The 72,089-nt window shown below is 37.0% G+C and overlaps 3 protein-coding genes and 1 non-coding gene across 5 annotated transcripts; 3 read left to right on the plus strand and 1 right to left on the minus strand.

Moving 5' to 3' along the window:
• The first annotated feature begins 1,851 nt into the window (after positions 1-1,851).
• Positions 1,852-1,958, plus strand: LOC145096421 (small nucleolar RNA R71). Its single transcript, XR_013703829.1, has one exon. It is a non-coding gene; the product is annotated as a small nucleolar RNA R71 (small nucleolar RNA).
• Positions 1,959-11,689: 9,731 nt separating this feature from the next.
• LOC145092552 (serine/threonine-protein kinase PBL34-like) lies at positions 11,690-14,590 on the plus strand. The gene is made up of 6 exons (XM_079030497.1): positions 11,690-12,495; positions 12,590-12,924; positions 13,009-13,144; positions 13,402-13,538; positions 13,625-13,748; positions 13,856-14,590. Exons 1-6 carry the CDS (start codon positions 12,282-12,284, stop codon positions 14,368-14,370), a joined length of 1,461 nt encoding a protein of 486 aa, XP_078886623.1. The 5' UTR covers positions 11,690-12,281; the 3' UTR covers positions 14,371-14,590.
• Positions 14,591-22,427: 7,837 nt separating this feature from the next.
• Positions 22,428-24,804, minus strand: LOC145092554 (mitochondrial outer membrane protein porin of 36 kDa-like). The gene is made up of 6 exons (XM_079030498.1): positions 24,632-24,804; positions 24,298-24,365; positions 23,883-23,993; positions 23,706-23,792; positions 23,376-23,584; positions 22,428-22,921 (listed from the first exon to the last, which is right to left on the minus strand). Exons 1-6 carry the CDS (start codon positions 24,678-24,680, stop codon positions 22,615-22,617), a joined length of 831 nt encoding a protein of 276 aa, XP_078886624.1. The 5' UTR covers positions 24,681-24,804; the 3' UTR covers positions 22,428-22,614.
• A 21,781-nt stretch (positions 24,805-46,585) lies between these two features.
• On the plus strand, positions 46,586-49,696 carry LOC145092555 (B3 domain-containing protein REM10-like). 2 transcript variants are annotated; one of them, XM_079030500.1, is made up of 5 exons: positions 46,586-46,946; positions 47,021-47,257; positions 47,343-47,613; positions 47,691-47,800; positions 48,747-49,696. In XM_079030500.1, the coding sequence occupies exons 2-5, from the start codon at positions 47,174-47,176 to the stop codon at positions 49,485-49,487; spliced, it is 1,206 nt and encodes a 401-aa protein (XP_078886626.1). In that variant the 5' UTR covers positions 46,586-46,946; positions 47,021-47,173; the 3' UTR covers positions 49,488-49,696. The 2 variants fall into 2 exon arrangements, with proteins under 2 accessions (XP_078886626.1, XP_078886625.1); XM_079030499.1 differs by having other exon boundaries at positions 46,586-47,257.
• The last annotated feature ends 22,393 nt before the right edge of the window (positions 49,697-72,089 follow it).

The raw sequence follows: 72,089 nt of genomic DNA on the forward strand, positions 1-72,089 counted from the left end.
TGTTAACACTAGTTTGGATCATACAGGGAAGTCGAAGGTAGGAGTAGAGGAGGAAGAAGCAGAGAAGGTTCTAGGTGGTGGTGATCAAACCATGGTTTAGGTTTGATTAGTTAAAAAAGTAGTATTTTGGGTCTATAAAACAATAAATTTTTTTCTTTTTTGGTGGGGTTGATGGGAAACCCTTTTTATTTTATGCCATGGTTGTTTATATCTTCTTGCTTGGTTGATGTGGTTGTAGTAGTAGATCTTCTGATGATCCCTGAATGATTAGGATCCTAAATAGTTCAGGTTTTACAACAACTCTTGGGATCTTAATAATCTGAAATAGTCAGTCATTTGCTTAGGACTTTAAAACAGTAAGGATCGATAGAAAGATAAAACTTTAGTTATAACATAGAAAGATAGTTTTTAAGAAATAAGGATAGATAGAACCTGATGATCCTTAGTTTTAGTTTTGATCTTGGAGCTTGTAAAGAGAAGGAGCCCTCTCAAGATAATCCAACTTAGGAATTTGCTAGGGAAAATCCCTATTTAGCTTCTGCTGGAAAAATCCAACATTAGGAAATATAGGGGAAAATCCCAACTTAGAAAAGTAAATGGGGAGGATCCCAACTTAGAAAATAATTGGGGAAGATCCCAATTAGAAACTCATTTAAGAAGATCCCAACTAAAGAAATTCATCGGGAATATGTTAACTTAAGAAATTCACTGGGGAAGATCCCAACTTAAGAAATTCATTGTGGAAGATCCCAACTTTAGAAATTCATTGGGGAAGTTCCCAACGAAAGAAATTCGCAATGGAAGATCCCAACATAAGATAACATGTCAATGTTATAAACCGTAGATTATTCGTTAGGATCTTAGCATATGTTCAAAAATAAGAGGGTTGCAAGTCACTAAGCATGAAATGATCCCCTTACTCACATCCCATAGTAAGAGATCGTGTGTTCAAGCGAGGTGTAGAAATCTAAACTCGTGAGAAAGAGGTTACTAACTCTTTAAACCTTAGAAGGGATTACATACCCTTAGTCGGAGGAGAGATGAACATTCTCTATTCATAGAGGCTAGTATTTTGGTCGAAAATTAATCAAGCAATATTCAACCAATGTGTATAAGAGGTTGTGGTGTTTGAGGCAATACAAATTCCGAATTATAATCAAAGTGAGACAAGTGAATAACAAGGAACCCTTTGATCCTTTATAGGATCTCCGACATAAAACCTTGGTAGGTGATAATGATCACATGCCTTGTTGTTTTTATTGATTTCAATATGAGATTATAGAGATGATGAAGATGCTACTCCAGTACCTGTAATCAAAGTGACCAATCAATCAACTGCCTCTGAAGATTCAGAGGACGAAGAAGTTGAAAATATTGATACCGAAGAGGAACCAAGGATAGTAACTCAATCATCGGTTCAGGGGGGAACCATCATCGATACCGGGGGAACCGTCATCAGTTCAGGGGAACCTTCATATTCAGCTGCAGATTCAATCCCAATAGTCCAAGACTCATCTGCGGGATGCTCACAAATAAAGGGGGAACAATCCTTGTCAGATAGACCTGAAGACTGCTCTGAACTGATTTCCCCATCTTTGTTATTCTCTTATTCATGGTATCGAGCTTGGAAATAACTAAAACAAGGATATCTTGGCCTACATCTACACTTACCTTTCCTCTTGTGACATCCTCCCTTGGATTGTAGTATTCTCTTGAATGCTTGGTAAGTACTTCAATTAGGGCCTTGTTGGTAGCCGGATCCTTTTTTGTCATGGCCCTTGGGAATCAAGAAGTTGTTGTGTGCTCACATTTATTCCATCATAAAAAGTGGTGATTTCTTGTTGCACATTCAATTCATGTTGAGGAAAATTTCGGAACATTCCCTTGTAACGTTCCCATTCTTCTTATAATGAATCCCGATCATTTTATTGGAAATTTGCGATGTTCTTATTTAATTTAGATACCTTTGATGGTGGACTAAATTGTTGAATGAATTGCTTCTTCAAGTTCTTCCATGTCGTTATGGCTCCTGGTGGAAGTGACTTCAGCCAATCCTTTGTCGCATATTTTAGTGTGACTATAATCATTCTTAACATGAACGCTTCTTCGATAACATTAGGAAAATTAAAATAGTTGGCTATTTCCAACACCTCATCAATGTGTTTATATGCGTCCTCATGGTTCTTCCCGAAGAATGGTATATCCTTGAGTATGCAAGGATGTGTCCCTTAAGCTCAAAATTCAAGGCACCTGGAATTTCGGGTGGTACTAGACCCGACCTATTATCATCATGCATACGCCGATTGTATGCTTCCATTGTCATGGTCATTATGTCCCCCATTGTATTGTTGGGTTCGCTTTTCTCATCCTCGTCTAAGTCACTCTAGGTTTCTGGATCGTAACCTGTCCCTTTCTTGTCTAGAGTCTTTTCGAGCGTTGATACATTCTCGACTATGAAACTACTACTCGATTTGCCTTTATTTTTGTCCCTTTTCTTGTGGAATTCGGATTCATGATCGTCGAAGGGTGGCACAATTTTAAATAATGATCCCCTTGTCATGTACTATTGAAACAAAATAAAGAAAGACATGTAAAATGAATAAAAAAAGTATTAAACAAACATCTAAGACCTTGGTTTCGACGTTGTGGCAATATAATGGTCACACCGTGTAAACTGGAATTTCAAAAATTGAAAACTATTAGAAAAATAAGTTTTTGCGGATTCAACTTCACAAAAAGGATCGACTAACTAATAGCAATTAAAATTTAACTAAAATAATTGTTCCTTAACGACGACGCCAAAAACTTGATGTGTTTTATATATAATTACTTAAAAGCTTTAAATTTATATCCTAATTATTCAACTTAGCTAAAACACAATAGGCAGTGTAAATAGTTGCATAATAGTAAAGTAGAGTAAGTAAGATTAGAACATAGGGAACGAAATTCTAATCAAGAAAATAATGAGACTAATTAAACTAAAAGATACAAACTTTAAAAGGGGTTTTTATCTGATTTTGCAAGTTCAGAAAAACTTGATTTAATTAATCAACTAAAATTACTTCAAACTAAGCAGACAATTAAAAAACGAGATTTGATCAGGAATTAAAAGATATTTCCATTTAGCTTTGAAGCGCCCTTTCTCCTTTGGTTAATTTCAAACAATGGATTAATATATGTTGGATACCAAATTTAAATCCACTAATTATCATGATCAGACTAACTAGCATATATCGAGTCATGAAACTTAACCATAATGATCATGCAAATTAAGAACACTAAATTGATTTTTAAGATCCATTCGGGCTATACATGAACAAATCTAAGAATTATCTATCCATGATCAAGATTAGACAATCAAGCAATTATTATGATCAAATAATGCTCTATAACACAATTAAGCAACTAACTTTACCACTTACACTAGGGTATGATCAACCTCTAGCTCTAGCAATTTAATGATCATAAACAACTAGGTAAACAAGTTCATGCAATCAACGACCATATAACTTCACAAAACTTGAGGAAAAGTAATAAAGATAGAAACTTTTAACATGCTAAGATGATGATCTATCAAACACAAGCTAAATCCAACTTCATTAATCCATAAAAAGAAAAAATTAACACATAATATTAAGGTTCATCTATTCTAAACGAAAGTAAAGGGTTATTAGCCCATGATTACAGCGGAAAAACACTTAATCAAAGAGTAAGCTAGATTAGACAAGATAAAACTTATTCAAACCGGATGATTAGTTGTAAATCTTTACTCCAATCTCTCTAATACTCTCTCTCCAATCGGAATCTGGTCTCCAAGGGTTTCTTAAAGGGCTTTGATTGCTTTTTCTCAAGATCCCAGTAGCTCTATATGGATGCATGCCAAAAATATGACCTAAAAACTTATATTTATACTTTCCAAATTATCACTTCCATGTCGTGGCTAGATAGTTGCCATGCCATGGAATCCATTCAAAACGCGTATGTCACAAGTCATCATTAATTATGTCGAGAACCTTCTATAATTCAACGACGTGGACCGAGAACTTACCACACCATGGAATCTTCATTATACACACCTCTTTATTTTTTATCATGCTTAATCCTTCAAGTTTCCAGCTCCTTCCAGATTTGGTCCTTTTCTTTGATATTGTCCTACTTTGGCTACAAAAAAAAAATGTATGCTTATAAGTACCCAAAATCTTTATATTTAACCAAAATAAAGCTAAATTACATTGAACTGTGACAACCCGTAATTCTATCTTGTAAAATTCAAACTTAGTCAACGAAAGTCATACATATCAATCAAAGGTCAAACTTATTTCTTTTATTATCTTAATATAGTTAGGGTAATGAATTTACAGGTGTATAAACCTAGCATTATTAGGTGTTGTGTGTTTTGGAGGGAAAGCATTTAGGACCGAGGACCTTCGCTTGAGCCGTAAACTTTCGGACCACAAACGAGCCTTCACATCCGTAAATGTCCCTCGTTCTCGGCCGTGAACTCCTTCTGTAACGCCCGCAGATTCGGGCTAGTCAATTTAGAGACAATGAGCGTCAAAAATGACATTTTTGATATAATATTATTTATAAAAAATAATCTTGACCAGGTTATAGTATATGTTACAAGGGTTCCGTACATATAAAGAACGCTGAAATCTGAGTTATAACAAACAAGTTATGACCCGTCGAAGTTTTACGGCTAAGCCGGCACGACATCGGGAATCGTAAAAAGTGAATTTACGATAAAATAATTTTTAGCCTTAGCGATCTAAAGGAAAGTAGTAGTATATGCTAAACCAAGAGTGTGCATAAAAAGAACGTCCAAATCTGACTTCGTATGAAGAAATTATGATTTTTCTAAGATTTACCATAACAGTGCACAACCCGAAATTTGAATTTTAGATCGGTCGATTTTTAGCCAAAATAATTTAAACGAGAAATGAAGATATCTTTAATAGGATTTAAGCGATAAAAATACAGTAAAAAACGAAGCTCATATGCGAAAGATATGGACGAAGCTTAGTCCTTACTCTTCGAGTACGGCGAATTCGATACAATTTTGTAAATCTGAGATAAAGTGAGAATTAGCCGACAGGATCTAAATAAAAGTTGTAGTACTCGTAAATACCAATGCGTGGATGTAAATAACGTCGATAATAGAGCTCGTATGCGAAAGATGTGGACGAAACTTAGTCCTTGCTCTTCGAACGCGATAAATTCGATACAGTTTTGCAAATCGAAGATAGAATGAGAATTAGCTGATGAGGTGTAAATGAAAGTTGTAGTACTCGTAAATATCAACGCGTGGATATAAAGAACGTAGAAAACGGAGCTCGTACGCGGAAGATATGGACAAATCTTAGGGGCTACTCTACGATAAAATCCCTATAAATAAAGGATGAATCCTTCATAATTTCTTCACACCATAACCTTTCTTTCTCTCTCTAACTTCTCTCTAGCCCCCTTAAACCCCTCCCAAGTCTAGGGAACCTCCTTAGCACGAGAAGGAAGCCCCAGAGCGCCTGACGGCTCCAAGAAGAAAAGTTTTCGGCTCGGAAACGCTGCTCTAGCGAAGTCCGATTTTTAATAAAAAACCGTTGTAAGTGAGCTACGCCTACACTATTTCTAATATAGCTTTTATTTAAATATAGTAATGTTATTAGGACCTTATTATAATTATTTGGGCTATTATTATGAGTTATATAAGTGTCGTTATAATATCTTTTTAACCACTCGCGATACGGGGAATTTGGTTTAAAGGGTCGCATAGGGTTGTTGGATTTCAGAAGTGTTATATGCCAAAATGGTCCTGCCCTCCGGTGTTTTATGTCTGGCCCCTGTTTGTACATAGTGGGTGAAGAGTATTGTTTAACGCTTATATAACAGTAATAATAGCTAGACTATTTATTAGTCTCAATGAATAATAAACTAAACCTTAGCGATAATAATGTTAGGTTTCGTCGAAGGAAAATAGAATCGTTAAAAGCAAAGCGCTGCCTGAGTTTGGAATCATCACTTTAACAAGTGAGTGCATAGTTACTTTCATCTTAAACATAGATATGAAGTATTTTATATATATATATATATTACGTGTTGTGTGTATACTGTCTGAATACTTGATGTCTATGCTGGATGAAACGTTTTATACATGTTCTTAAATGATCTAAATTGTATATGTATTTTAAATCTACAAAATGTGTTGGGTAAAACATGGGTAGATTAGAGGTGAGATAAATGATGAGCGATGAAAGATGAGATAAATGATGAGCGATGAAAGATGATATGAATGATGAGCGATGATATATGAGTGATAAAATATGGTGCAAAGCGATGAACTAAGCGATGAGCCAAAACGATGAGCCAAAGCGATGAGCCAAAATGATGAGCCAAAACGATGAGCCAAACGATGACCCAAGCGATGGCCCCATCATTTAGCAGAGTATGGATGACAACCACAGACTATTCTAGACAGTCTAGTGGGACACTAGCAGGCTCACAACCTGTAGGTGTTGTGAACGATGTGTTCACCCGGTGTACTCTAAAAACCCATTAACAGGAATTGCGAGTAGACTCTCGAAAACGATATTGTCAATAAACGAGGTAAACCGTGGTGACTATGCAGACTTAGTGTCGATTCCTTAGGACACTCCTTAGGAATGAACGAATGAGGAATAGCTGAATCTTAGGGTAGATCATTAAGAGTAAAGAAGATAATGGGGATGGGTAATTTGGTTGATTGCTTGATGTTTAACATAATAATTATATTATTGTGGGTTGAAAACCCTATGTACTCACCAGGTTACCAACCTGACCCACTCAGTTTATTTATATCACATGTATTGATATGAAGTCACATTACACTGAAAGATTAAGGAGATATAAATCACTAGTGACAATGAATGTAATTTCTGTTTATGTTTATGTTACTGTATTGACGACGACATCCCAAATGTTTTAAAATGAATAAAAATATTTTTCTTTGGGAATGCTTTGATAACGTGTTTATCATGTTTTACTGGGAACAAATTCCACAACATTTTTATTAAAAGAGGTACTCTGATTTTTATAAAGCATAGACAAAATCGGTTTTTTTTGCCGTGAAAATGGGGATGTCACACCAAAATCATATTTGTGTATCTATTTATGTATAAGTATGCTTTAACGGACTTAGGACTATTGTTAAATACCGTAATTCATGTTCCTTGTTTAGTTGTGGGCTTAGGGTAGGATCACTAGTCCGACTGTTGGCTAAACCATAATTATACTTATTGAATACATACATGAATATTAAACCCCATTTTTAAGGAACATACATAACTCAATTGCTTATGTTGAACAATTGAGTATTTCTACAAATCAGTAGCAGTTCAAACAAACATACTAGTAAACTATAATAGGTATAGTTTAGAGGATCACTACATACTATTTCTAGAACAGAGAAACATACATGAGTCAATACATACTTATGAACTCACCAACTTAAATGTTGATACTCTCTTTCAAAATAATTTGTATTCTCATGTCACCAGTAGACAGGTACACTGGACCAGGTTTTGAGAAGACGAAGCATGTTTAAGACTCGTCTTTTATTTTGTTATATATACATTTTTTGTGTCATACAACTATTCACAACACACACTTGTATTAACTATATTATTAATGCAATGGATGTTGTTGCTTGTTTTACTATTATGCATTGTGATGATACTATACATGGTGTCCTCCGCCCTCGAACGTTTCCGTCATTCTCGGTTTGGGGGTGTGACATGAACTAACACATAAATATAAGTATAAATATGACAATATCAATACTATATGAGTAATAATAGATCTCATGATGAGATAAAGAGATAGAATGTCCATGGGACAAATATTATGTGATGAGTCATGTAAAAAAGTTAGAGAAGTGTATAAATTTGATTCCTTCGGGAATAAGAATATGGTTCCTTTGTGAGTGAGATTATGTTCCCTATGGGTAAAGAGATGATGATTCCTTCAGAAATGTTGATAGATGATTCATGTGAGAATAGAGTTATGTGTGGTTAGATAAGAATGAGAAAGGTTCCATAAGTGGAACAAGATAAAAGAGTTCTTGAGAGAACTTAGATGTGATCCATGAGGGATTAAGAGTTAGGAATCTGTGAGTGATTCAAGAGAAGAATAATAGTTAAGGATCCATGAAGGATCTTAAGAGAGGGAAGTAAGACTGGAAGAGTGTCCCATTAACATTAGTGGGATGTTATTTTCCTTATATGATAGTTGAGGCTAAGGCATAAGAAACTGAGTATAGATTAATAGTGTAAGTAGAGTAAAAGAAAGGCATGCCAAGAGTAATAGATAAGAAATGAATAGAGTATGAGTGTGAGAAGGATATGCATAGAAGGAAGAAAGAGTAGAGAAAGATGAGATGAGATAAGAGTAAGAAATGAGAAAAAAAAGTAGAGAAGAAGAGTATGAAAGGGATCAAGTAAAAGAAGATAGAGCATACATAGAGCATGAGATAGAACAGGAGCAGAAAGTAAAGTTGAGAAAAATATTAGAAGAGATAAATGAATGAGAAAGAATATTAGTGTATACTATAAGAAGAAGATACTAGATTGTAGAGTATGAGAAAGAAGCAAAGAAGAAAGTTAGAGTATGGAAAGATAAAAAGAGTTAGAAGAAAAGTAGATAAACATGAAAATAAAAAGAATATAACTCACCAGACATTGTTGTCTGATGTTGTTAAGATGTTTAATGTTTTGCAAGTTTAGATAGCAGTCGGTGTACACAAAGAAGATAGGAGCACAATGACTTGGATTAGGAGTAGTTTAATTACTTGTATATTCCTTGTCGCCATAATTTTGTTGTATGGTTTTATTGTAAACCCGAATTATTTCCTGGGATCTAAAATGTTTTATTTTTATGAGTTAACAGAATTTCGCAAATATTTAGATATAACTCTGATAATCCCTACATAAATAGATGATAGAAATCTGAGTCGTTACATAAAGCATCATCGGCTTTGTTCATATCGATGATTGATCTTAATCTATATTTCTTTTGCAGTTTGGAGAAAAAGTAAGCTCTCAACAATGTTTTTGTGTAGAGAATTCAAGAGCCAGCTTATGACCATTGAATTTGCTCTAAACCAGTTCGAATAAGATGAATTTGTATTAGAAGGTTTCAAAATTGAACCATCAACAAAGCTAGTTTTGTTTTTCGTAGCTAAAGCGGCTATCATAGATCGCTTCAAAGAATTGAAACCAACACCATTGAAAATAGAGGTGACTAACAAAGAGTTGGGATCATATGAGGAATTGATGAAATACGGACTAGATTGATCAAGATTAGTAGAAATAATAGGAGTAGATTGAGACATTGTGATGAAAAGAAGAATGAATGATCAAATTTCAAAAAAATGTAGAAAAAATGATGAAAAGATGAAGAACATGTGATAATCAATTCGATACCATGTTGTAATTGAGAGAAAAAAATCACTAAATGATTTCATTCATTAACCTGATTTCTTAAGTTACAATCAAGCTTGGATTAACAATATATACAAAATAAACTATCTCTAATTAATTCTAACCGAAAATGAAGAAAATAACTAAAAAGCCCTTGAGTATAAAATGATTAGAACTGCCATAACGATTAACAAACTTCGTGAGTGCACTTGTAACACACTAACAATTAGACAACTATAAAGAAGATTACACCCCCCCTTTCCTCATGATTAAAATCTATATGTTTGATTATATCTACCAATAAAAAGTGATCATATCGGCATGAACACGGTTGTTATATCAATGTAATAGAAACAAAACAAATCTTCTAATCAAATGTGATAACGAAACCACACAAAAGAAGAAAAAAACAGTTGTCAATTTGATTTCGCTACATCAATAGTTAAGATCACACAAGTTGTTATATTAATCATGAAAACAATTGAAAGTATGTAAAGTAGATTCAAACTTCAAATAAACCGCAATTTAATTTATACTATCTATCAACCATTAACACAAATAAGACTAATGAAATTTCGATAATCGAAAGTTTGAAAGGCATCTTGAATGGTTTAGCTCCAGGATTTCGGAAGGTCGGAGTTGAAGAGATAGCCGATGACAAAAACAATAGAAAATAGGCATATTTTAGAAGATTATAAAAGATATATAATATTTAAAATTAAACCGAAAAAACATTACATTTCACATACTTTCTAAAATATTTAAAAAATCTTTAAAAAATAACCGGTTTTAATTTGATAACCATCTAAAAAAATAATAATTTTTGTGATTAAAAAGAATAAAAAAGCTTAATGCACACGGCACCTCACAACTTAGACGGAAAGACGAAAAGTTTTCGCGCGCGTGGGTAGCGTCTGCTCATATTTGCCCGACACGTACCCCTACAAGTGGGTCCCACAACCATCCATATAACCCTTTTCTCTCTCCTGCCCCAAACTGACCAACGCTTTTCCTTTTTCCAATCATCTCCCTCTACGGGCAACCCTACTCCCCCTTAGGTCAAGGGTATAATTGGGAATTTGTGCTTCTGCCCGTATTCTACGGGCAACTCTGAAATTTTGCTTTTCGCTAGTCTTCGATTCTATAATTCATCGTATCTATTTTGGATACTTACAATTTACCCCCTTAATTATATTAACATACTAAATTTACCTCCAATAAAAAAAATCATCCCCTCCTAAATATAAACGCTTCAATTTATTTTGCCGAGACATGGGTGTGTTTTCCATAAAAAAAAGGTTGAGTTTCACATAGTGACATATCTTTTTTTAATTCTTTATATAGTTTAAGCATTTAGTAATCGAAATCAAACGATTTACTAATACATACTACTCGATAATAGTTGTAATATAATATTTAAGAAATTTAATAATCAATATAGTAGTTGACTCATTTTGTTATCCATCTTGAATTCTTTATGAAAAAACTCTAAATGTATGACTTGTGTTGATTGTTAAAAAAATATATAATAGGAAAAAATCCCATTAAGAAAGAAAAGGTGTTGTAAAATTCGAATAATAATATCTTTATTTAATCAATAACAATAAAAAAAGCTAACTTATTTTATCAAACAATTAATCCTAAAAACATGTTAAAATCTACTGTAAATTACTGAAATCGTCCATATAGTTTGGTCAAAATTGCACGTTTAGTCCTTAATTTTTATTTTGCATTCAGATGATCCCTGTGGTTTATTTTGTTGCGTTTTTCGTCCCTATGGTTTGGTCAAAATTGCACGTTTGGTCCCTAATTTTATGTATATAAGGGACGAAAAACACAACAAAATCAAACCACAAGGACCATCCGAATGCAAAAGAAAAGTTAGGGACCAAACGTACAATTTTAACAAAACCATATGGACAATTTCAGTAATTTACTCTTCTTTCAAATATTAAAAATTGGTCTTGAGTAATAAAATAATTAGTTTAAATTGGAAATGTAACTGGTACATAAAAAAAATAATCGTTCTATATCTAAACATCCAATAAAAATACATAATAAAATATTTAATTTTAAATTATGAATTTTAAAAAAAAAATAAATAAAAAAATCTCCCCTAAAAAATCGATTACGATTTTTTGGTGGTATGTTGGACACTTTTCATAATGATAGGGGTCTACATGAAAATACACAATCTACCCCATTTTTTTCATTTCCAATCTCTCTCACACACACAAACACACACTCCCTCTTTCTAGATTAGTATCATTCTTTTTTAGTTTTTTGTTGGGGGAGGATTTGAACTGGTCATTCTTTTGTGAGATTTCTTTCATCTTCTCCGAATAGTAGACATAACCAGGTGGTGGGTGCTCTTGAACTGATATCATTTTCATATCTGATACACCTTCCACTCTCTCTCTCTTCGTTCTTTGAATCCATTCTAAATCGTGTTTAGTGATCTGAATCTCCTTTTTACTGTTGTGAAAACATTAAATGTTGTAATTTTTGTCATTATCTGCTAAAATTCACAATTGGGTATATCAGTTTTCATTAAAATTTCCATCTTGGTGGGGTTTGTTTGTGGGATTTTTTTTTTCTTCTTCTGTTGTGTATACAAGTCAAAGTCTATTCGTTCTCTTCTTCAGCCATGTGAGATGAGTGTTTAACCAAAGGCGTGTCACCATCTCCCATCTTTTCTTCAGATAGGTTTTGATTAATACATCTGGTTATCGTTTTCCCATCACGAATTCGCTTCAAAACTGGGTAATTTCGTCGAAATTTGGGGATTTTCATGATACCACTTGGGTTTAAATTTAGGGTTTGTTTCAAAAGATGAAATCTGGTGAGGAAAAAAGTGTGGAGTCTTGGCATGTTGTTAAATCAAAGGGGAAGAACAATCAACCTAAGAAAACCGATGCAATTTGTCGCGAAACGGATGAGGGAACTACAGTCGGGTGTTGGAACAGGTGGAAATTCATCGGGAGCTGTATTTCTTCAAGATCTAAAGTCGATAATTCAATCAGTGGTATCAGTACTACTCCCGGTGGTAAATTACTAAATTCAATCAAAATCCCTTCACTCCCCTTTCAATTTCTATGTTCTTTGCATCTTCATTTACTCTTTCATTTCGTGAAACGCAGAAAGTAAATCGACAAATGACGTAAGCAAAGATCAACCGGTGGTTCCGGCGGTGTCATCAACCACCACAAGCACCGGAGAAAGCGTTTCATCCACCCAAAAACTAGAAGAAGAACTCAAAATCGCTTCTCGTCTTCGCAAATTCGCTTTCAATGATCTTAAAATGGCAACCCGAAACTTCAGACCCGAAAGTCTTCTTGGTGAAGGGGGTTTTGGTTGCGTTTTCAAAGGCTGGATTGAAGAAAACGGAACTGCTCCGGTGAAACCAGGCACCGGACTTACAGTTGCCGTTAAAACCCTCAATCATGACGGACTTCAAGGCCATAAAGAATGGCTGGTTCGACTCTTTTTTAATCCATTTTCTTTACTAATAAATTCCTATTTATTCTACTATTATTTGACTTAAACTTTGTATTATTAGGCAGAAGTAAATTATTTAGGTGATCTTATTCATCCAAATTTGGTTAAATTAATCGGTTACTGCATTGAAGATGATCAAAGGCTTCTAGCATATGAGTTCATGCCTCGAGGGAGCTTAGAGAATCATTTGTTTAGAAGTAAGTTTCTTAGCAACATTCTTCCATTTATTTCTTTTCTACAACATTTCATTTTTTCCTTATTTAGACATTATACTTCGAAAAATCTTCCTAGATATAGCATTGTACTTTCTATTTTTTCCTTATTAGGGCAATATAGATTGAAAAAAATCTACCTAATTGTAGTGTTGTATGAAACTTTCATGTTTAATAAACAAATCAATGAAAGTACATTGCTATTTATTGCATTTAACCGAAACTACGTGTATATTTTATAGGGTCTTTGCCTCTTCCATGGTCCATCAGAATGAAAATTGCACTCGGTGCTGCAAAGGGTCTTGCGTTTCTTCACGAAGAAGCAAAAAGACCCGTAATTTATCGCGATTTCAAAACCTCGAACATTTTATTAGATGCGGTATACAACAAAAGATTCATCAAACCCTTTTTCTTTATAATTAAACTTTAAAGTTTATCATTTTTTTAAATGATTAAATTTTGTAGGAATACAATGCAAAACTTTCCGATTTCGGTCTTGCAAAAGATGCCCCAGAGGGCGATAAAACTCACGTGTCCACCCGAGTCATGGGTACATACGGATACGCCGCCCCCGAATACGTGATGACAGGTTTGACTTTCTTTGACTCTCCCAAAAAAACTTTTCACAATATTCATCAATTTTAGGTAAAGTGTTAGTAATTTACGATATTAACCCTACCCTTTTTCTTTGTGTAGGACATCTCACATCAAAAAGTGATGTATATAGTTTTGGTGTTGTTTTGCTTGAAATGTTGACCGGAAGAAGGTCAATGGACAAAAACCGTCCAAATGGCGAACACAATCTTGTCGAGTGGGCCCGCCCACATTTAGGAGAAAGAAGGCGGTTTTATCGGTTAATTGACCCGCGACTCGAGGGCCATTTTTCTATAAAAGGAGCCCAAAAAGCGGCCCAATTAGCGGCCCGTTGTTTGAGTCGTGACCCGAAAGTAAGACCTTTAATGAGTGAAGTTGTGGATTCTTTAAAACCATTGCCAGCGCTAAAAGACATGGCAAGTTCTTCATATTACTTTCAGACTATACAATCTGATCGGGTCGGGTCGAGCCCAAATGGGAGAAATGGGTCACGGGTTCCGGGTGGGTCGGTTTTGAGAAACGGGTCGCAGAATCCGAGGAGTTTGTCGGTTTCGAATAGTACGCGGGCTTCACCTTATCACCAGCAGTTTTCGCCAAAGCCGAATGAGAAGGAATAGAAGGGGGGTGTTTGGTTTGGTTTGGTTATTGTTGGGATGTTTTGCTAGTATTATTATTATTATTATTATATTTTTTTTTTTATAATTTAGTTCTAATTGTTTAAAGCTTATAAGAAACGACAGGAAACAGATGTGGGGTTTATGTTGTTGTGATGAAGTTAAGAGTGATCATGGCAGTGTAATTTATGAGGAGCTGTGAAGTTCATTCTTTTTGGGTTGAGTTTGTGTTTTGAGTGGAATTTTGCTACTTTTCACAAATCTTTAGCTGAATAAGAGTTGTCGACTAAAATGCCAATAAAGGTAGGGCTTATGTTTCAAAATAACCACTTTAATCTCCTTTACAAGATGCAATTTATTCCACATGAATTGCTTTAATTTGTATATAAAGACGATGTTGAGGAAAAAGACGAACAACAAATACAATACAAAACATATATCTCCGAAAAAGTTTTTTAACAATGTCGTGGATTATTTCCAAATACGTTGTTGAATGATATTTGGTTTTATAAAGTTTACATCTATTCCATTTTGATGAATCCTGATTCCTCTAGTTTGTTTTGTATAGTTTTTAATTACTTGTAGATGTGACCAAACAAACAAATTAAAAAATTCTTGACATGTGGGCATCTAGCAGTTTACATATATTCTATTTTGTTGAATAATGTCAGTCTATTTTCAACATATAAGAGGATATGGATTAAAGGTTTGCAATCTAGTGTTTTTTAAAGATGTGGATTGCATAAATGATATTAAACCATATTGATCATAGAAAATATCAAACAAACAACCTGATGGTGGTGTCGGTAACAGTGGTGGTGGTAGCGGTGGCATGGTGGAGGTGGAGATTGGCATGGTAGTGATGGCGAACGTGTAGGGAGCTGGTGGGGGCGATGGTGGCGGTTGTAATGGTTGTTGCAAGAGAAGATAAGCAACCATCTTAAGATAATTAATGTACATAAAGTCATAGTGTAGACTAGCATCTTTTGGACAATTTACATCGATAGTTGTATAGAATCTTTAATAACCATGCATTTACTTTTTTTGATTAGATCAGTTTAAACTTATCAAAATATATGAAACAGTTCGTTCTCTACTTTATCGTGGAAAATCGGAGATATTCGTGTATTTACTGTCCTTCAATTGTTTCCACCTCCTATTAGTTTGCGTTTTTATTTTCTATTTATCTAGTTTGTTGGATTGATGATGTATGTAACATTTGCATTGTAACAATCCATACATTGTTAATTAGATTTTTGGAATACATATGACAACATAGTGGGAAAAACGAATTCTCGAGGGTAATTATGGTAAAACTGACAAAATTCGTCAATTTTGGAAACCCTAAATCTCATTAAAATCCGGATTTTCTTGACTTACTTTTGAAGCAATCCATGACGGTCAACCCTAATAGAAATCCTAATCTCGTTTATTATATAAACGACTATTCTCTTTGAGAAGAGATACACGAAATTTTTAAGCTCTCGTTTTCATCAACCGAACATAGAATTCTTCTAGTAATTTGGCTTACGATTTCTATGCTTAGAATCCTAAGTGTCACTTTGGATTATCCTAGGCTGAATTTCTTGCAACCCACATGGGGTAGAAATATCAGTTCGTAAAGTGTTCTCACGATCCAAGTTGTCTCCAGATCTCTACTAAAAACCCTAATTTTTCCAACAATAACTTGATACATGCGTTGAAGAAGTCATTTTAAAGAATAAGAAAGTGAAAAACCTAGTATAAAGCGAAAGGTCAACCTCGCAAACATCTAGTTGGGCACTACCGCACAAAAGTTAATTTTTCCAAGCATTAACATGGTAACGTGCTCATTCAAGAGGTCGTGTATTCCATTGTTAATGTAAATCATGAATTTCCAGGTATAGTTCACGAGGATTTGTTATTTTGGGTATATATCATAATTTAGAGATTTTAGGGTTAAAAAGGTTAAATTCGAATTATTTATTGATCGTGAAAAGATGGTACATAAGCTTTAATATGGCAAAGCCCAAATTCTGATTCCATTTCCATTTCCAATGACTCTTCTTCATTAGGCATATCTACTCTATAAATTCTAATTCCATAAAAGATTCATCAACTCTCCAATAATTTAGATGTCGCAAAAAGATATTATGATATACCTATACTATGTATAGTCCAACTTGCCAACAATGTTCTCTCAAAATATCCATTGCAGCTCACCATCAAATTTCATACCAAACAACAAAGCTTAGGGTTGTTAATCAAGTCAATCCGATGGGGTTTCGGGTTGAACGGGTCGGGTTAATCGGGTTCTCATAAAAAATAATTTAACCCGCAACCCGACCCTATTAAGGTATGGGTCAATCGGGTTTCGGGTTAATAGGGTTGAATTAGTCGGGTTAATACATTAAGCACTTAATTTGGATATATATAAGATTGTTTATTTTTTACTTAATATATTGAAGATTGTATTAGGTGAGTAGGATTGAATTTGACCTCTACATACCTTTAAAGCTTCATCATAGGCCCATTATTTCCTTTTTTACTTTTTGTCAAGAATCCAGACAAATAGAAATAAAATAAAAATATAAGGTCATAATTATTACAAGAAAGCATGCACACAGTAGCCAGAATAGTTCTTCTGTTATCAAATATTAAATGGTTGAATTTTCAAACGTCTAGTTAACAGACGATCAATTAGATGTAATTCATTCATGTTTATAGTTAGTTTAAATTGGAAATAAGTAGAAATATTTACTTTCTAGCCGTTACGATACTTTTAAGATGTGAATGTTCTATATCTTTTTGGACTTCACAATAGGAGTTACTCGACCCTCAAAAGGCAAAACACATATACTAATTATTTTTAGTTACTAGATAATATCATAGGTAAATAAAGAAATTACCATGTTGTAGTACCTTGACAAAAATTCTATGACAACTATTCCATATCCAAGCGAAAATAGATCAGAAAGATTATGACATAAAAAGTAAAAACGAAAGCGTTACCCCCCTCCCCCTTCCAATCTATATTTCCTTGAGAATAAACATGAGCAAGGTGATCGGTTTCCAAAATATGAATAACGTATGCATCTAGAGTTACAAACGTTTACATTTTCAAAGGATTCATAGCCTTTTTTTTATTGTCAAGTGGAGAATGGTGGAATATGTAGAAGCTATGAATTCCTGTCGGTTTGACCTGAAACCCGAATTTTTTATAAAAATGAACCCTAAATCCGACCCTAACTACAAATCGGGTTTGTCGGGTTAAATCGAATAACCCAATTTGGAATTTTGACCCTATTCAACCCAAACCTAATTATCTTATTTGGTTCAGATTTTTTTTGACACCCTGACAATGCTAAACTCCACACGTAACAAATGTTTTCACATATAATTTAAAATAGTAATAAAAATAATAAATAATATAAATTTAATAATTTTAGAGGTTAGAATGAAAATGGCGAGTCAAGTTTTGTAAATTAAGAATTGGCATAGCTAAATTACAAAAAACCATGTGCAACTCTTAGCGTTCAGCTATGTGTTGTCGTGCTAAAATTACCGTTGGTATACTTATGTGGAAGCTATTATCAGCGATAAACACCGCCCCTTGATTTATATTTTTGTCTGCGGCATATTTGAACGATAAAGGTTTATCGTTTTCTCTCTATAATTATTGGGTTTTTCCCTTTGGCAAATATGAATTTTCAATCCTCATTTAACACCCTATTTTCTTTTTTTTTAATTATATTTTAAACAATTGTGATTTTTTTTTTATTACCTAACTAATAGTTTCATTTTTTTTTTCATAGTTTATTTTAATATATTTCATTCATAATTTAGCTAATCTTCATGCATATTTTCTTTTTATGTTATTTTATGACTAGTTCGGGTATTTTCTAGTTTTGTGAACATAACTGCAGATTTCAAGAATGCTAGCTGAGTGGGAATATTCGGGACGTGTGAATAGCAAATGGACTAGGAGGGGAGTTGATATAAATCATCGGCTTGTTATTATGGAAACTTAAAGAATATGGTCTTTTACTTAAGTGAAGACGGAAGAATATTCGAGCATGTGAAAATTATTGATCGGATGAGTACATAAGCTATGTGTGGATTGGAGAAGACAAATCGGACTTAAATTAAAGGAAACTTGAATTATGGTATATATGTTGATTGGACTCGTTATGGGCCAATGAGCTAAGTCATTTGAGATCCAAATCACAAAAGAGCCCATTTCAGGCAACACCCACGCACAGCTGCACAACCACGCAAAGGCCTGCATGGGCAATTTCGAAAATCTCTCTTTAATGTTATATGAGGAAAGTTGGTGTGCATCATTTGCATACTTCTACACATCCGAAAATTGAAGGATTCTCTGGAGTTTTTGGATGTCTTGGAGCACTTGAAGAACATCATCTTTTATCTCAAAAATATTGTTATATGTTGGGTACATTTTACCTTTACTTTGGTTTCTTGAGTTTAGTCATGCTATGCTAAACTAATCTTGGTTGATTTCTGTGAAATCTTTTGAATATTTGGTTGCATGTTGAAGAACTCCATAAACTTGTTCTTGCATCTTTATGAGAATGTTTTATATTTTAACATCTCCTGCTACTTGTATGTTTTTATTCATGAGTTTAAATGTATTTGTAGTGACTAGTTGGCTAATTTCTTGATTAAGTAATTGATTATCAAATTAGCAAGCAATAAATGATTATTGTGTTAGTTTTCATTTTACGCAATCACAAAAACATTTTCTCCAACATAGTAGTAAAAACATATGACTCATCTTGGATTTGATGACTTTTTGGTTCTTAATGTTATTTAATTTTCACTAATGACATGCTTAATGGAAATTATGACTTTAACTAAGGAAATATGTTATGAGCTTCTCTAGCTATTTTAATAACTAAGAAAAGTCTATGTAATCTCAAACTTCTTGAATTACTACAACCAAATTAGAGATTTAAGACAAGTATTGCATTTTGGATTCTAATGATATATTTACCAAATGTTCAACTTATTTAAGTCAACCATATTTCTCTAATTGATTTTACATCAAACATTTGCTTTTATTAAAGTGTGTTTATTAAATCTTAGTTTGACTCTAGTTTTCTAGCTATACGAGGTATTTTTTTTAAATTTCAACTAGAAAGGTTACCCCCGCTACGCGGGGGGCAGAAGCTTTCATATTGTTTCCGAATCGATAAATATGACAGACGTAAAAAGCGTAAGGATGAAAAGCCCGGAGTTTGCCCCGGACCGTTTTTTTCATGTTTTTATGAAAAAATGTAAAAGTTTTGATTGCAAGGATCAGAAATTTCAAAACGGTTAAAGAATTAAAGGGGTAGGAATTAACAAATTTTTAGAAAAGGGATCAAAGTTCTCAAACCGTTAAAGTTTTGTGGTCAAACTTTAAATATTAAAAGGTTCCTAAAAAGTATAAAAATATTGATTGCAATGACCAAAAATGTCAAAATAGGTAAAGAATGAGGAGCAGAGTGCAGGGCCCATTTCTACCAAAAAAAATGTCAAATTTACTATTCATAAGCTTCATATATATATATATATATATATATATATATATATATATATATATATATATATATATATTATTTGATAATATTAAATCATAAAAAAAATGTTGATGATTAAATCCGATAAATTTCAAAATATCATATGGTCAATATAAAATTCAAAATTTTAGATAAAAGTTCCTTTAAAACATAATATCAACATTTTAATGATTTAACCTAAAATTTTAATAAATCTTAAGTTTTATAAACATTTTAACTTTTATGTATCATATTTATGTTTTTTGTTTTAATAGTATTTTTTTTTATATTTTTTGAATTAAAAAAAAAAGGAAAAAAAAAGGTAAGTTCGCATGAACCTTTGGATTCATGGTTATTTTTTAAGATCTCAAAAAGAAGAAATACCATGAAATATGAACTCAGCCACCATGGTCATTTTAATGAACGCACTTAATAATCTTAAAAATAATTGAAGGGTGTTTGGGTTTGGTTATTTAAATAACTTATTATTAGTTTTTTCGATATTTAAACACTAGTTGTGAGACCCGTATGTTATATGGGTTTGGTAAAACAAAAAATATATATGAATATTTAAACAAAATTTTATTCAAATTTGAAATTTTAGATTTGAAATTTAAAATTTATATTTAAAAAGAAACATATTAAATACAATATATAAGTACTAATATTGTAATTTATTGATTATTTTTAATTAAGACAATTAGTAATTGGTGTGTAAATTTGATTGTTAATTAAGAAAAGATAAAAAAGGAGAAAGTGACAAATGGAAAAAAAATTATTCAAAAATACCAAAAAATGACATGTGTCCAAATTAATGTAAGAATGACAAGTGGCAAAAAAACATTTATTTATTAGAGAAGATAGTTAAAAAATAATAACTGGATTACCTTATACGTACGATTAAATATGTTGATAAATTTCTATTTATATATGTTAAATAACCAAAAAAACACTATAAAATAAAAAGGTAAATTGTTATGAAAAAAATGATAATCAGCATAGGTTATATGGTAAAACCGTAAAAGAGTAACATAGTATGCGTGAGTTTCAGATGGCTATATAGGGTTAAAACAAATGGGAAAAGGTAACTTTATTCTCATCTACAATAAGCATTTTAAAATAAGCTAAAAGTATATTCAAATATGTTAAAGAGAAAAAATTATAAAATAATTTATAAAAAATGCTTATTAAGGGTATGTTAGGGTGTGAAAATTTTCTTGTTTTCAATAAAAAAAAATTTCAAATGAAAATAAAAATTTTTAAAAACGTTTGGTTGATACAATTATCAAAATATTCAAAAAAAAAAAAAAAAAATCTGTTTTCCAAGTTTTATGTAAATTGAAAAACGATTTTTACAGTTTTCTAAATTTACAAAATGAAAAATAAAAACTTCATCGTTTCAACCAAACACGCTTATAAAATTTTCATTGAAAACCGAAACTAAAAACTCTATTTTATGAAAAGTTTTCTATTAAAAAAAATAATTTTTCACAACCAAACACAACATGACTTATAAAAATAATATACTTTAGTTTTTATATATATTTAATCACTTACGTTTTTTTACACATATCACCGGTTATTATAACTTTAACCAGTTTCTATGATATCGTTATGGTAAGACTCCATCCTCTTCTTTAGGGAGGAGGGAGTCGTTAATCCACAACACACGAAAATCCTATCTTTTTGAACCTAGTCAATTAAAAAAAATACAAAACAACTAAGGTACAAGTTTTAAAACACATGGTAAAAAAGAAAATAAGAAACAGAAAGTAGAGAGAGATGATGAAATGGGTTAGTGAAACCAATCAACTCACTAGTTGAAGTGTAAATGGTACCACCGATAACTCTATTGCAAATTAAGATTTTCCATTTGATTGTTTTGTATTTTTTTTTAATGGGGTGGGTTGAGTGGGTTCAAAAAGATAGGGTTTCCTTGTGTTGTGGGTTCAGAAAGATGAAGAAAAATAAAAGAGGAAAAGTGATGTGTCAGTGGGTTTAGTGGGTTGGGAGGGAATGACTCCCTCCTCCCTTAGAGGGTCTCACACGAAGATGCACATCAAAACACAAAACACATACATACATACAGACACCCGCACACACTCCACTGGGTTTTTTCTTAAACACACACATGCATAAGTTAACTTTTATTTTTGTTTTACCTTTATAAAAACAACTAATATTTAACTTGTTATATGATTGAATAGCTATACAGCACTACAGCAGCCACAACGGCAAAATCATATTGTTAAGACAACAATATATTTGAACAACTTCATTAAATGGTAATCAAAGTTGCAGTTTTGCTTACGTTATGTTCAAATAACAAAGCATTCAGGGTATGTTTTGGCAAAACTGGTTGAAAGATGTAGCTTTTATTTGTGTAAAGGTGAGTTTTCAAAAGCACATTGTTAAAGATACCCTAAATGAAGAATATCACTAATTAGCAACCAAGTTTCAAATTGATCCTAACAATAATAGAATTTTAACAATTACACCAAAACATTTTGGTGGAAAATCTTTAAAAAGTAAAACTCAATTTGATAAATAAATGTATCTGCCCAAAGAGCAAAAAGATTCACTGTCAACAATGAGAGTATGAGACCCAACAAATCATGAAACATGATTAATTAAAAAAAAAACGAATACCTTATTTCTCTCTTCATCATATTTGTAATAAGTTATAGCGTTTGGTAATTGGTATTTTTCAAGGCTTTAAAGCAATAGCCAAACCAACTTTGGCACTTTTCTCAATTGCCCTAGTATCCACTTCACCAGAGATAGTAAACAATGATTTAGGACGCCATTCATGCTGCAATACAGCGCTCGCTATTCCAGCATTGTTAACACGCGCCTTAACCAAGGTTAATGGATCAAGCAAATGTTGTGTCCCGATAGTCAACGAGTTCTCATTACTTGAGAACCCGTGGCTCAACTCTGCACCTACCACAGTGTTGGTCAACGGGCTAACCGTGTGGTAATATGAAGCCGTAAGCGTATCCGCTTTATCATTCCTACATCAATCACACAAATCTTGTTACCATGATGTCAAGAAACATCCATATATATTATATATAGCTTTGTGATTAAGGCGTTGTTTGTTTTTTCAAAGAGAAAATGTGTGAAGTCTGCGGACCACCTCTGCAATCCTCTATAGCAGAAGAGGTGAAACAAACCGCTGCAGCATGTAATAAAAAGTATGTTTGTTTTTTAACGTCTGCAGACTGTTGCAGTAAGTTAAACTAAGGCGTGAAGAGGTTTGAAGCAGTTGGTTTAGTGCTGCGCCACGCAGCACACGCGCAGCAGTTTTTAAGTCAGAAGTCTTCTGGAAAAACAAACAGCTGCGAAGGGCCAAGTGCTGCACGGCGCAGCAATAAGTGGTCTAAAGTGTTTTTTTTTTTAAAAACAAACAGCACCTAACCCATTAAGCCCATTAAGTAAAAAAGAAAAAGGCCCTTAGTTACTCACAGTATCAAGGATGCAATGAGGTCAGTAGATGTGAAACTTAAGGCAGCATTATATTTGGTGAAGTTTCCGGAAGCAGTGTCAAAGGAAACATCAGTCCCAAGTGATACTGTGTTGTTTCCCGCCACACCAGAGAAGTTGACTATGGGGCTAGCGGTCAAACCAATGCTTGTACTGATTCCTGCATACTCATGTAAGTACTGGAGTTCAACCTGTAATAGAAAGAAATGAAAATAGAATGCTATAAATATAATACACAAATAGATAAAAATATGTTGCTATTTCTTGAGTTTAGTGGTAATAGTGAATAGTGAATTAGTAATAGATAGATACCTTGCCAGATTTCTGATCAGGGGCAATGAAGCTGAAGATGGTTTTCAATCCTGGTGCAGCTTCATCAACAGTGATAGTTGTGAATAGCTGCATGGTGTTGGTAGTAGGAGAAAGGGTGAATATGTTTGAATTGAAAGATAAAAGGGATTGAATGAAAGTATGGAGGTAATTGGTTACCTTTGAGTTTGTGTCCACTTTGACATCAGTTGTGATGTTTTTGTTGATTAGTTTAGTGCTGACATCTGCCAAGAAGAAGTCACCTTTCTTGGATCCTGATGAGGTAATTGCCTGAAAAATAGATGAGATTATAAATGAAATTTTACCAGATGAAGTATGAAGAAAACTGGAGATTTTGTTGAACTGTTCCAAAGAATTTGAATTAGATTTTGTAACTTTTTATTGCCTACAAGTTACCTATCATTTTTTTATTATAATCGATCTATCACTTGGATACAAAACCGGAAACAGCGAGTTATTATATAACAAAACCAGAAACGATAATCGAACCCTATGTTCGTATACAAATCAGATTCAGATACACTCGCACATATACGAGAGAGAGAGAGAGAGAGAGAGAGAGAGAGGGGCTTACAACGCCATTTGCTGCATAGGTAGTGACAGAGAACTTATGGTCGCCTTGGTAATCCCTGTACAGAAGATCTGAAGCACAAATTTCTAAAATCAATATATGCAAACACACATAAACACTTGCAGCACATACGAACAGATATGTAAAATCGGAAACAGAATAACGCGAAGCAAAATCAACAAACGTATCTTCAACATGATTTTTTTTAATCAAAATTACCAATACCGATTATTCGGACAAGACATACAGAGATGGAATCGAATCACGGATAAACAGATTGATAATCCATGTGAAACCCGAAAGGAATAAAATTTTTTTGCAAAAACTGATGAATTACCTCTGGCTTTTTTGCCGATATCGGGATATAGACCTGGACCTTTCCCCATCTCTGTTCTTGTTCGATAAGCTGATGAGAGAGAGAGAGAGAGAGAGAGAGAGAGAGATGATGGTTTCTGTGGATTTCAACAACGACGCAGCCGATTAAATTGAATCGGAGGGGAGTTGTGGAATGTGGACTGTTGATCCGGTTCGGTTTAAGAAAGCCGCATATTTTTTATTTCACAAAGGTCAAGAAAAAACAATTTGCATAAAAGTCTCAACAAATAAATAATTATCTATCCAAATAAAACATAAAACATTCATAATATATATTACTATTAAAAAAATTGTTTACAATATTTTATACTATAACTATAATATACTTAATATACTTATTTGGTTAATCATGTTATTTCTGGTTTATTTATTTTAAATAACTGAATGGAAATGTTTTTGTTGGCTTACAAAAACGTACATGGAATGATGGAATAATTGAATATGCTATTTTCCCACCTGGTTGAAAAGAATATTAGAAGAATATGCTGAAGAAAACTGTGATGTGCAATAATAACCCCCTGACGTTTTCGGAAATGTAAATACAGCCACAATTAATTTCCATATAGACAAAACTGCAAAAATAGTCCCTATGGTTTGCATTTTTTCAGGAAACAAGTCCAAACAGTGACTTTTTTTGATTCGTGGTCCTTTTGGAGTGGTTTGTATGTGAAAATGGTCCCTCCGAAAATTGAAATGACTATAATACCCTTGGGGTATTTATTTTTCATTTTTCTTTCATTATTCTTAAAATTTAATATTTATTTATTTATTTTAGCAATTAAAAAAATAAAAAGGGCCCACCTCTCTCTCTCTCTCTCTCTCTCTCTCTCTCTCTCTCTCTCTCTCTCTCTCTCTCTCTCTCTCTCTCTCTCTCTCTCTCTCTCTCTCTCTCGGGTTATGTTTTGATAAACACTCAATAACTGAAGAGCATTAATCGTCTTCTCAGGAACAACTTCTGGGTTTGATCTTCAAAACATATACCCCATAACCATCGATTTTGACAACCATCCATCACCACCACCATCTGCCACCTCCATCTCCATCTATATTTTTCTATCGCTCAAGAACATCCCTCTCCATTGTCAGATCTGAAGCATCTCTCATTCACCGGCGTCGTCACCTACCCAAAACCCAAAACTTCACCGTCGGCATCTATCGGAAAACCCAAAACCTTTGTTGTTGATCTGAAAAACTTCACATTTACAACTGATCTGAAAACCCTCACCTCCACCGCCGATCTTAAAAACCTCAAGAAACCTTTCGATTTCCCACGCTCATACGTCATGTCTCCATCTTCGAGCTCCGATTGTTAGTCACCATCGCACACTAGAGATTGAAGAAACATGTTCATGGTTTTCGGTACTGATTTATAGTTTTTGAAGAAAACTCGTTGAGGGTGTGTTCTAAGTTTCTGAAAGTTTTTTAGATTGTTTTGGATTTAAACAAAGAAAGCTTGTTACTGACTTTTGGGTTTACTCTATATATTGATTTGATACTCTACAATTTGATTTGTAGGTTTAGTTTACATTTTGATTTTCTGCATTGTGTTTATCATTGTGTGTTTATCATTGTATGTATGTGTACCAAATCAGGTTCGTATGATCTTAAATTTTTTTTTCTTATTTTCTACTTCAGGTTTACATGATTCTACTTCTGATTTTGCATTCTTTGATTTATTGACTTTTGATTGTGTGTTATTGGGATATTACAAAGAGATGTATATGTATGTTGAATATGAACCCAGATCTTCATACGTTCATCCCAAGATCAGAGAGAGAGAGAGAGAGAGAGGTGGGCCCTTTTTATTTTTTTAATTGCTAAAATAAATAAATAAATATTAAATTTTAAGAATAATGAAAGAAAAATGAAAAATAAATACCCCAAGGGTATTATAGTCATTTCAATTTTCGGAGGGACCATTTTCACATACAAACCACTCCAAAAGGACCACGAATCAAAAAAAGTCACTGTTTGGACTTGTTTCCTGAAAAAATGCAAACCACAGGGACTATTTTTGCAGTTTTGTCTTCCATATATAATATAATTAGCCGTTAACAATATTTTGTCTTCTTTCAAGTTGCCTAGAACTCTAGAAGCACAAGTAGGGCTGTTAATCGGGTTAATCCGATCGGGTTTCGGGTTAAACAGGTCGGGTTAGTCAGATTTTTGTAGAAAAAATATTCACCCGAAACCCGACCCTAATAAGGTACGGGTTAGTCGGGTTCGGGTTAGTAGGGTCGGATTAATCGGGTTAGTCGGGTTGAGGTTGAAATGTAAGATGAATTTATGTTGTGTCATTTTAATACATAATTCACATGTATAGAGACTTAAAATGTAAAGTTGGTATACGATATGAATTTTTGGAGTTTCTTTTCCCATATTAGTAATGTAAACAGTGAATAAAATTCGTAAAACTATTATAACACAATTGTACTGCATTAAGAAGAGAGGAAATTTATGTTATTTTATATATCTCTATACATACTAATTTTACTATCTGGTTTGTTTAAATAAGGAATATGTATTAGTTGTAAAATCTCATGGGATCTTGAATTCATGTCATTCAACGCAGTAAAAAAGTTTTGGTAATAAATTCTTAATCGGGTTATTCGGGTTGACCCGAAACCCGAATTGTTTTGAAAAAATCAACCCTAAACCCGTCGGGTTAACCCGAATAACCCGATTAAGAGTTTTGACCCTATTAAACCCGACCCTAATTACCTAATTCGGGTTCGGGTTCAGGTCGGGTCGGGTTAATCGGGTTCGGGTTTTTTTGACACCCCTAAGCACAAGTATATCATGTGAGAGCAAAGGATATCATATGAGAGCAAAGTTTCATGCATATACAAGATTTTGTATTATTCTCTAAATAAAGAATTTTCTGTCACATGTCTTCTTCTTTTTCATTTGGACACATGACATTTTCTAGAATTTTTGAATTTGTATTTTCCACTTGTCATTTTATTGTATTTTTCATTTTATTAAATTAAAATTCCACATTTAATATGTATGATAATATATATGTAAGGTATTTATTAGAAACTGATTATATATGTAATGTATTCAATACATTAAAACCTCATTAATTTTAATAATTCAAACTTTTTCTCATTTTTCTTATAAATTCAAAGTTTTCAAATTGTTAAATTTTCATTTTTTTTTAAATAAACTCATGTAATACATGGGTCTCACACCTAGTATATATATATATATATATATATATATATATATATATATTTAAAGAGTTGGTTCAATTATTTTTTAAAACAAGAACATTTAATTAACCAGTATATATATATATATATATATATATATATATATATATATATATATATAGGGAAAAGTGAATATACCCTTAAGGGTATATAAGTTTAGGTACCAAAATCCACCATAATACGTCATTTTGTTTGATATATTCATTATAATGCTCTTAAACATTAATCTCTAACTTTATTTACTTTGAAGATTTTCAAATTTTCACTATTATATATCTTCCTCTTACATCACATCTTTTTGCCAAACACCTACTAGGCTATATATATTATAGTTGAAAATGAAAATTATGTAAGAGGAAGATAAATGTAAAATTTATAAAAGTCTTGGAAGTAAATTAAGTTAGAAGTTGAATTATAAGAATATTGGATAATTACAATGTATATATATGATACAAAATGACGTAGTATGGTGAGTTTGGGTACCTAAGCTTATATACCCTTAAGGGTATATTCACTTTTCCCATATATATATATATATATATATATATATATATATATATATATATATATATATATATATATATATATAAACAATCCAAATCCAAATCAAACAAAACTATTTTAAAATCAATGAAGTAATAAAAAAATTCAAATAAAATCCAAACACAACAAACAAACTATTCAAATTGGATGAATGCCCAATCTCACGTCGTGAGGATCGTTACAGCCCAAGCCCACGAACTTTTAGGGTTTCCCACATATTTAAGCCTCCTTAACTCGGTTTTGGGGTTCATTTCTCAGCCTCTACCTCCCTCTAACTCATAAAACCCTAACCCTCATCACTCTTGGTGGTCTTGGATCCATCTTGGTGTTTTAGTGGCTAGAAGAAGAAGAAGAAGAAGAAGAAGAAGATGTTCTAGAGTGTTGGTCCAGCAAGGAAGCTTCATCATCATCGTCTTGTGCACATCTTGGACCATTGTAAGTGTCCAAGATTCAACCTTTATGAGTTTAAGCTACTAGATCTAGGTTCTTGTCCCTTTTCCTCCATGATTGTGAAAGTTTGCATGGAGGAGATCCATAAAGTTTGCAGCTTTATGGCCTTTAAGGGTCCGTTGAACATCATATCTTATGGATATGAAGTTTAGTTGTGATTTATGAATCTTGCATGAGTTTGGAGCCATTTTTTTTGTCATTTTGACCTAATGTAGGTTTAGGACATGCATGGGGCATACATGTCTATCAAGTAATCATTTTTATTGACCTTTTGAGTCCTCTTTAGCTTCTGAAAGAATTGGGGTTGAAGACTTAATGGATTAAGGACTCAAAACATTAGGTTATGGCATCAGACAGTGCTCTCGACGTGACGCAAGGAGTGTCACGACGTGAGAATGGTATTTCCCCCCACAGAAACTTGATTATTTGGAGCTCACGACATGACCAAGGAAGGCTCATATCGTAAGGATTATTTTTGATTCGTTTCGCCCGAGTTGCTAAGTGGTGTAAGTTCAAGCTGGAATCTGTCTGAGTACATTCTCATGACGTGACCAAGTGGTCACGACTCACGACGTGAGGGTCAATTGTTGGTATGTTGACCGTTGACTTTTGACTTGGTTTGACTATTGGTTCAATAATCTATTTTTAGAAGGTAGACTTAGGGTTACCTTGTGTGGTTTGGTAGGAGGTGCCGAGCACTCGTCATTCGGCAGGAGAGCAGTTAGCTGAATTTGGCTTTGTGATTCAGGCGAGTCTCCTCGCTATACTATGGGTCGAAGGCACCAATTCCTGTCTATTGGCTTATGTTATATAGGAAGACCATGGGGTGGCCCTTGGCATTTTTATGAAAGACCCGAAGGTGGATCATGGAAAATTGTATGCAAGACCAGGGATCGAACCCTGGCAGATATGTAGATAGTTATATATAGTTAGTATGTTAGTTGTCTTTGTGATACTTGCATGGAAGACCATGAGGTGGCTCTTGGCAGTTGTGTGTAAGACCTAGGGTTGGCCCCCAACCTGGCATGCAAAGACCATGATACGACTCATGGCATAATGGCAAGACTATGGTTGGCACATAACATTCTCTATTGTATGTATGGTATATGGTATTTTGGGGAACTCAGTAAGCTTTGTGCTTTTGGTTTATTGTTTATGGTTTCAGGTACTCCCGGTACAAAAGGGAAGGGCCCGACGTGACTACACTTCATCCACCAATGTTTCTGCAAATTTATTATTTTAGGATTGTACTATGATAACTATTTTTACTTTGTTACACTTTTGAATGATTGGATATGTTAAACGGTGTTTATGAATGAATTAAAAATTAAAATTTTACCTTACAATTTTTGGGACATTACAAGTTGGTATCAGAGCCTTGGTATGAGGGATTCGAGCATACTCTCGGGTGCGTTTGAACTCAAACTGAGGATTTGGTAAAATTTTCATATAATAAATGTTTTAATAAAGGATTTTTCTAATAAAAAAAGGGTGGTGTGTGCAATCAGCCGAACTCAAGTAAGTGATTCCCAGAATACCCATACATGTTGATATATTATATGATATGAATGTTTACATGTTGGGATAAGGCTAGGGATACTTTCAGGAATTGCATGATAGAATGGATTGATATGTGATGCCTTGTAGCCGAGGAAGCATTGGATGCTAGATTTGGGAATATGTATTGGTATAAGTAATTGCTAAGTGTATGCTTTAAAAATTATACACGGTTGGGATCATATAGCCATAAAATGAATGTTTTGGCCTTATTTCCTGTTCCTTGTCTGGTTGTGGTCCTAGGGTAAATTATTTTATTCGACGATTTATTTGATCATGTATTGTGTATAATTTGCATGCATAAGGCAATTGACATGAGAGTAGAAGTTCCTAGCATGAGTTGTAGTAGTGAGTGGTGGATGTTCTTTGGTTGTTTTATGGCTAAGAGTGTTACTGCATAAATGTTGCTTGATTTTTGCTTTATGGAACTCTTAGTGATGAGAGTTAACTAGTAAGTGAATATGTTAAGTCACATGTGGCAAAGGTTAAATAATCTGAGACAGATGGTTTCGACCCTATCGTGCAACTCTTGTCTAAGTCTAACCATTGTAGGGTTGAGTTTGTTACTTGAAGGATTATCTATTATCTAAGCTTTACAGAATGTGATTATATTCATAAAGTTGTTAGTTGATATTAGTGGGAGTTCTTCAGCAGCTGATGGTAGGGTGAAGTCGGGAACCTAGGAGAGCCTAGGAAGTGTTTTTCGTAGGTTCGGATGCGCTGTTTAGCTAGTATTTGGAGTATCGGTTTAAGATAGTGACTTGGAGGATTTGGGGATGATTCTTGAGGAAAGTATGGATAAGTGTGGAAGGTAGTATTGGGTCTGTACTACTGAAAGCACAAAATCCATACTCAAATCGAGGAGAGCTACGGAAAATATAGAAAGCCTATCGGTTGAGGATTATTGGGAATGTTTTGATTATTTGCGTGTTTGCTTTTCAGAATGGTGATGAGCATGCGTGGAGGAGGTTCAGGTTTTGGTTCAGACTCAGGTGCAGGTACTCACCTGATTGATGAGCGGAAGTGGGAATTTATCTCGTCGGAGATCACCAGCGGTATTTGGAGCAGACTCTTGTGATCTTCGGTACGGTCAAGGAGGGGATTATGGAGATTTTGGACGAGTGTCTGGGCGTGTTCCGTACTAATATTATGGCTATTGTGGGAGCACACACTCTTTCCTTCCATGAGTATCGTGCTTGTGGAGCTCCCAAGTTCTTTGGGGAGAAGGACCCCATTGCTAGTAGGAGATGGTTAGCGGATATGGAGAACGCTTTTCGGATAAGTTTCTGTCACGAGGGGTTGAAGGTTAGATTTTCTTCCTGTCTTCTGAAAGATAGGGCTCAAAATTTGTAGGAGGAGGTCGACTTCGCTTTGGGAGGCAAAGCCCTGGAGATGATGACTTGGTATAAGTTTGTGATCCAGTTTAGGGCAGAGTTTGCACCAACTATTGAGGTGCATCAGTTGGCGAGGGAGTTTCAGGACCTTCATCGGACTACTGAGACTATGGTAAAGATCATTGAGGAGGGGATGAATAAGGTAAGGTATCATGATATGCTGAGGGATGACATCAAGGAGTTTGTGAGTATGTCAGGGTGCAAAACCCTGAATGATATGATTGTTAGAGCTCGAGAACGGGAGATTGATTTGTATCACATGAGGAAAGGGAAGCTAGATCATGTGCCGGAAGATGGGGGTCTTGCAAAGAGACCCAAGACTTCACCAGTGGTTGAGGGGCCAGCAGGCCCGAGGTCAGTGCAACAGGTGCGGGAAGGGGTACGATGGGGTTTTTCGATCTAGGGGTATGGTTTGCTACATGTGTAGTAGGTTTGGTCATGTCAGCAGAGATTGTCCCTAGGGACAAGCTCGTTATATTTTCACTACGACCAAGTGGGCCACAAGAAGGTCGACTGTCCGGAGTTGATGAGAGGATCGGTAAGGGCACATGCTCCAACCACTTTGAGGATTACTAATAGTTGCGAGGGCAAAGTGGAGGTTCCTGTGGTGAGGAGCCAAGCATTGTTGTCACAGGTCGAGGGGACCCGAGTTCCATCAGTTGATGTCGCATGTGCGTATTGTATTCTTTTCCTTCATTCCCTTATTAAATATATTAATGATTGTATGTTTATGTATGAGATGTTATGTGGGGTGTATCTAAGTCTCCACCTGGGATTATAGTTTTTCTTCATGATGCGATTTTGCATCCCGAGAGCCGTGTTTAGGGGATGTTTGGGTGAGCCAGAGTTGGATTGAGATGTGGGATGCATTGGCTATCATCGGAACAAGTATGAAGTGAGAAAAGATCAGCAGACGATTCAATGATTGGTGGTTTCAGCAAGGATTCAAGAAAATCGTGAGGTGTGCATGTCGGGTTCGAATGCAAGGTTTGTAGGGGTTCTTTGTAGTTTCAAGGCAATAAGGAATGGATCTGATCGTAGGTGTGAGAGCGGTGTTGGATTAGTGTCTAAGTTAGTAACCATATTTGGTATATACTTGACCCGAGTGTGCATGGTCCTTTTGGGTTGCCTTCACCAAAGCAACTTGACAAGGTAATTTGATATGAGAGAGGAGAAATTATGATTTATTTATATATTATAAGAATAATATATTAAAGGAGAAATCATATTTATTTAATTAGTATTAGTCATAAATTAATTAGGAATTAATTTGGTGACTAAAAGAGATTAATTAAATAAAGGGGTATAAACTGTCAAATGTGTGATAGTTGAGTTTTGGGCTAGGAAACCTAATGGGCTAAGGGGGAACGAAATTATGATGAAGGATCATCATATTTTCGTCCAAGGCTTCATTCCATAAGGTTCCTTAGGCTGCTTGGTGGCTAAGCTGTCCATTAGGGTTTAGACTAAAACCCTAGCACCCTATAGTATAAATACATGCCCTATGCTTCAATTTAAGGCCACTTGATTCCAAGGAAACCCTAGGGCCGAAATTAGCATCATTCCCTTCTCTCTCTTAGTTGCCTTCTTGCTTCAAGGTGTTTGTGAGCCATTAGAGGCACTACAATTGTGGTGCTTGCTTTCAAGAGTTCAAGAGAGTTCAAGAGATCAAGAAAACTAGTTGTTATTGCTATATAACAACAAAGGTATGTCTACTACACTTCTATGTAATTTTCGAAAATCATAAAAGCATGCTAGGGTTTATTTTGTGTTCATAAAATTGTATGTCTTATAGTGAAAACATAGATCCAACTAGGGTTGCATGCACACATAGGATTGTTTGTATTAAACCTAACAGTGGTATCAGAGCCATTGGTTTTTTGTTTTCAATTGGATTTGATACATATTATGAATTTGGCAAATTAGGGTTTATGGCAAGTAAACCCTAAGGCTTGGTATTTTCGCAAATTAGGGTTGCAAAACCCTAGTTGGCGATTTTTGATAGGGTTCTTAAAACCTTTTGCCTAGCCTCCAAATTTCGAAATTAGGGTTAAGAAACCCTAGGGATTTCGAAAATCCCTTGCCCCCAAGATAAGATCCCAAGATTTTAGGGATTTGGATATTGCTATCTTTGTGATTATCAATTTAATTGTTTAAACTAGATAATTGAAGATCTTGTATTATCCTTTCCATATATTTAAAAAAATACAAAAATCTAGGGGATAATATCAGTTTTGATTTTATGATAAACCTTAAAGATTTAATAATTCAAATTAATTGTTTTATCTTGATAATTATTAAATCAAAGTTTTTGGTGTTTAAAATTTTAAATTAAATAGCCTTAATTTTCGAAAATTTTAAATACACATTAAGATACTAGTATTTTGAAATGCTTTAAAATACACCCTTATACAATTATAATATTATAAGATTAATAATTATATATGTATAAGAATAAGCTAGTCTTATCGCTAGTAGGCCTCATTCACGAAGCCAGTCTATAAGGTGGGTATAAGGTTGTTGCCTATAAAATGGCGCTTAATGGATGTACACTCACATCTACCGCTTGCTTGACTGGTGGAGGGTCGTTAGCCGAACGGATAGGATAGGGCACTTAATTCCTCATTAAAAGTATAATGGAAATATTAAAGTAACTACATTGTTTTACAAATTCCCACTCTTAGTTACTTTAGGGTAAAATGTGAAAATGATGCTAATCCATGGAATTACACTTCGTACCCTTGTCAAACGTTGATGGAGCGCGTGTGGTTAACCGGCACATCAATTTGGGGATGACATAGGTAGCGAAGGGTGACTCGATGTTTGTCATAGATCAATGGAGCGTGTGTGGTTTACCGACACATTGATTAGGTGATAGTGACATTGAGTGCACCACGTTAATTCGCATGGTTATTCACAAATTTGTTTGCGATCCTCGGCATCCCAGTCACAAATGTGAAATGCATATCGAGATTTAAACATGCCATTGAAAAGTTCAATGAATCTCAAAGATCTAGGAGTTTTCAATACATTTAAAACCTAAATTGCTTTTTCGTTTTTCATGGTGAGAATTAGTGAATCGTCATTCACTTACCTTCAAGTTATTTACTTTTAGAGTACGACATCCCTTTCTAAGTTGTAAATAATGTTGTTGAATCCTAGCCCTAATTTCTCATTTGGGTGTTTAATTAGGGATTCATTTCTAATGAAGCTTTGTCCCTTTCTTTTTCAGATGTCTGCTAACAACAACAACAACAACGCTTCTGGGTCATTCTCGTTGATGAACTTGTGTCAAAAAGTGACATTTGATGGTTCAAACTTCAACGAGTGGATGAGGTACATTCGCATGATCACACGCTACGAGGACAAAGAATATGTCCTCGATGAAAAGCTTGAGAAGATCATCCCAGATGTTGCTACTCCTGAGGAACTGGCCGCCTTTGAGGCCCACGAGCGTGATGCCACGAAAGTTCACTGCATCATGCTGGCCACCATGAACCTCAAACTCCAAAAGTCCTATGAGGACATGTATCCATATGAAATGCATCAAGATTTGCTGGACAGGTATCACCAGAGCGCGAGGCAAGAGCGCTATAAGATCATTACTAGCATGATCACCGCTAAGATGGGGAGTGGAGAATCCCTAACCTCTCATTTGCAGAAAATGCAGAGGTATGTTGATCGTCTTCTCAAACTTAATGTTAAGTTTGATGAGGATTTGGCTATTGACATAATCCTCCACTCCTTGCCCTCCTGCTACAATCAGTTTAGGATGACCTACCATATGAACAAAGAGGAGGTCTCCTTGAGCAAGCTCCAAGGACTTTTGAGGACTACTGAGAGCAACCGCAAAGACAAATCCGTTGCACCGTCCCCTGCTGTGGCCGCTCCTGTGATGGCAATAGGTCAAGGAAAGGGCAAAAAGAGGAAGGCTCCATGTAAGAGCCACCATAAAGGGAAACCCCGTGATGGTTCGTCCTCAAGTGGGACCAAAGTTGGCCCCGTTAAACCCTCTTCCGATCCTAAAGAAGCAGAGTGCTTCCATTGGCACCAAAAGGGCCACTGGAAGCGAAGCTGCCCACAATATCTGCAGGACATAAGAGATGGGAAGATCAAGCCCACATTTGTAGGTATGTATTCTATTAAATCTAATAACTCATCATTTGCTACTTCATGGGTTCTTGATACAGGATGTGGTGACCACATTTGTTCTGATTTGCAGGGCCTAAAAAGAAGTAGGGAGATGGAGCATGGGAAGATGAACCTGATTATGGGAAACAGAAGATCTTCGCCTGTGACCAAAGTCGGTGTTTATTCTTTAGTGTTGAGTAATGGGTTAGGAATAGATTTAGAGAATTGCTGTTATTCGCCAGATATGGCAAGAAACATTATTTCTTTTCACGGGTTGTTTAGACAAGGTTTCAGATATTCTTTTGATAATAGTAATGGTTCTATTAATGTTTATTTGAATGGTGTCTTTTATTTCAATGCATTACCTTGTAATGGGATTTATGAATCAGTGATGATTGTTGATAATTTTGGAAATAATGTTTTGAATATTGATTCGTCTACTAGTCTAGACAAAGCATGCTTGTGGCATTGTCGCCTTGGCCATGTCAACAAGAAACGCATAGCCCAACTCCAAAAGGATGGAGTGTTGGAGTCATTCGACCTTAGGGACGATGACACATGTGAGTCTTGTTTACTTGGGAAGATGACCAAGTCACCCTTTACTGGCACTTGTGAAAGGGGTGAGGGTTTATTGGATCTCATACACACCGATGTGTGTGGGCCCTTTAGATCCACCACAAGGGATGCTTGCCGCTTCTACGTGACTTTTACAAATGATTATAGCAGATATGGATATATCTACTTGATCAAGCAAAAGTCGGAAACCTTTGAAAAGTTCAAAGAGTTTAAGAATGAAGTGGAGAATCAACTGGGCAGGAAAATCAAGATGCTTCGGTCAGACCGAGGAGGAGAGTACCTAAGTCTTGAGTTTCACGACTATCTAAAAGAATGTGGAATCGTTTCGCAATTGACGCCTCCGAGAACGCCACAATTGAATGGTGTGGCTGAGAGACGTAATCGGACCTTGTTGGACATGGTTCGTTCTATGATGAGTCGGACTTCGTTACCAATAGCTTTCTGGGGGTATGCCTTAGAGACTGCCGCCCATATACTTAACTTAGTTCCCACTAAGAAGGTTTCCAAGACTCCTCACGAGATGTGGACAGGGAAGGCTCCCTCGTTGGCACATATCAAGGTTTGGGGTTGTGAGGCTTTCGTAAGACGAGAGACTCACGACAAACTAGAACCTCGCAGTGAGAAGTGTTATTTCATCGGCTATCCGCAGAAGTCTTTTGGCTACCTTTTCTATAGACCGAGTGACAATGTTGTCTTCGTTGCTAGAAGAGGAGTTTTCCGAGAAAAGGAATTGATAGGCTAAGTAGACAGTGGGAGGCAAATTGAACTTGAAGAAATTCAAGATCAAAGCGATGAAGGAACCTCTGACACTGGCACTCAACTTGAGGAGGAAACTCCTGTTGAACCTGTTGACGTGTCCCTACCTCTTCGACGTTCCACTAGGGCTAGTGTTCCACCCCAGTTTTATGGTTTTCATATTACTACTGAAGGGGATACATTTATTAGTGATAGTACACTAGTAAATTTGGATGAACCTAGCAGCTATAAAGAAGCCATGGCAGGCCCAGAGTCTGCAAAATGGAAAGAGGCTATGGACAGCGAGATTCAGTCCATGTACGACAACCAAGTTTGGAATTTGGTTGATAATGTACCGGTTCGTAAGACAGTCGGGTGCAAGTGGATCTTCAAGAAGAAGACGGACATGGATGGGAAAGTGCATACTTATAAAGCGCGATTGGTTGCGAAGGGCTTTACTCAAACTCCCGGAGTTGACTATGATGAGACCTTCTCACCAGTTGCGAAGATAAAGTCTATTAGGGTGATGCTTGCCATAGCTGCGTTTCATGATTATGAAATATGGCAGATGGACGTGAAAACCGCTCTCCTTAATGGAAAGTTGGCTGAGGATGTCTACATGAATCAGCCAGAGGGTTTTGTCGATGTGAAGCATCCGAATAGAGTATGCAAGCTTGAGAAATCTATTTATGGATTGAAACAAGCATCTCGCAGATGGAATCTTTGTTTTGATGAGAAGGTTAAAGAGTTTGGATTTCTACGAAGCGAAGATGAATCTTGTGTGTATGTCAAAGCCAGTGGGAGTATAGTAAGCTTTCTCGTATTGTATGTCGACGACATACTACTCATAGGAAACGATGTCCCAACCTTGCAGGAAGTCAAGTCCTGGCTTGGGAAATGTTTCGCTATGAAGGACCTCGGAGAAGCCACTTATATTCTGGGAATAAGAATAGTAAGAAACAGGGAAAAGAGACTGATAGGACTCAGTCAGGATACATACTTGGAAAAAGTACTAAAGCGTTTTAGTATGGAAAATTCCAAGAAAGGGGAGTTGCCAATCCAAAGCAATACCAAGCTGAGTAAGACTCAGAGCCCGAGTACAGAGACAGTGATAGCTAATATGAGCCGAGTACCTTACGCTTCCCCAGTAGGCTCTATCATGTACGCTATGACTTGTACTCGCCCTGATGTGGCCTTCGCTTTGAGCATGGTCAGCAGATATCAAGGGAACCCTGGTAGAGCACATTGGATTGCAGTTAAGAATATTCTTAAGTACCTTCGGAGGACCAAGGAATGGTTTCTAGTCCTCGGTGGGAGTGATGACTTAAGGGTACGAGGGTACAGTGATGCTAGTTTTCAGACGGATCAGGATAACTTCCGATCGCAGTCAGGCTGGGTCTTTACCCTAAATGGAGGAGCAGTGACTTGGAAAAGTTCCAAGCAAGAGACCGTAGCTGATTCAACGTGCGAATCAGAGTATATTGCGGCGAGCGAAGCGTCAAAGGAGGCTATATGGTTGAAGAACTTCATTGGAGACCTTGGAGTTGTGCCATCCATAAAGGAGCCCGTGGAAATTTTCTGTGATAATGAAGGAGCGGTTGCCTTAACCAAGGAACCAAGGGATCATGGCAGATCTCGACATATCGACAGGAAATACCACTTTATTAGACATCGGGTAGAAGAGGGACTCCTCGTTGTGAAGAGGGTATCGTCAGAAGATAACCCAACAGATCCCCTTACTAAGGGACTGAGTAGGGTCAAGCATTTGCAGCACGCTAGGAGCGTAGGGCTGAAGGACGATATTAGTTTAGATTAGATAAGTAGGAAACTTGTAATAGATAATGTCATATTCAACAAATGATGATTAAATAAAGGTGTGTTATTTATAAGAAAGTTTCTATCTTGTGTTGATTATTTATCTATCGTGTCGATTTTGCATGTTTTGACTTCCTGAATAATAAGATTATTCGAACAGTTCACAATCGCTCATATGTTGGAAGTAGATATGAAGGAAGATTGTCATAAATTTGTTTGTAGATTGTCTGAAAAGTTTTAGACATAGCAAAGGTTTGCTGCGAAGTTTATGAGTGCTTATGAAATTTGTATTGAGCATTGAAATAGACCCACACTTGCTGGTATTACTACATGAATGTTATCACAAGTGATCGCAAGATGATAATATCATATAATCTTTAAACCTAGAGATATGGTTATTGTTTGCTAGTTGATTATACATTGATAATGCGAAAACGCATCAGTAACTTGATGTTATAAAACGTATTATTGTGTGTGGTTCAACTAGTAAATGATAAAGGCATATTAGTCGACGTTTTTCTGTTCCTTTTATTCTATGAGGATAAAAGCGATATCTTGGTCACTTGATGATTTGGTTTGACTTATGTGCCGGGCCCGGTCAGGATAAAGTTGATGTGTTCAACTGAGTTCTATGTCGAACAAATCAGAGATCAAGAAATAAAGTGCTAACAATACAATAAAGTGCTAAACAATAAGTATTGTTAGCATGATATCTAGAACAGAGGATTATGTGATCCCTTATCTAAAGGACAGATTATTGGTCAGGGTTGACAGCGGCTATTGAAAGCTACGATTGCTATCGGGTACGGAAGTCATACGTGAGATATAGTTATTAGACTTATCCAAGTGGGAGACTGTTGGATTAGTGTCTAAGTTAGTAACCATATTTGGTATATACTTGACCCGAGTGTGCATGGTCCTTTTGGGTTGCCTTCACCAAAGCAACTTGACAAGGTAATTTGATATGAGAGAGGAGAAATTATGATTTATTTATATATTATAAGAATAATATATTAAAGGAGAAATCATATTTATTTAATTAGTATTAGTCATAAATTAATTAGGAATTAATTTGGTGACTAAAAGAGATTAATTAAATAAAGGGGTATAAACTGTCAAATGTGTGATAGTTGAGTTTTGGGCTAGGAAACCTAATGGGCTAAGGGGGAACGAAATTATGATGAAGGATCATCATATTTTCGTCCAAGGCTTCATTCCATAAGGTTCCTTGGGCTGCTTGGTGGCTAAGCTGTCCATTAGGGTTTAGACTAAAACCCTAGCACCCTATAGTATAAATACATGCCCTATGCTTCAATTTAAGGCCACTTGATTCCAAGGAAACCCTAGGGCCGAAATTAGCATCATTCCCTTCTCTTTCTTAGTTGCCTTCTTGCTTCAAGGTGTTTGTGAGCCATTAGAGGCACTACAATTGTGGTTCTTGCTTTCAAGAGTTCAAGAGAGTTCAAGAGATCAAGAAAACTAGTTGTTATTGCTATATAACAACAAAGGTATGTCTACTACACTTCTATGTAATTTTCGAAAATCATAGAAGCATGCTAGGGTTTATTTTGTGTTCATAAAATTGTATGTCTTATAGTGAAAACATAGATCCAACTAGGGTTGCATGCACACATAGGATTGTTTGTATTAAACCTAACAAGCGGTAATTGTCAAGTTCATGCGTTCGTATTATGGTCAGCTGCAGGTTCGTAGGGGATTTGCCCTAAGTGCAAGTAGGTCACAGAATCAATTGGGTACCCACTTCGATAATTGTGATCTTGTTCTTCGTCATTCGATAAGTCGTCGAGGACTTGTAGGGGACTAAGTGGAAAGTGCTTGGTATTATTGATCTCGTTGAGATTTTGGGAAGTATTCATCTAGTTTTGGAATGTGTGTGATTGCTAGGATTGGCTAGTAATAGAATGTTAGTTCTTGTAAGTTCAAGTTGTTGACAATGTGAACTGTAAGGATGAGAAATGGATTGGATACCCATCAAACCTTTTGAATTGGAAGAGAATGTGACAACCCGAAATTTCAAGCCAATGTAACGAATTCCAGTCGAACCTTGTAACCCGTTTTAAGTTAATAAAATATCTTTGAAAATAAAATGTTCAAAAAGTCTCAATTAGGTTGTCTAAATGATAGATATCGTGTCAAGGTTTTCAGAGATATCCAGAACACTCGAATCCCGAGTTATAACGAAGAAGTTATGACCAACCGAAGATTCGTGTAAAAACCGGTAAAACCCTGCTAAACGTAAAAACACGAAGTTTCAATAAAACACTTTTTAGCCTTAGGTATCTAAGTGAAAGTCATAGATAATGTTAGACCATGAACATACATAAAAAGAACGTCCAAATCTGACTTTGTATGAGGAAGTTATGATTTTTCTAAGTTCCAAAGTGGCAGTAGACAACTAAAAACTCGAAACAGTGGTCGAGTGATTTGTGGCCGACACAACCTAAATGAAAATCGAAGATCTCGTCAATGGTAGCACAACGGTAAAAAGTCTGACGGAAACGGACATCGGATGAAGAAGTTATGGATTTTAAACAGACTTTTCATGTCCCGGCCTATTAAAAATATATAATTCAAAATAAATTCAAAATTTGCCGACGAAGTCTAAACGAGAGTTGTAGATTATATTCTCACATATGCGTGCATATAAAGAACGTCAAAATGGAGCTCGTATGCGAAAGTTACGGAATTTACAAGTTCGAGGCACACATCCCAAGACGATTTACACCCCACGTACTCGGGTGCTAGGCCTCGGTTCGTTCACGTCGCCCCTACGCCTCTATTCCCTCCCATAAAATGCTTCATCCGAGGATGCGGTAAGCCATGACACATGCGAACGCGCCTCATAACCTCGCTAGGTATGCCCCGCGTACCGAGGGTTTCCAAACACTATATAAAGGGTGCGAGGGTTCCTGGCAAAATTGCTCATTTTCTCTCTTTCTCTTGCGTTTTTACCCCGTTTTGTGTGCAAGGAATATCCTGAAGTCCTAGTTTTCATACCCAAGTCCCGAAGGAATTTCTATGCTCTCGAGAATTCCCGAGAATCCCGAGAAATCCGCTTTCTCCTGTCGAAGTTCTGCTCGGTTTTCGTCTCACCTTCTTCAATTTATCAAGTGAGTTCATACCCCTATAACTACGTTTTCAAATGTTTTTGTAAATGCTTTTATACACTTTTAAGGGGGGGGGGGATACAAGTACACACACGGTTATCCTCGTGTGAAAAACATCAATCTTTTGCTATACTTTTGTTATATAATAAATTATATGTGATTTATAACTATCATACAAAAACATTCTCATACAACATATCATGATAACACTTTGTCTTTTTGGAATGAAACATGTTGTTATATAAATATCAAACACTTTATTTATATTTTGAGTATACATGTACAATAATGTTATTACAAATGTTATACTTTACATACAAAGTCGACACTACACTAGGGTTTATCATACAAACGAATCACACATTTGGAAAAACTATAATAGGTAAAGTTTACTAGATATTCATGAGATTTTACATACTATAAGTACTATATCAAGGAAATACTTTCATATACAAGAATAATTGGACTTTTCATACGTAAATCTATTTGATACTAAGTTTTGTGAGACATTCAACTTCACGTACTTTCAAGTATGCAGTTAAAGTCCTGTATTATATAATATAATCTCTTGTAGAGAGAGCGTGATACTTGTGTATAGATCTATACAGGATTGACAATCCCGCACCTAAAGTGTTAGCTACAGCTAGACCGGCAGGTCTGGGGTGACAAACGTCATAACATTCCAAAGCCTGAAGAACGTTGTTACAGGCAGTCTGTGTCAATATCATGGTTATAAAACTCACATGGAGTATTAAAAACACGTTGATTTACAGGGTTATAAAATGCCTTAGTGATTTTATACATACATAAATCTACTATTCCAGGCATGAAAAACACTATTGCATTACAATTTTGGAACTTTTAAACTACCACACACTTATGGAAAAATATTGGATTTCTAGAAGCAAACATTCAAAAACAGTCGGGTCTTGGTAGAAGACTACTTTTATACTAGTAGGAAATATGAGATTTTCTAGGAGTTTTCAAACATCTACAAACAATTTCATTCGATTTTATAGAAACATTGACATTAAATACTTATGAACTCACCAGCTTAAATGTTGATCTACTCTTTCAAATCTACTTGTATTTCTCAGAGATTCAGTAATACAGGTAAACTTAAGCTTTTGGAGAAGTGACGCTAAGGCGCTAGTTTAAAACTCATTTTATCATCATATTGTAATTTGTTTTGAAACAAGTATCATTCAACAATGTAACTTTTAAATTATATATATGATGGTTGTTTTACTTTCTTTACTATGTATTCAATTGTTAAGATACTACATGAAGTCATCCGCCCTCGAACGATTTCGCCGTTCTGGTTTGGGGGTATGACAGAGAACAATCGAATCTAAGTGGGGGAGAATCGTTTGGTCTAAGGGATTAAACAATAACGGATGTCCAGGTTTCATTGCACATCAATAGTGACGAATGGTGGGTATGTGGATGGATCATCCGTGTAATTTACTCTTGATTCTATCTGGGTTATTGTCGACAGGTTGACCAAGAGCGCCCATTTCACCCCAATTATGGATAGTTCATTTGTTGAGAAGTTAGCCGAGATCCATATGAAGGAGGTGGTTGCACGACATGGGGTTCTTATTTCTGTTGTATCAGATCGTGATGTATGTTTTACTTCCAGGTTAGGGATTTTGTGCTTCTGAAGGTGTCACCATGGAAGGGCGTCATTCAGTTAGGGAAGTAGGGCAAGTTGGGCCCCAGATACATCGGTCCTTTTAGGATTATTGTTGGGTGGGCAAGGTTGTTTATCGATTGGAGCTACCTACAAGGCTTAGCCAGATCCACAATACATTTCACGTCTCACAGTTGCAGAAATGTTTAGCCGATGATCCCGGAGTGGTCCCATTGGATGACATTCAGGTTGATGAACACCTGAACTATGTCGGGATACCGGTTTGTGATTCTTGACAGGAAGGCGAATGCACTACACAAAAGGTGGTGGGTTTGGTGATGGTGCAGTGGCAACACCATAATGGATCATAATGGACGTGGTAACCCAAGGAGGAGATGCAAGAGCATTACCCTGAGTTATTTACAACAATGGATTTCGAGGACGAAACCTGATCCAAGTGGGGGAGAGTTGTAACACCCGGTTTCTCAGGAAGAAGAAGAAGTCTCTAGTGCAAGGATCCATCTAGAAACTTTGCTCTACCTTTGAGATCATTTTCTGGAAATTTTTACGTCTTCAAAACGTAATCTTTATTGTTTATTTCCTGTAAATCTAGGATTGTTGGCATATTTTGTTCCATAATTGAAGTTTGGATGAGTGGGTGAGATAAATTTAGCAACTTTATGATTCATTAAGGTCCTTTGAGTGTTATATCCTATGGATCTAGGAGTTGTAGGTGTTATATGAGATTTAGGTCATTTTCTCCCTTTTTGACCTAGTTCGAATGGAGGACATGCATGGGTCATGCATATCTATAAAGATTGGATTTGTATGAACCTTTAGGGTTCCAAATATGGGTAGGTGCTCCATATCTAAAATGTTATGATGTTTTGAGTTCATTCATGGGATTATGACCCTATTTCTCCTATTTTGACCTTGATGAATGGATGACATGCATGTCCACAAAGCAAGGACTTTTATGGTGCTTAGGAGTGTAAGGAAGCTTTATGGAAATCGTGATTTGGGAACTTAATGGATTAAGGGCTTAATCCATCAAGGTTTTTTTTTTTTTTTTTTTTTTTTTTTTTTTTTTTTTTTGTGTGTGTGTGTGTAGTTGCCACAACGTGGTGACATGCTTGCCATAACGTGGTGGCTAGAAAAGTCACAATTTTTTTGTCATGGAGCAGCCACGACACGGCCAGAAGTTAGCCACGACGCGGTGACCTTTCGAGTTGATTTTGACCATTGACTTTGATCTGGTTGACTTTTGGTTAAATTGGTAGTTTGGTTAGTAGACTAATGGGTTGGCTTTATATGGTTCTTTAGGTGGTGTGTAGCACCAACCTTTCGACTACATGAGTTGCAGTCTGTTCGACTTCGAGTGTGAGGTGAGTCTTCTCACTATACTATATAGGATGTTAAACTGTCTTTGTGACTCTTGCATATATGTTGGGCAAAACCCGTTATATATGTGGGTGGGGCTCGTTATATGAATTGGGCGGGATCCGTTTTGTCGTTTCGATGGGGCGCATTAAGTATGATGGGCGAGGCCCGTTATGCATATTGGGTGGGGCCTGTGATGGTTATGTGGTATTTTGGGAAACTCATTAGGTTTTGTGCTACATTTTTATGTTTAAACGTTTTAGGTACTTCTGGTTCCAAAAGGAATGGTCCGACTTGATCGCACTGCATCTTCTGGAGTCCTATTTCCTCATTATTTATTTATGATTTTACTTTGATGTTGGAGAACACATTACACTATGATTGTATTTTGAACAAATATTTGAATAGCTTTGGTGATTGAAAAACGAAGTTTTTACTCGGTATTTTAGGACGCTACATGTGGTTTAGAAGCTGAATTTGTACAAGTAAATAAAGACCCTACAAGGTCGATCCTGGAGATAGTGAGTTTGAAGCACTAAATCGACCTTATAGTGACCTTTATTTGCGTGTGGTACAAATCAAGCTTCTAAATCACAATAACATCTCCTTAAATGGTGACTATGTCCTTTTTACCGACTTGTAAGTGAGTTTGCACCATTGGATTGTCATTTATTTATTTGTTGTACAAATCGAACTTCTAAACCACAATATTATCTATTGAATCGGTCAGTTGCATGACATTGCAACAAAATTATAAAGGAAATAACATAATTGAAAAAATAATTTCGGTGTCAAAATCGAAATTTTGTGGAAATATAATGACTTTATTATAATTTAAAACTTGGTGTTAAAATCAAAATGTTGGTAAATTTAATGATTTTATTGTAATTCGAAAAAAATAATTACAGGAATAACATATCATTTAGTTGATATTACAACAAAATTGTTAATATAACGTCATGACAAAAAATATTAATAAATTAATATAAAATCAAATTTTAGGGTAATATAGTATCTAATTTCCCTAAAATAAAAATGTATTGATATATAGTATCTAATTTCCCTAAAATAAAAATGTATTGATAGCGTTCTCCTAAACCAAATTGGTATTAGATATAGAATAGAATTGAATCGGAAATAGGGGGTGTTTGGGTATCTTTTCAGAGGGCAAAAGAACTTTTGGGAAAAGTTTCAAAAAGCTAGGTTTCCCTGACTTTTCAAAAAAGTCATCTTTCCTTCTTTAAAAAATCCAAAAGAAGTTTTAAGAAGCTTTTCTATACATCTTTTGTTTGTTATCTTTTCCCAAAATTTTTTTGCCCTCTCAAAAGATATCCCTAACACCCCGTAATCTACACATAGTTTGATGTAAAAGAAAAAAAGGATTCGGTGCTAGAGTGGAAAATTATTAACTTCATTAAAGTGAAGCCAGGTTTTGTCAATTCAATGGGACTCTTTCGAGATCCACCAACTCAATAAAGGGGTTTGCCATTCGCAGGTCGGTTTTCTTCAACACCACCTCCCACCGGCGTTACTCACCACCGTGTCTACCTCATCTAACGTCGTTTCTTCAAGACTTACCGCCGGCGACTACCACCTTAAAAAATCCATCAACGGCGGTTCTTACAGAACCAACAAACCCATCACCGGCGACTACCCAACCCTAATCCCTCCCTACCGGTGACTTTTATCCGGCGACTACAGCTGCAAACTTTGATAAGAAGTGGGTCTGTTTTTTTCTTTTTTTTTTTGTGGATTTTAGGTTGTTCGCCGTTCATCTCCACCATTTTGGTGTAGGAAATGTCGGTCGATTCGAATATTTAACCCTCTACAACACAAATCAGCGCGGTTATCTCATCCATCTCTCTCTCTTTCATTACTGTTCTTCAACTAACCCCAAACCCTTCTCGATAAAAGAATCAAAATCGAAGTTTCTTCAATTGACTGAAAATGGATACTGATAGAAGTAGTGAGCCAAAACAGGGTTCTCCTTCCTTCTTCAAGGTCGTTCGTTACCCTTCTTCCCCACATCTGGTACTCCTCTATCCTCCGCGTGTATAAGTATATGCATCTGTATATGATATCTGTATTCATGGAAAAAACCGAAATTTGTTTGCAGTCATTACCAATTGCTTTTGTGAGGAGGTATTTACATAAGATCCCTAAAAACACAATACTCAAGACTGCAACAGGGGAGCACTCATGGAGGTTGAAGATTAAACAGATCGGTGAAGATTACTGTTTTGCCCATGGATGGGAGAAACTGGCCCAGGATGTCCAGTTGGCTACCAGGGACATTCTTGTCTTCTGGCTAGTTGATTCCTTCACCTTCCAGGTTTCGTTCTTTGATGAACATGGGTGTGAAAAAGATCTGCCATTAACGCACACCAGTTTGGTTTCTCTCTCTTCCTTTATATAAATACAAGAACATTAAATTGGATTTTGACTGATGGATCAAGATTTTCAGGTGAAGATGATGAAGATGATGGCCAACATCATGATGATGATGATGTTGCGCCATATGAGGATCTTTACTTTCAAAAGGTCATTTGTGAGAGAAACCACAAATATTATATGGTAAAATCTTATATCTTCAAATGACAAAACAATGTTAAATGGACTTTTTTTTTTCACTTGCATAGAAATATCCTTAAAAGAACACCATAATCGGCAAAAGGGTAGCTTTGTATTTTCTCAAAAGTTAGTATTATTTTCGGTTGATTTGATAGTAAGAAAACTTGCATTTGTTTTGAAAGAGAAAGCTTTACCCTTATGGTAAAATTGTAAATTAATATTTTTTTTTTGAAACGGCCTTAATATTAATTAAAATTTATACTATGGGCCTATGGGTTTTGTAGAAAAATATTAGTTGAAATATATATATATATATATATATATATATATATATATAGATGGATGATACTAATTAATTAATCATAATAAACTTATAATCTTGATTTAATTACAAGGATTGATGGATTCGTTTTTTGAAGTTTGTTAATGTTGATAGGAAGTGACTATTTACTTGTTAAAATTTATAAATTGTAGAAGAAATAATGAACGGTTTTATTAAAATTTAAAAGCCTGTAAATAATTGGTAATTTACTTTCTTGATTTTTTTAGTTAAAAAAAGTTAATTGGTTATGCTTCAAAATTGTATGAGTCTTTGTGAAAGTTATAATTGGTAATTTACTTTCTTGATTTTTTAGTTAAAAAAAAAGGTAATTGGTTATTCTTCTCGTATGAGTCGTGAAAGTTATGATTTATTACAGAAAAAGGATAGATTATTTTCTATAAATAATACATATTATTCCTTTAATTTTTTAAAAGTATATATATCTACAAAAATATAAATATATGATCGTATAATAATTTAATATATTAAAATACTTAAAAAAGACAACAGTATGAGTTGAACCTCATGTCTCGAAAGTTGTACCTTACATCTCGGGAAAAGGCCTAGGTTTCTTGAATCACGTTTTGTTGTTGGGTAATTAATTGATTTTTAATTTAAATTTTGTAGGGGTTGCCGAAGAAATTTGTGGATTCTGCGGGTTTGGAAAATAAATCGAGCATAAAGATGAAGGATAAAGAAGGAAAAGAATGGAAAATTGGGTTAAAAGTTGAAATATACTCGAATATAAGAGTCTATTTAGCATCGGGGTGGCCGCATTTCCGACAATATCACGACCTATGCAACGGCGATATGTGTTTATTCAAGTACATCAAGAAAGAAAACGTCTTGATTCTAGTGGAGATGATCAAGAGTAAAAGACCAATAAAACGACAATCTCCCGATGTCAAGGGGTTGAACAGGAAGATCGGAAGACCGCCGGTTGAGAAACTAGATGGTGGTGGTGGTGTAAAGGTTAAAGTTGAATATGAATCAGGTCCGGAGGCGGAGGTGGTGAAGAGAAAGAGGGGAAGGTCGCCGGGTGAGAGACAGTTAGGTGGTGGTGTGGAGGTTAAGATTGAAGATGGGTTGTGGCCGGAGGTGGGAGTTTTGAAGAAAAAGAGGGGGGCGCCACCACTTGGAGAACCTTGTGGTGGTGGTGGTGGCGGCGGTGGAGTTAAGGTTAAGATTGAAGATGAATCATTTCCGGCAGAGGTGGAAGTGGTGATGAGAAACAAGGGAGGGCCGCCGCCGCTGCATGTGAAAGCTCGCGCTGGTGGTGAGGTGAAAGCTCACGCTGGTGATGGTGAGGTGAAACCTGAGCCAGAGATGGAGAGTTTGTTTAGATGCAAGCAAGTTATTTACTTTTAACCTCGAGTTGGGTTGGTGGCCATGGACAAAATTGATTGACTGTTGTGGTGGTGGTGGTGATACCAGTGGTAGTGATGATGGTCCGGGTGTTTGGGATCACTTGTTTGAATTATTATGGTTTGACATGATCGTTATATAACGAGGTTAAGTATTTGGATATAAAGTAGAAACACCTATTAATATTAATTGGTTTAAATTTTTTATTAAAATTTAAAGATAAATACATATTTATTTTTTTAACCGAAACTCACATAAACAATGTTTTAAAAACCGGTTTGAACTGACCGGTCGAACCGGTTGGATCGGAAACTGAGGGAGGGAGCGGTTCAACTATCATCGGTTTTACATTGATTTTTGAACCGGATTGAACCAGCCGGTTTTATAAAAAAATCGGTCAAAATAAACCGGTTGAACCGGTTAAATCGAATAAAAACACTTGAAAAAACCATTTACATAATAAACTTTGGTGATTTTTTTCATATCTATTTAGTTTTCTGTAAATATAACATATAATAAATTTTATAAAGTTTTTTGATGTGTTTATATTCATCTAAAATTATATTTCATAACGGTATTATACTTTATTTTTCTTTTGATGTATATTGATTGATGTAAACACTAAAACTTATGGTTATATGTTATTTTAATGTATTTGGATTAATCAAAAACTTATTTTTATTTGTATTTTTAATGTTTGAATTTGTAAACATCAAATTCATGATTTATATATGTACGTATGTGTAGGATAATAGGAAAAAACCATGAAAAACATAGAAACCGGTTAACACGACGGTCGAACCGGTTAAACCGGTTGAACCGGAAACCGGTCACCCTACCGGTTCAACTAAAAAGCCGGTTTTTAAAACATTGCACATAAACATAATTTTATTATATATTGGTTGCCAATTTTTTCGCTTGTTATCGATGCAAGGTCCTTTTATTTAATTATACAAAGAGGTAAAGTGACATTGTTATACGATAAATGACTTGTAATAATGTCATGGATCATTGCTCGAAGGGGAGGAGGAGGGGGGGGGAGGGGTGCACATTCATACACGCTCGTGGGTTTGTTTTTCTTTCAACTCAACGAACATTTTTTGATGAAAATCCTTGCTAATCCATCTTATTAGCATGAAAAATGAGACATAATCTTCCGCATGAAAAATAGGCAAAGAATGTTCCGTACGGAGGCCAACAATATGTCGCTAAGGCTTTGAGATATCGTCACGACTCGTTTGTGAGTGAAAAGGAGGCCATGTAGAATTTTTTTATCATTCCACAACCAATCCATTAGGTTGTGGAAATGGTGTTCACTGGTGGGTTGGTGGTGAAGAGACAAAGAAAAGAGAGAAAGAGAGTGATTAATGTTGCTGCTTGCTTGTTATTAGTTGTCTTCTTCCGTCTTCATAGAGACTTCACAGCCAAGCCCACTGGACATTGGGTGGTGTTCACGCATCCCTTGGGCTGCCTCATAGGTTTTCACGTGTGGTTTGAGGCTCCAATTTGGATAGCCTAATTTGATCCGTCACTAATATGATGGAATTAGGTGAGTCCAGTTATGGTTCCGTCACTAATATACAATTTTTTTTTTTATCCTAGTCACTAATTAAAGGGAAATGACTCGTCCCCTAAACACGACTCTCGGTACGCAAAATGACATATGAAGATTTTCAAAATAAAATGTCCAGACCATCATGAGAAGAATTCTAATTTCTAGGTGGAGACTTACATAAACCACGTATAGCGTCTCACACACAAACACATAATCATAAACACGATTAATAAGAGCATGAAGGAAGGAATACAACTCATACTCGCGGTGTCAACTGGTGGAACTCGAATCTCCTCGATCTGTGACTGCAATGCTCAATTCCTCTCCACAGGAACCTCCACTCTGCCCTTGCGACCATTCGAAAACCCTCAGAGTTGTAACATCTCGACTCCCATGTATGAAATTTAAGGGTATTTATGCATTTCATAAGATCTACTCGACGAGTTGGAGGCCCCAACTCGTCGTGTAGAGACCAAGATGACCGCGTAATTTACAAAGCCTACTCGACGAGTTGGAAGACCCAACTCGACGAGTTGGCACCAGATCATGAAAACCCTAATTTTTAGGGTTTGCACCCTATTTAAAAAACCTTAAGTCCCCTCACCATCCTCCTTTACCACTTTATTGCCCCGAGAAACCCACTTTATGCCAGATGTCACAACTAGCAAATTAGGGTTAAGATTTTGGTCCTTGTAAAAGACAATTTCCTCCATGTAACCTTGTAACATCCCATTTAGTGAAATTCAAACCACAATGCTATTTACGTTCCTACATTCATACATTGTGATTCAAGCCGAAACAACCTCATGCAAGTCCAAAACTTGATCCAATAAGCCAAGTCCAATCAATTTTGGGCCTTAGCCCAAGAATTCTCGGCCCAAAACCCTTATTGGACCAAGACTTCTTCATTGGGCCCTATTGTGCTGATAACTTCTTCACTTGGTCTTATTGGGCTGAAAACCTCTATTTGGGCCCTAATGGGCCGAAAACTTCTATGGGCTTTACATTGGGCCGAAAGCTTTTTCTGTAGGCCTTATTGGGCCGAGAGCTTTCCTTTGGGCCATAAACTTTTATTGGGCCAAGCCAAAATCGAAGCCCACTCTTTTGGGCCACCCTTTGGGCCGAGAACCCTCTTGGGTCAGTTGGCTTAAGCAAAAAGAGAGAGAGAGAGAGAGAGAGAGAGAGAGAGAGAAGAGAAAAGGAAAAAGGATGGATAATAAGCATTGACACCTCATAATTATATTCCATGTATCAAGGCCATGATCCTCCATGTATCAACGTAAACTTCACGTCATCAAAGCCCAAGGTCAACTCTTCTCCTCCCCCCTCTCTTTATGCATCGCCGACCCCCTCCATACACCTCACAACCTCATTTTTCCTTCAATTAGCTTCAAGAAAACTCTCCTCCTTCTTCTCTAAAAAATCTCGAGTTCATCATCATCAAAAATCGATTCTAGGCTTCTTGGTAAGTCCATGTTAAACTTAAAGTATTTTATTACATGTTTATGCTAAGAACATTCCATTTACACACTCATTTTGTTGTGTGTTAAACTCTTAGAAACACCACCATTTCGAGAATCTCACTAAGAACACAAGGCTAGGCTCGAAAATTCCTTCTTCTTCTTCTTCTTCTACATCTTGAAAATCCTCAAGGAAAGCTTCATACCCCACTTTTTCGAGTTTTTCATACTTTTAGGGGGAATACAAGTTAAGTTGTCGTTTAACCGTTGGATAATTGCATGGACCAATGTGTTATGTGTTTAACCTTTGGATATTTGCATGAACATGGAGTTTACCTTTTACATCTTCATAAAAATCATGAGAAATGTGTTTGTTGACAAATATATATTGAATGAAAACTTTTGGATATGGGTTATACACTCAAAAATAGCAAAAATGAGTGTTGTGTTCAAACATATATAATCTAAACTTAAAAATCAACTTTCAACAGAAAAGTTATTGTCTATTTAAAGACTGTTTTGACCATCTCAAACTTAATACTTTAAAAAACTTTTTAACATGTAAATAGTTTGGGTTTATACCTTTCTAAGGACTACTCGCACGCGTTCATACGATTTTTCTATAGTTTTTGACGATTTTTACAAAACTGTCAATCATTTCAGAAATAATTGCGGACCAATCTTTGAAGATGAGCATTTTCACACTGGTTTGAGGCCATTAAAAATTACAATTAAAATTATGAACAAAGTAGACTCATTTTCCAAACTCTCAGAGTTTACGGATCCAGATTTCAACTTATGATGATTTTTCTATAATTTTTCTAAAAACAGGGACAGAAAAGTCAAAAACTAGTAATTGTTTTTATCATACTGACTCTGTGGACCCTCTGGCCCTAACTCTGTGGACCTTCCGGTCCGGTCTGCTTGAGCCTTCCGGACTCATAAATCGTTGGACCCTCCATTCCGGTCTATAAACTCCGCACAACATAAATCACAAAGACATAATGCATAGCATGTCACATACAACATGATAACATAATACTCAGTGTAAGCACATAAGACCTTCCAGTCACACATAACTACCACTCAAGGTAAGGTATAGTGAGAAGACACACCTTATAAGCCGACCAGTGTAATCTTGTACTTGGACATCTCGAACTAGTCTCCGCCTAACACATAGATTATACATCTCTAATTATTACTTTGATCCTACTCAAATACCCCAAGGACCACCCTCTTTTCCTTCTTAACTCCCGGAGCGAATAAAATACCATTTTATCCCTCCGAAATCTCCATTACTAATGTTGACCAAACCCTAAGGTCAACAGAAGTCAAACTTGGTCAACAGTCCTTTTTGACCTCACTCGTCGAGTGCATATAGTGACTCGCCGAGTCTCATCGACTCTCAGGGGCCCTCTGGCTGACCCAACTCGACGGGTCAACCCTCCGACTCATCGAGTCATTACGTGAATCAGCTATTCAGGAAAAACCCTAGGCTACTCGCCGAGTCAGCAGCTGGACTCGGCGAGTCTATTAAGACTCTCATGCATACAGACGATTTTAGGGCCTGATCTCTTCCCAAACTCCAGATCTACACTCATGGAGCTCAGAAATCACGTAAAGTCCTTAAATTTACACCCATGCATGGCATCTAGAGCGATACATTCCATAAACATGAGCTAGAAGGGTTGTACACACCAAAAGCTTCAACAAAATTGAGAAAAGCATGGGTCATAAGGTGTTTGGGACCTCCTAGGGTCCATATCTGAGGTTAAACTTCCTCACAACTCTCAAATCCACAAAGCTACAAAAAGATATGAAGAAGAAAAGCTCTAATTATCCACAAATGAGAAATCTACACTAAAGAGAGGTTAGGAATCGAGATTTATACCTCCCCTGATGCTTTGAGGATGAAACTGTAGCAGATCCAACACCTCTTCTTGATCCTCTAGCTTGGCCCTTTACTTCTTCCTTCAAAAATAACCACAAAGCTTCACAATATCTTTCTTCTTCACTCAAAGCTCTCACACACGATTTAGGGTTTCCTTCCAGAAGAATAGCCGCAATAGGAGGCCTTAAGGGCCTTTAAATAGGTCTCAGTCCCAAGGATTTAGTGTTTCTGTCCACAGTGCTGACTCGACGAGTCAGATACCCGACTCGTCGAGTCTATCCGTTTGACACGTCTCCAAGCCACGACCCAACTCGACTAGTTGAGGAGCCAACTCGTTGAGTCCCCCAGACAAACTCATGCCTATATATATCAAAATGCCATACCTCGGATATCAGGATGTTACAATTCTCCCCCACTTGAATTAGATTTCGTCCTCGAAATCACTCCTTAATCATGCATAAATTGAATCCAACAACCCGAAGGCACCACTGAAAGGATTTCATACTACACCGATATCTTTCCTATGGGCTCCTGAATCCTCACAGAAATCCCAAGTCCAGAACAAGACCAACCCTTCTGCTGCTATGATACTCCTTTCTAACACTGAGTACCAGGTCTAATCTCGACCCATCAGTTGGACCTCCAAGGCCATCCATTGAACTTTCCCAACCATATCAATGGTATCCTCCTACTTATAACTACATCGGCCCATTGTGACACACCAGTCGCGAAGTTCGCTTTGCCCCGAGTGAATGTTATGCCCCAACTGAAAATCAACTCAACCCCGACCTTTGTCGTCTACTGCTCAAAGTTCCATGCATCTCGCGGTACCTCCCGTACCCGAGTACTGACCTACACAGGTCTAAGACATCAGATGATAAACAATTCCCCTCAACATGGAATCCACCTCAGAATCCAGAATCTCATTCCGCCTACCCAACGCACCACCAGAGCCAAACTCAGATTCGAGAGTTTGGTCTGACCCCGAGTTGGAACCGCTCGATCTAATGAAGCACTCAATTCACGACTCATGGCCCGCAACCCACGCGTATACCTCTTCTCTAATTCCATTGGGTTGCGATAACCACAACTCAAATCAGAGTATAACGATTCCCGGAAAATATAGATACCTCCGTCTCTTTCCTGATCTGGTCCCCGGGCTCCCAAATACTCAATCCAATAAGGCTACACAAGCCTAAGAACTCTCATACGTCATGTTTTGATCAACAAATAATGTGGCTCCCTGCCGTACCATGACACCCTCTTACTGACTAGTGAGTACTACGACTCCCCACAGTATCACAACACCCTCCCGTTGGCTAGTGAGTAATACGGCTCCCCGCAGTATCACAACACCCTCTCGTTGACTAGTGAGTACTACGACTCCCCGCAGTATCACAACACATTCTCGCTGACTAGTGAGTACTACGACTCCCCGCAGTATCACAACACCCCTTTGCTAGCTCGTGCATGCTGTAGTTCCCTGCAGCCTTACTGCACTTTCTCTTACCACCCACGGTCTCAACCTCAAGTCGGCTCCACATGCTGCATCCATTAACCCACGTTCCACGGCCCAACATAGATAGGTGCACACATACCCATCCAAAAGTAAGTATCACTACTCCTGACAACAATCAACACGACAACTCCTTTTCTCGCTGCAATCCTCATTCTTTAATAATCTCGTTTAACATCAACTAGTCGATGTGCCTCCCCCAGATACTTTGGTACACTAACACAAAATCTCACGATGTTTTGCCCAATCCACTGATCTTATACTCACAACCCCCGTGCTTGGATACCACATTGCTCTTTCGGAACCTCTCAACCGATCTTCCTCTCACACCACTTGAACCTTCAGAGTATTCCATTTCCCAACTTGAAACATCGAGGCATCGACAATGGCTTAGAACATGTTGTCAGGAACCTGAAACTCCCCCTCTACTGGTCACTACTCATACAGAACTTCTCATCTCGACCCTGAAATTGGTTTACGAATCAACTGCTACCCTTTCAGGGATATAGATTACAATCTATACCTTCACATGCACATCTCAGCTATTGCGTCCGCAATCCAGCGACCCGATCGCACTCGAACTCGACATATGCTAACCCCGAGAAGCACAAGCCACGAAGAATCTTCCAATTCACTCATCCTTTTTCAACACATACCACATGCATTACCTCGCTCTGCACCTAGCCTTGATTACCATTAACCCTATACTCATGAATCCACACCGTAGGTCTCTATATCCATATATTTAACCTCTCTCGAACAAATCTCTGATCCCCTCAGTAAAATACCCGGTTCTCTCCCACTTAGGGTACGAACCATCACCAATTGGCGCACCAACAATCTATCCCACAGACTGTTTCCACTAGTAACATCACACCCACTCTTGGAAGGTGCTACACAACGCTCTATGATCTCCCCGACAGAGGTCCAACAACTTCCAATACCCAGAATCTCAGATGAAATCCTTAGAACTTCCCATCATGACTGCCTCTAGTCAGTCAGAATCTCACACATTCCATGGCCAGACTTCTCAACTGTCTAGTGTCAACCCTGATTTGGAAATAATGAACTATCATCCTCCTCATTCTCGACTCCTTAACCCACGCCCCATCACGTCTCTCATGATAGGAGTAGAACCCACATTACCACTCTCAATACACTTCCAAGACAATAAGAGCCACCGCCCTGATATACCCCTCTTGATCGTCCGACACTGCAGCTAACACATGCCCTACTATACTCAATAGGGTGTATCCTGGTCCTTGACCATCTCGGTCCCCACTGACGGCCTAATAAGGCTATATCTTTACCTCACAACAAGTCCACTGCCATATACTCTGATTGAAGATCACCCTCAGTGCAATCCCACAGGGCTCACCCCCAAACTCAGGAACCGAAATCTCAAAACCTCTTACGTTTCCCACAGGAAACATAATTAGCACTACTTAGGTCACAGAAAGTGACATCTCCACTATCGGTTGGTCACCCAGCCCAAACCGTATTCTTCCATAACGCACCATCCCTACTCATCCCTGAGTCTTGCGACTCCAACTGGCATATCACCAACAATCCTTCGGGGCTAACTCGATTTCCCTCTCCAGGGATGCTCCACTAAAACTTGTTCATCATGGCTTTCTAGCCCCAAACTCTTTCACCTCTGATCTCAGTCTACACCATCACCATGAAATAACTGGTAAAACCAGAAGCACTAATTGCCGCATGTCATGGTACTCAAACCATGTGGCCACCTCTCGATCCGCTACGAATCATGGTACCCGTACCATATTATCTCTTCTTAATCTACTACGAATCATGGTACTCGAACCATGTCCTCTCTTCTCAATCTGCCTCAAATCATGGTACTCGAACCATGACGTCACCCCTTGATCTGCTACTTATAATGGTACTCGAACCATGACATCACCTCTCGGTCTGCTACTTATCATGGTACTTGAACCACGACATCACCTCTCGATCTGCCCATACTACCTGCCACATCTACCCATACTCTCTACATGGACCATCCCAGATTCCCTAAGTAGTTGCTCGACCTTCTCAATCGCCAATCCCATCATGCGTGCTCGCCCCCCAGCGAAATGCTCTACTCTGTCAGCGTACTCATCTAACTAAGGTCACATACTAGGCTCTTTCTAGGTTCTCACACTTCTCCGCCATCAGCTGCTGAGAAACTCCTTATGATGTCAGTCATCTACCTCCTGAATATCATCACATTCACTTGGTAGATGGCTCCCATCATCGGGAATTCGACAAAGCACGAAGCAAACAGCATTCGGGCATCGAATAAACACGTAAAACCCACTCTAGGTGATAACTCCACTTGCTCTACTCATACTAAAAAGATATCACCGAACTCTGCAACTTTACCCCTTGCGGGTATCTAACTACCCTCTCGATAGGCTCCGCAACTGCTCATCTAGGTATCTCTCCTAGATTACCCCTTTACTCGGATCCCTCTCTAAAAGGATTCCTACTGGACACTCTCACTCAGCACATACTCGAAAGTGCATCATAGTTATCAGCAACTCCTAGGCTAATGTATCACAAATCAGGCCACCCTAGTCCTAAAATATGAAATACATAGCCTATCTCTAGCATGCATAATATCTCATAACATATCTCATAAATATCTCATACTACAAAGTAAAGGTATTTTAGGAAATCACCGTTCGGGCTCTGGCTGATTATACACACTGCTCCTTCTCGTTTTTCTCTTTGAATCTCTTACTCATTTTTAGAAAAATTGTTTCTTTTGAAATTTCTCTCAAATCCTCAGTTTGAGTCCAGACATACCCGAAGACGTATCCGAATCCCTCAAACCAAAGCTCTGATACCAACTTGTAACATCGTGATTTTTTCAAACAAATTTTTCATTTTTAAAAATCACAATAATGCTCATAATACATTTCACAAAAATCCCAATTATCAAAATTAACAAAACATAAATCCATAATTGTTTAATTAATGATCCAGGATCCTCCAAAACATAACTCTTTATCTCGTGTGTACAATCAAGACGTCGTCGTCCCGAGATACTGAGAAAACCTGAAACACATAATGTCACACCCCAAAACCGGAACGGCGGAAACGTTATGGGGTGGAGGACGTCATGTACAGTATCACAACAAAGCATAGTAGTAAACAAGCAACAACATCATCCATTGCATTAATAATATAATTTTTATACAAGTGTTTTCTGTAAAGTTTATAAGACACCAAAATATGAAACAAAATGAAAGACATGTCTTGAACACGCTCCGTCTTCTCAAAACTTGGTCGATTGCACCTGTCTATTGATGATCTAAGAATACAAGTTATTTTGAAAGAGTTTACCAGCATTAAAGCTGGTGAGTTCATAAGTATATTAGTGTCATTGTTTGTATGAAAATGTTTGTAAACGTTTGAATATATAAGTTTGTAAATGTTTGTAATACATGTTAATATAAGTTTGAAGAAAATGTTGTTAAATGTACAATGTAAATGTTTGTATAAGTAATTGTATCTCCTAGAAAATCATATATTTTCTACTAAAAGTAGCCTTCTACCAAGGCATCAAAGTTCTGTATGTTTGTTGTTATAAAAGTGAGTATTCCTCCCAAAGATGACTATCATTCAGTAAAATATAGTTTTTACATTACTGATTATGTGAAATGCTCACAAAGTAGATGTAATGGGGAAATAATGAAGTATTGTAGTATTATGATATAGTAACTATTGCTGTACTAATTACCTTAAACCAATTGTTAATTAAAGTATAATGTGATATAATTGTAACCGTACTAATTGACTAGGAACATCATGATGCTGTAATACGTCGAACAGTAATGACATTTGTCACCCGAAGATCTACTAATCCCACTGTAGCTAGCAGTAAGGTGTAGGATTGTCAATCCAGTATAGATCTATACACAAATTCACGCTCTCCCTCCAGGAGATTCTGGATACAAATCAAGCCATGGCAGGTGATGCCATGCCCCGAAACAGTGGTTCACATTTATGTTATAGTATGTATGTATTGTATGTACTAGTGTGGTGTGTGTCCTCCTTGATTCTCATCATAGTATGTTCTTTTGTATAGTATTTAGTGTGTATGATTAGTATGCAATAGTGTATGTTCTTTCTTTCTAGTGTGTGGTATGTTCTCTCTGACTCTCATTATAGTATAGTTATATAGATTCTCATAATAGTAAGTGTTGACTCATGAATGAACTAACTCATTGTATGCTTCATTGATCTAGAAGTAATGAATAGTATTATCCGAAACTATGCCTATTATAGTTTACTAGTAGAATTGTTCGAATGATTGAATGTATTGAACTGAATAAAAGCTTTTATGTCTTATACATATATACATAATATATAACTAAGGATCAAATGACACTCGGACAAACAACCGGGTACTCTAAGTCCACAACCAAACGAGGAACAAGAAATAAAGTAGGTCATCAGTCCTAAGTCCTTCAAACCTTACTCATATAACTATATATGTATTAGACATGATTTTGACAATATATGTACAAGTTTAAAAACAAAGTTTTTGTAAAACCTTTTGATGATTTTAAAAACAAATATTGATGACTTGATGTCACTTTATAAAATGATTTAAAAGCAGTTTGGCATATAGAAACAAGTTTGATAAAGAGTTTAACGTGTAAAACAAGTTTGGTAAACAATTAAAGTAGGTTGTTTGATAAAATAGCTAAAAGTATAGTAAATCTATTTGCTTGATAGTTATTAATCACATGTGATTGATATAATAACTATAATGTTTCAACTTGTATCCCCCCATAAAAGCATTTAAAATCATTTAAAAGGTTGATTAAGAGGTATGAACTCACCTGCAGTGAGTGGTTTGGATGAACCTTCTGAAAAGGATGCTAAGTGCCAAGTGAAGACTTGAACACACGTACGGATCCTAGTTAACATATAATGACACATATATGTATCTAATTGGTGGTTAAACAACTAATTAAATAAGTATAGACACCCTAGATCATAGAAAACACTTTGATTCAAGTTTTATAAGTACTAAAGGGTTGCATCTAAGGGTTGTATGGTCCTATATTGGAGTGTAAGGCCACAAAACCAAGGGTTTTGTGTGTGTGCGGCCAGAGTGTGTGTCCAGGGTGTGTGTGCGGCCACACACTCCCTATGAAGTATGCAAAAACGTATTTCCAAGTCTTAGGAATGTCCTAGGGAAGGTGTTTTGACCATTGTTTAGCCGGAATGGGAGTTTGTTGCCATTTTGGACCCTTAAAAGTGTGTGTGCGGTTACACTTGGTGTGTGCAGCCGTACACAGGGTGTGTGCGGCTGTACACACTTGCAGATCACATGATATGGCATTTTTCATGCTTAAATCCAAGGGTCCTTAGCTTATATCAAGCCATTACAAGTGTATACCTGATTTAGGGGCTTAAAAGTGTAGTTAAAGTCCAAAAAGTTTAGTAGGTGTTCTTGGTGTTTTTTGAAGATCTACACCAAAAAGGTGTTTTCATGGATCAAATCAAAGGGGAAGGCTAGTTATGGTCATGTAATAGCAAATCAAGGGATGAATCACCTACTTGTTTGAAGGCTGGAGAGAAAAGTTGGATGATACTTGAGAGGATTTCGAGTTCTAGCCTTGAAGAAGGGAAAAGAGTGTTCAAAATGACTAAGTGTGGTATATATAGGCAGGAGTGTGTGGCTGGGATGGGTGTGTGGCCGCAGACACCTGTGTGTGGCCGCACACTCCATGTTTTGGAGTGTTTGGCCCGATTTTGCTTGATATGCATCGCGTTATCCCATTTTGTAGCCTCCTACCTTAATTGTACTAGGTTTAGAACACTCAAATAGACCCCAAACAGTGTTAAAAGCTAGCAAAACGAGTCTAACTTTGATTAAATTGATCTATTGTACAAGATGGAAAATTTTGGGTTGTCACACATAACACATAACACGGTAAGCACGAAGATGAGTGAATTCCCCAAGATACCACATACAACACATATTAGCCACTTGAGGCTATAACTTTGTGGACCCTCTGGTCCTAACTCTATGGACCTTCCGGTCCTAACTCTGTGGACCCTCTAGCCCTAACTCTGTGGACCCTCTGGCCCTAACTCTGTGAACCTTCCGGTCCGGTCTGCTTGAGCCTTACGTCCTCATAAATCGTTGGACCCTCCGGTCCGATCTATAAACTCCGCATAACATAAATCACAAAGACATAATGCATAGCATGTCACATACAACATGATAACATAATACTCAGTGTAAGCACATAAGACCTTCCGATCACACATAACTACCACCCAAGGTAAGGTATAGTGAGAAGACTCACCTCATAAGCCGACCAATGTAATCCTGTACTTGGAAATCTCGAACTAGTCTCCGCCTAATACATCGATTACACATCTCTAATTATTACTTTGATCCTACTCAAATACGTCAAGGACCACCCTCCTTTCCTTCTTAACTCCCGGAGCGAATAAAAGACCATTTTATCCCTCCGAAATCTCCATTACTAATGTTGACCAAACCCTAAGGTCAACAGAAGTCAAACTTGGTCAACAGTCCTTTTTGACCTCACTCGTCGAGTGCATATAGTGACTCGCCGAGTCTCATCGACTCTCAGGGGCCCTCTGGATGACCCAACTCGACGGGTCAACCCTCCGACTCATCGAGTCATTATGTGAATCAGCTATTCAGGAAAAACCCTAGGCTAATCGCCGAGTCAGCAGCTGGACTCGGCGAGTCTATTAAGACTCTCATGCATACAGACGATTTCAGGGCCTAATCTCTTCCCAAACTCCAGATCTACACTCATGGGGCTCAGAAATCACGTAAAGTCATTAAATTTACGCCCATGCATGGCATCTAGAGCGATACATGGCATAAACATGAGCTAGAAGGGTTGTACACACCAAAAGCTTCAACAAAGTTGAGAAAAGCATGGGTCATAAGGCATTTGGGACCTCCTAGGGTGCAGATATGAGGTTAAACTTCCTTACAACTCTCAAATCCACAAATCCCCAAAAAGATATGAAGAAGAAAAGCTCTAATTATCCACAAATGAGAAATCTACACTAAAGAGAGGTTAGGAATCGAGATTTATACCTCCCCTGATGCTTTGAGGATGAAACTGTAGCAGATCCAACACCTCTTCTTGATCCTCTAGCTTGGCCCTTTACTTCTTCCTTCAAAAATAACCACAAAGCTTCACAATATCTTTCTTCTTCACTCAAAGCTCTCACACACGATTTAGGGTTTCCTTCCAGAAGAATAGCCGCAATAGGAGGCCTTAAGGGCCTTTAAATAGGTCTCAGGCCAAAGGATTTAGGGTTTCTGTCCACAGCCCTGACTCGGCGAGTCAGATACCCAACTCATCGAGTCCATCCATTTGACACGTCTCCAAGCCGCGACCCAACTCGACGAGTTGAGGAGACAACGCGTCGAGTCCCCCACTCAAACTCATGCCTATATATCCAAATTCTATACCTCGGATATCTGGATGTTACAAGTCAAGTGTGACATACCTGGTGGCATAGTCTACTGAGTAGGTTGTGGTCGTGCCAAATGGTGATGGTTCGAACCCTGAGTGGGGGAGAACATTCTTTTCAGTAAGGGGATCGGTGATCCGTTCAAGGGCGGTCAGAGAAATGGTTATGGAAAAACTGCGGTATGGGCATATGAGACCCGAGTTAGAAAAGGATGAGGCAAGGTGCCGGACAGGAAAAGATACAAGTACGTGTTTACGAAAGGATGAGTGGATCCCCGACAGGTTATCATTGATTGGAGATTTCATTGTGGCCTGGGATTTTCGGAATTTGCATATGTCGAATTCGAGTGCGGTGGGATCGCTGGATTCAGGGTGTAATGGCAGAGATTTGCAAGTGTAGGTATAAATTGTGATCCATACCCCAGGAAGGGCAGCAAATGGTTTGTCAACCAGTTTCAGGAGTGGCCTGAGTAGTTTTGTATGGGTAGTGATTAGTAGAGAGTGGAGCTTCAGGTTTTTGTCCACATGTTCTGAGCCTTCGAAGATGCCTCTGTGCTTCAAGATTGGGAAATGGAATACTTTGAGGTTGCAAGTTGTACAAGAGGAAGATCGGTTGCGAGATTCTGATGAAGCAATGCGGTATCTGAGCATGATGCGGTGAGTATGAGATCAGTGATAGAGGCAAGGCATCGTGAAGTTTTGTAATGGTGTTCTAAGATATCCGAGTGTGATGTCCTAAGGTTCAAATTATTTCAAGTTTGAGTTAAGAGATGGCATGTGGTGTAGCGGGTATCTATGGTTCCAGTGGGAGCCCTTCGGATAAATGATATCAAGCGAGATTAAGTAAGAATGTGATTTGTAGTGAAAAGAGGGGCTTTGACATGGCGGCCGCAGACGGGAGTAGTGGTGCTTATTTTTGGAGGGGTATGAGTGCACCTATCTATGTTGGGCCGTGGAACAAGAGTTAGTGAACGTATTATAGCATCAATTGGGTAAGAGATCGTGGGGTGATAAGAGAAAGTGTTGTAAGATTGCGGGGAGCTGCATCATCTATTAGTTAGTGTAAGAGGGTGTGGTGATACTACGGGGAGCCGTAGTATTCACCAGTTAGTGAGAAGGTGTGGTGGTACTGCGGGGAGCTGCAATGTCTACCAGTCAGCAAGAGGGTGTTGTAGTACTGCGGGGAGCCGTAGTGTCCACCAGTCAGCGAGATGGTGTGGCGATACTGCGGGAAGCCGTAGTATTCGCCAAGAAGCAAGAGAGATCCTTGTGGAACCATGAGAAGTCGTAGTCTTCACTAGTCGGAGCATGACGCATGGGAGTTCCTAAGCTTAGGTAGCCTTATCTTTGAGTCTATAGGAACCTGGTGGTTAGGCCATGGGTGAGACTGGGGTCTCCCTAATGGTCGGGAGTTATCATATTCCGAGTTAAAGTATGGTTATCATAAGCAGAAGGAAATGGAAAAGGGATGTACGCATAAGTTGCGGGTCATGGGTTATGAGTTGAGTACTTCATTGCGATGAGCGGTTCCAATTTTTCTTTTGAGTCAGACTCTTGAGTTCGAGTTGGCCCTAGTGGCATATCAAGAAGGCGAAATGAGATTCCAGATTTAGTGGTGATTTGCTTCTTGAGAGGCATTGTGCATTATCGGATGTTTTAGACTTGAGTGGGTCAGTTCGTTAGAATGGGAAGTATCTCGAGACGCGTGGATCTAGTGAGTAGTAGGTGTCAGATGTCTAGTGTATCAATTTGGGGGAAGTGGTATTTTTCGCTTTTGGTAAGGCAAACTTCGTGACTTGTGTGTCACAATGGGCCGAGATGGTTGTGGAGAGAAGGTAGTAAATGAGACATTGTTGGGTATGTTATGGGTAACCTTTAGAGGTTCAATTGTGGGATCAATAGTTGATCAAGTGCTCAGTGTTGAAAGGGATATCGGGGAGAGAGTTGTGGTACATAGTTGTAGAAGTCAGAAGATTTTTTGGAGCAACATGATTTTCTTCTTGTGCCCAAGGTCGGGGTATTGAGAATTCATTGCTCAGTTGGATTTTGTTGCAGTTCAGCGGATGGGTCCCTGGTGTGATGTGGCCCTTTCATTTTGGAAAATGATCTCGATTGTTTAATATATTTGGTTTAAGTGAGCGGAAGTCTATTTTGGGGCTTCGACTTGTTCTATTAGTCACAACGAGAGAATCAGAGGGACAATAGTTTTTTTTATCTGTTATTTAAGGAGCGAATATCATGGTAAAATCTTGTAGGGGGCGGTCTGGTAGCATGACAGACCACTAGAGTTTTCGGATCCTAGGGAGACAGTAGTGGTATCTGTAACGCCGGTAGATCTGGGCTCGTCAATTTAGAGATGATAAGCATCAAAAATGACTTTTTTGGGAAAGATTATTTAGAAAGAGTAATCTTAACTAAGATGTAGTTTATGTTACGAGGTTTCCGAATATATAAAGAACGTCGAAATCTGAGTTATAACGAAGAAGTTATGACCTGTCGAAGTTTCGCAACAGAACCGACACGACACATCGTGGCGTAAATAGTGAATTTACGTTAGAGCGATATTTATCCAAAACAATCTAAATGTGAATTGAATATCTCATCGATAGTAGTGCAACGACAGAAAGACGGACGAAAACGGACGTCAAACGAAGGAGTTATGAGTTTATAACGGAGTTTTTCTATCTCGGCCTACTAAAAATAATATATAATTAATATAATTATAATATATTAAAAATAAAGTCAAAATTAGCTAATGGAGTCTAAATGAGAGTTGTAGAGCATAATCTCACCTTCGCGTCGATATAAAGAACGTTGAAAACGGAGTTCGCATGCGAAAGTTATGAATTTCTGAAGTTCGGGGCGCAAAACCCCAAAACTGTCAGATACCACGACGTGGCAAGTCTTCTGACACCTCTGAGAGTCCCCTAGATGCAACTTGCGATGACGCATGCAGTGACGACCAAGCCCACGACGTGGAAAAAGGTGCCACAATGTGGCAAGGGCAGATTTTGACCTATAAATAGATTTGAAGGGCCAGCCGTTTAGGGTTCCTATTTTCTCTTCTCTCTCTCTCTCTCTCTCTCTCTCTCTCCCGTTTTACCTCGATTTACGTGCAAGAAATATCCCGAAGACCCGGTATCAACCCCGAGACCCGAAGCAAGTCCCGAAGCCCCGAAGATCCCGAGAAGAAAAGAGTTTCCGATCCGAAGCTCTGCCCACGTGAAACCCGGTGTGTGAATATATCCCGGTTTCACCGAAGAATACTACTCTTAGAGCTATAGTGCTGTTCGATCATCTTCTGATCAAGTGAGTGTATAATACCTTTCATAAACACGATTTTAATACAAGTATTGTTTGAATGTATTAAGTATATGTTTTGTGTGAGTGTGTAGTTACTTTCTTCTAACACATATATATGAAGTGTTTGCCATGAAATACGTGCTATGTGTTATATATTGTTTGTCTATTTGAGATGGGCGTGGAATTGATGTTTTATACATGTGTTAAATGATTTAAACTGTGTAAGTATTTATATCTATGAAAATGTTGGGTAGAACATGGGTAGATAGGATAGTTGGTGACTATGGAGTTAGCGCCTATTGTATAAACCTTGGTGACTATGGAGTTAGCGCCAATTGTATAAACCTTGGTGACTATGGAGTTAGCGCCTATCGTATGAATCTTGGTGACTATGGAGTTAGCGCCTATCGTATAAATCTTGGTGACTATGGAGTTAGCGCTTATCGTATAAATCTTGGTGACTATGGAGTTAGCACCTATCGTATGAATCTTGGTGACTATGGAGTTAGCGCCTATTGTATAAACCTTGGTGACTATGGAGTTAGCGCCTACTGTTAAGTAAACCTTGGTGACTATGGAGTTAGCGCCTATTGTATAAACCTTGGTGACTATGGAGTTAGCGCCTACTGTTAAGTAAACCTTGGTGACTATGGAGTTAGCGCCTATTGTATAAACCTTGGTGACTATGGAGTTAGCGCCTACTGTTAAGTAAACCTTGGTGACTATGGAGTTAGCGCCTATTATATAAGCCTTGGTGACTATGGAGTTAGCGCCTATTGTATAAGCCTTGGTGACTATGGAGTTAGCGCCAATTGTATAAACCTTGGTGACTATGAAGTTAGCGCCTATTGAGTAAACCCTGGCAACGATGTGACTTCGTGCCTATACCTTAGGTCAATACTTAGGAATAAAGGATAGATGATTCTTAGGGTATATCCTTAAGATAAATGGAGGTAATGGGGTTGGGTAATTGGGTTGATTGTTTGATGATTGAATATATATATATATATATATATATATATATATATATATATATATATATATATATATATATATATATGATATAATATTGTGGGTTGAAAACCTTATATGCTCCCAGGATCCCAAGCCTGACCCACTCAGTTTAATTGTATCACAGGTATGGATACGAAGCTGCTTTGCACTGAGAGATTAAAGGATATGTAAATCACTAGAGTAAATGAATGTATGTTCTGTTTATGCTTATGTGTCTGTATCGGAACATGACATCCCGAGGTTTTATTATTTAATGAAAATACATTCTCTTTGAGAAATGGTTTGATAAGTTTTTATCATATCTTGTTTTGGGAACAAATTCCGCAACCGTTTTCTTTAAACGATTACTCTGATTTTAAAATAAAGCATAAACAAACCGGTCTTTTCTGACCGTGAAATTTGGGGATGTCACAGTATCGTAGTGGCAGTTGGGTCTGTCCTTTTCTGAGTTTGGGAGTTGGGATCAGGTATCATTGGAAGATAGCGTGTGGTACGAAATCCTCTTGGGTGGTGCTTTGTGGGCTGTTAGGTTTTGATCTGTGTGATGCTAACGAGAGATTTCGAGGGCGAAATCAAATTAAGTGGGGGAGAATTGTAACATCCGTAATTTCGGGTATGATAGTTTGCGTTTCAATTTTTTTGAGGATTTAAGAGGGACTCGACGAGTCGAAGGTCTGACTCGCCGAGTCGCATCGAGGTGATCATGTGGATTTAATGAGCAGACTTGACGAGTCCAAGGACAGAATTGCTGAGTAGGTTCTGGGCAGAGAAAACCCTAAGTTTCCGGGGTTGGGGCCTATTTAAGGGAACTTATGACCTTAGGTGCACCTCATATGTAACGCCCGCAGATTCGGGCTAGCCAATTTAGAGACAATGAGCGTAAAAAATGAGTTTTTAATGGAAGATTATTTAGAAGGATTAATATTAACCAAGTTGTAGAATTTATCTCAAGGGTTCCGTACATATAAAGAACGCCGAAATCCGAGTTATAACGAAGAAGTTATGGCTCATCGAAGTTTTTTCGGCAAAATCGGCACGGAATCGTGAGATGTAAATAGTGAATTTACGATAGATTACTTTTTAGCCTTAGTGATCTAAATCAAAGTTGTAGTATACGTTAAACCGAGAACATCCATAAAAAGAACGCCAAAATCTGACTTCGTATGAGGAAGTTATGATTTTTCTAACATTTAGCATAATAGTGCACAACCCGAAAATTCGAATTTTAGATCGGTCGATTTTCAGCCAAAATAATCTAAATGAGAAATGAAGATATAGTTAATAGGAGTTAAACGATAAAAAGACAGTCGAAAACGGAGCTTGTATGCGAAAGATATGGACGAAGCTTAGTCTCTACTCTTCGAGCGCGGCGAATTCGATATAGTTTTGTAAATCCAAGATAGAATGAGAATTAGCCAACAATTTCTAAATGAAAGTTATAGTACTCATAAATACCAACACGTGGATATAAATAATGTCGAAAACGAAGATCGTATGCGAAAAATATGGACGAAGCTTAGTCTCTACTTTTCGAGCGCGACGAATTCGAATATAGTTTTGTAAATCTGAGATACAATAAGAATTAGCCGACGGGGTCTAAACGAAAGTTGTAGTACTCGTAAATACCAACGCGTGGATATAAATAATGTAGAAAAAGGAGCTCGTACACGGAAGATACGGACGAAGCTTAGAGACTACTTTACTATAAAACTCCTATAAATAAAGGGTGAACTCCTCATATTTTCGTCACACCATAAGCCTTTCTTTCTCTCTCTAACTTCTCTCTAGCCTCCCTAAACCCCTCCCAAGTCTAGGGAACCTCCCTAGCACGAGAAGGAAGCCCCGGATAGCCCGACGGCTCCGAGAAGAAAAACTTTCGGCTCAGAAACGCTGCTCCAGCGAAGGCCAGTTTTCCATAAAACCCGCTGTAAGTGAGCTATGCCTATGCTATTTTTTGAATAGTTTTTATTTAATTATAGTAATGTTGTTAGGAACTTATAATAAGTACTTTGGCTATTATTATGGGTTATATAAGTATTGATTAACACTTATATAATAGTAATAATAGTAGACTATTAATTAGTCTCGGCGAATAATAAACTAAACTCTAGTGGTAATAATACTAGGTTTCGTCGAAGGCAATTATTTTTTTAAGAAGCGAAGCGTTGTCTGGGTTCGGAATCACCACCGTATCAGGTGAGTGCATAGTCCCTTTCATGAACATGATTTTAATACAAGTATTTATTGAAGTATTAATTATATGTTTATGTGTGAGTTAATTGAGGTTGCCTGAAATACGTGTTAAAGAACATACCTGATTATATATAATGATTTAGGATAAAGAGAAGACCTAAATTAATTATGAGGAATATTGGGTAGTATTTTCTTACAAGTACAAGTGAGTTATACTCAGAGAATAGAACTTTAGTATATGTCATTTATCCGGGAGCATGGATTAAACACATTCATTAACCCTAGTCCGAGAGTATGGATTGGACATAGTCAACTGTCATTAATTCGGGGGTATGGATTAAGACATAGCCAGTTGTCCTTAGTATGGGAGTATGGATTAAGACATAGTCATTCGTCCCTAGTTCGAGAGTATGGATTAGGCATAATCATTCGTCATTAATCCGAGAGTAAGGATTAGTCATTCGTCCCTAGTCCGAGAGTACGGATTGGGCATAACCATTCATCATTAATCTGAGAGTATGGATTAGGTAAAGCCGTTCATTTCTGATCCAGGAGTATGGATTAGGTAAAACGGTTAATCTTGGGTTTGAGAGTATGGATAGTCTCGTTGTGAGGATCGACGGGGTGGGATAAGAGTTGCTTATACATATATGGTGAAATTGTATATTTTGTGAGTTCTAAATTATATATGATATAACATTGTGGGATTGAAATCCCTATGTACTCACCAGGTTTCCCAACCTGACCCACTCAGTTTATTTATATCACAGGTGTTGATATGAAGTCACATTACACTGAGAGATTAAGGAGATATAAATCACTAGTGATAATGAATGTAAGTTTTGTTTATGCTTATGTTTATGTATTGACGATGACATCCCAAATGTTTTAAAATGAATAAAAATATTTTTATTCGGAAAAGCTTTGATAACGTATTTATCATGTTTTACTGGGAACAAATTCCGCAAACATTTTTATTACAAGAGGTACTCTGATTTTTATAAAGCATAAACAAAATCGGTCTTTTCTGGCCGAGAAAATGGGGATGTCACATCATACCTCCTGTGAGAAGCCCTAAGTCGCCATTGGAGCCATGAGAGAGTTCTTATGATGAAATCAAGTAATTTGGTGGGTCTTATGGAAGGAAAAGAGCATGATTCAAGTAAGAAACGAGATGGGGGTTGTAGATCTAACATTTCTTCACGTGGAACTGCTGTAGAAGGTATAAACTTGCATCCTTTTCATCTATTTTGGTTAGATTTCATGTTCTTGGGAGTTTTAGGGTTTTACTCCCCTTCTTTTGTGCTTATGAGCTAACTGAGACATGATCTGAGGAGGGAAACCTCAGATCTGAACCATGTGAGGTACTTGAAGACTAGGTGCCCCAGCTTTAGTGGTCCAAATGAGGGTTGATGAGCTAAATCTTTCATGGAGGGCATGTAATCGCATTTTGAAGCAATAACATCATGAATGAACGTAAAGATTGAAGCTTTACGTGATTATTGAGCCTTGAGATAATAGATCTATAATTTAGAGTGATAGATCTGAGTGAAATCGTCTGAATGAGAAAAGGGCTGGATTGACTCGCCGAGTCCACGAGCCGACTCGATGAGTCGGTTAGGGTTTACCTGGTCAAGCTGAATCGCGTACTAACTAGGTGAGTTGTGGGGTCAACTCGACGAGTTGATCTGAATCCTCGCGAAACTTCGGAGAAAGTGAGTGGACTCGATGAGTCACACGGGTGAACTCGCCGAGTCGGGTTAGATCTGGACTGTGGACTCGAGTTTGACTACGGTTGACTTTAGGGTTGGGTTAACAATGTGTGATGGAAGCCATGGAGGGGTAAAATGGTCTTTTACCCACTTCAAGAGTTAGACAGAGAAAGAGAATAGCCTTGGGTGTGTTTGATTATGAGTAAGTATTGCTAAGAGATGTTTATCCTATGTGTTAGGTGGAAGCTAGGTCGATATTTCCGAGTGCGAGGCTGTCACTTGGTTGCTTTCAAGGTGAGTCTTCTCACTATACCTTACCTAGAGTGGTAATTATGTGTGACCAGAAGGTCTTATGTGCTATGAGGAATATATGATATATGTTTCAATATGATATATATGTGTTATGATATGTTATGAGTAGTGTGATATGGACCGGAAGGTCAAAAGGGTATGGACCGGAAGGTCAAA

The sequence above is a fragment of the Lactuca serriola genome, chromosome 3, assembly GCF_051521515.1.
Source record: "Lactuca serriola cultivar US96UC23 chromosome 3, Lser_US96UC23_V15, whole genome shotgun sequence".
In the NCBI taxonomy this organism is placed as follows: domain Eukaryota; kingdom Viridiplantae; phylum Streptophyta; class Magnoliopsida; order Asterales; family Asteraceae; genus Lactuca; species Lactuca serriola.

Coding starts and splice junctions, on each gene's coding strand:
- LOC145092555 (XM_079030499.1), top strand. CDS start 47,174: ATGGATACTGATAGAAGTAGTGAGCCAAAACAGGGTTCTCCTTCCTTC. Junction 47,614..47,690: donor TCTGCCATTAACGCACACCA/GTTTGGTTTCTC, acceptor CAAGATTTTCAG/GTGAAGATGATGAAGATGAT. Junction 47,801..48,746: donor GAAACCACAAATATTATATG/GTAAAATCTTAT, acceptor TAAATTTTGTAG/GGGTTGCCGAAGAAATTTGT.
- LOC145092554 (XM_079030498.1), bottom strand. CDS start 24,680: ATGGGGAAAGGTCCAGGTCTATATCCCGATATCGGCAAAAAAGCCAGA. Junction 24,366..24,631: donor TATCGGCAAAAAAGCCAGAG/GTAATTCATCAG, acceptor TTTGTGCTTCAG/ATCTTCTGTACAGGGATTAC. Junction 23,994..24,297: donor CCTATGCAGCAAATGGCGTT/GTAAGCCCCTCT, acceptor TCTATTTTTCAG/GCAATTACCTCATCAGGATC.
- LOC145092552 (XM_079030497.1), top strand. CDS start 12,282: ATGAAATCTGGTGAGGAAAAAAGTGTGGAGTCTTGGCATGTTGTTAAA. Junction 12,925..13,008: donor AAGGCCATAAAGAATGGCTG/GTTCGACTCTTT, acceptor TTGTATTATTAG/GCAGAAGTAAATTATTTAGG. Junction 13,539..13,624: donor CGAACATTTTATTAGATGCG/GTATACAACAAA, acceptor TAAATTTTGTAG/GAATACAATGCAAAACTTTC.